At 33.0% G+C, this 70,544-nt stretch overlaps 10 protein-coding genes across 10 annotated transcripts; all 10 read left to right on the forward strand.

Moving 5' to 3' along the window:
• The first annotated feature begins 9,764 nt into the window (after positions 1 to 9,764).
• On the forward strand, positions 9,765 to 11,270 carry LOC123667160 (ubiquitin-like protein FUBI). The gene is made up of 4 exons (XM_045601130.1): positions 9,765 to 9,839; positions 10,260 to 10,425; positions 10,737 to 10,830; positions 11,151 to 11,270. Exons 1-4 carry the CDS (start codon positions 9,765 to 9,767, stop codon positions 11,206 to 11,208), a joined length of 393 nt encoding a protein of 130 aa, XP_045457086.1. The 3' UTR covers positions 11,209 to 11,270.
• Positions 11,271 to 15,077: 3,807 nt separating this feature from the next.
• LOC123666854 (ubiquitin-like protein FUBI) lies at positions 15,078 to 16,649 on the forward strand. Its single transcript, XM_045600878.1, has 4 exons — positions 15,078 to 15,152; positions 15,594 to 15,759; positions 16,106 to 16,199; positions 16,525 to 16,649. The coding sequence occupies exons 1-4, from the start codon at positions 15,078 to 15,080 to the stop codon at positions 16,580 to 16,582; spliced, it is 393 nt and encodes a 130-aa protein (XP_045456834.1). The 3' UTR covers positions 16,583 to 16,649.
• A 2,624-nt stretch (positions 16,650 to 19,273) lies between these two features.
• LOC123667170 (ubiquitin-like protein FUBI) lies at positions 19,274 to 20,804 on the forward strand. The gene is made up of 4 exons (XM_045601139.1): positions 19,274 to 19,348; positions 19,802 to 19,967; positions 20,331 to 20,424; positions 20,747 to 20,804. The coding sequence occupies exons 1-4, from the start codon at positions 19,274 to 19,276 to the stop codon at positions 20,802 to 20,804; spliced, it is 393 nt and encodes a 130-aa protein (XP_045457095.1).
• Positions 20,805 to 24,137: 3,333 nt separating this feature from the next.
• LOC123666946 lies at positions 24,138 to 25,871 on the forward strand. Its single transcript, XM_045600959.1, has one exon. The coding sequence runs from the start codon at positions 24,138 to 24,140 to the stop codon at positions 25,869 to 25,871; it is 1,734 nt and encodes a 577-aa protein (XP_045456915.1).
• Positions 25,872 to 27,975: 2,104 nt separating this feature from the next.
• LOC123667158 (ubiquitin-like protein FUBI) lies at positions 27,976 to 29,478 on the forward strand. The gene is made up of 4 exons (XM_045601128.1): positions 27,976 to 28,050; positions 28,492 to 28,657; positions 29,004 to 29,097; positions 29,421 to 29,478. Exons 1-4 carry the CDS (start codon positions 27,976 to 27,978, stop codon positions 29,476 to 29,478), a joined length of 393 nt encoding a protein of 130 aa, XP_045457084.1.
• A 3,552-nt stretch (positions 29,479 to 33,030) lies between these two features.
• On the forward strand, positions 33,031 to 34,530 carry LOC123667157 (ubiquitin-like protein FUBI). Its single transcript, XM_045601127.1, has 4 exons — positions 33,031 to 33,105; positions 33,510 to 33,675; positions 33,988 to 34,081; positions 34,406 to 34,530. Exons 1-4 carry the CDS (start codon positions 33,031 to 33,033, stop codon positions 34,461 to 34,463), a joined length of 393 nt encoding a protein of 130 aa, XP_045457083.1. The 3' UTR covers positions 34,464 to 34,530.
• Positions 34,531 to 37,311: 2,781 nt separating this feature from the next.
• Positions 37,312 to 38,781, forward strand: LOC123667168 (ubiquitin-like protein FUBI). The gene is made up of 4 exons (XM_045601137.1): positions 37,312 to 37,386; positions 37,824 to 37,989; positions 38,302 to 38,395; positions 38,724 to 38,781. Exons 1-4 carry the CDS (start codon positions 37,312 to 37,314, stop codon positions 38,779 to 38,781), a joined length of 393 nt encoding a protein of 130 aa, XP_045457093.1.
• A 2,709-nt stretch (positions 38,782 to 41,490) lies between these two features.
• On the forward strand, positions 41,491 to 43,021 carry LOC123666868 (ubiquitin-like protein FUBI). Its single transcript, XM_045600891.1, has 4 exons — positions 41,491 to 41,565; positions 42,019 to 42,184; positions 42,548 to 42,641; positions 42,964 to 43,021. The coding sequence occupies exons 1-4, from the start codon at positions 41,491 to 41,493 to the stop codon at positions 43,019 to 43,021; spliced, it is 393 nt and encodes a 130-aa protein (XP_045456847.1).
• Positions 43,022 to 46,063: 3,042 nt separating this feature from the next.
• Positions 46,064 to 47,566, forward strand: LOC123667171 (ubiquitin-like protein FUBI). Its single transcript, XM_045601140.1, has 4 exons — positions 46,064 to 46,138; positions 46,580 to 46,745; positions 47,092 to 47,185; positions 47,509 to 47,566. The coding sequence occupies exons 1-4, from the start codon at positions 46,064 to 46,066 to the stop codon at positions 47,564 to 47,566; spliced, it is 393 nt and encodes a 130-aa protein (XP_045457096.1).
• A 3,269-nt stretch (positions 47,567 to 50,835) lies between these two features.
• LOC123667172 (ubiquitin-like protein FUBI) lies at positions 50,836 to 53,613 on the forward strand. The gene is made up of 4 exons (XM_045601141.1): positions 50,836 to 50,910; positions 52,521 to 52,686; positions 53,044 to 53,137; positions 53,495 to 53,613. Exons 1-4 carry the CDS (start codon positions 50,836 to 50,838, stop codon positions 53,550 to 53,552), a joined length of 393 nt encoding a protein of 130 aa, XP_045457097.1. The 3' UTR covers positions 53,553 to 53,613.
• Positions 53,614 to 70,544: the final 16,931 nt, after the last annotated feature.

Raw genomic sequence — 70,544 nt, forward strand, 5'->3', positions numbered from 1 at the left:
GAACCAAAGAATATAGCCACCCCCTCTCTTTCCGTGGGTGTCGTAAGAGGCGACTAAGGGATAACACAGTTCCACTACCACCTTGGAACTTAAGAAGCCGACCGATGGCGGGATAACCATCTAACCGCTGGCTTTGAAATACACAGGCCGAAGACAGGCAGCAGCGTCTTAGGTGCGACAAAGCCATCCCTGCGGTTACCAATCCGCCTGCCAAGCGTGGTGACTATGGGCAACACACATGAGTTCACGCAATTTTGGCGCGAACTTGTGGAGGCCTACGTCCAGCAGTGGACTGCAATAGGCCAGAATGATATAAGATATATCTATTTGCATATACTTCTTTTAAATTTGCAGTTTGAGGAGCAACAGGTCCTAGTGACCTATTCTACGAGCCCGCTGTCAAAGTCTATTTGCAAAATTCTCCCCATCAAATAGCGTTATCCACAACAGGCCCATGGGCTGATAAGGTTTATATCAGAGATATGTTACTGATACTATTTATTAGCAGACCAACAGATAAAGTCTAGTGTTTGATCATAAGCGTTTATCTGTTGTAAGACAGAGTTATGCATAAGATAGAAGTTTTCATAGTTTGTTTCAATGGGTCGTAGTTTTGTAGCCTGGTTTTGATAAGGCCGATAATCGTCAGAAAATTGATGGCCGTTTCTTTTCAGCATAGAAGAAAAATTGTTGCATGTGTTACATTACTGTGAACACTTCTGACTCTACGGGACATACTGCAATTGTAATTTTGAAACTCTCGTTTTTTACGTGTCGTTGCAGGCGTAAGGGGTCGCCCATTAATCATGTGGTACTTTTAAGAAGATTTTAACATTTACCCCCCCTCCCCGTTGAACCTCTTTAGAGACTAATTTTTAGACAATGTTCAAAGTGATAGCGAAAGTTTAAAAATATAAATTGGTATAAATCTTTATTTTTCAAAATAAGTGCCCGTTAAAATAAATAAAGTGGGTTAGTCTTTAAGACAGTATTAAAATAAACAAACTGGTTTTGTAACGCGGCCTTGCGCGTCGTCTTCTATTACAATGTCGGTGTTCGATGTCTCGACCGCACAATAACGCGGACATACCTACTAACTATATCTATACAAATAAATAAAATTGGGTGTCTGTTTGTAACATTAAAATAACCGCTTTTTACTAAATACATATGGATGTATATATTTTGGTATACATGGTATTTATACCAAAATAACATTTTTTACAATTTTGTCTGTCTGTCTGTTTGTTCTGTCTAATCTCTGAAATGGATGAACCGATTTTGACGGGAATTTCACTGGCAGATAGCTGATGTAACAGGGAGTAACATAGGCTACTTTTATTTTAGAAATTTATATATTTTGTAACTCTACGAACTGAACAATATTTGTATATTCCACGCGGACGAAGTCGCGGGCACAGCTAGTAATATTATATGTACACTAGTTGACCCCGCAAACGTTGTTTTTCCATATATGTTATTATCTCTCTTAATTCCCCCCCCCCCCCCCCCTTATAACTTAGGGGTATAAAAAATAGGTTTTGACAGCTTCTCAGACCCGATATCCACACAAAATTTCATAAAAATCGGTCCAACCGTTTCGGAGGAGTATTGTAACTAACATTGTGACACGACAATTGTATATATAAGATGTACTATGTGTAAGGTTTCATAATATGTTATAACGTGTAGTTTTATAGCCTACAATACTCTACTTTAAACAAATGTAACACTTTAACACGTTATTATTAAACTGTGAAAACAGACGTTTTCGCGATTTTTAATACTGCTAAACCAATATTTTAGTCATAAAACCATGCTGTCACATGAGATCTAAAATAAGTATATAATTATATTGTAGCTACGGCATCAAAGAATATAGCCAAGAGAGGGCTCTTCCCGTGGGTGTCGAAAGAGACGACTAAGAGATAGCATAGTTCCACTACCACCTTGGAACTTATAAAGCCGACCGATGGCGGAATAACCATCTAACTACTGGCTTTGAAATACACAGGCCGAAGATGGGTAGCAGCGTCTTCGGTGCGACAAAGCCAGCCCTGCGGTCACCAACCCGCCTGCCCAGCGTGGTCACTATGGGCAACACACATGAGTTCACGACATATTTGGCGCGAACTTGTGGAGGCCTATGTCCAGCAGTGGACTGCAATAGGCTGAAATGATTACCATACAAACATAAATATCTACACAATACACACACGGTCGTCTTTCCTAAAGTAAGCAAATTAATGCTTGTGTTATAGGTAACAGCCGACTGGTATATAGCTACATTTTTTTTTTCGATAAACATACTTATAAATAATACATATATACATGTAACAAAAATACAAATTACACATTATGTCGTTCAAAAATCATTATTTGCTGACTGAGCTGATAGCTTACTTGAGGGCAATTGATTTGAAAATTATTTAATCAATTATACTAAACTTAAACGGAAATCAGCCGCCATTTTTAAAGTCACCTAAAACTTCAAATTCAAGATTTCCGGGATACAAAGGACTGATGACACTTAAACGTCCTCACTAATGATTTCGAAGTGTTTATCATACAATCTTTGGACGCCACCTATCGGCCATCTCGAGTACCCATAACCACTCAAATCTGAATAGCACTTACGATGTCTTCCAAAGCATAATCCGCTGTATATTTTAAGCATTAAGATGAATAATCCTTTGTATAATTTTATGTTAAGCAGGAAGACACGAGAGCGCTTATAATGTAAAGAATTTATGAATATTTAACGCCATCTAGTGAATGCTGAGGTGGGCTGAATTTTTAGTGGTTGCAAAATTATATTTGGAATAATTTCTAATTTTTTTTTTTGTTTATCACCGATTTTAATAAAAGAGTGATGTTGTATTTCTTATTATATATTGTACTAGCGACCCGCCCCGGCTTCGCACGGGTACAATGCTGATACTATATATACTACAGAATGTCTTTATTTATAGTGTGAAGCTAGCTTATAGCATGGTTATTAACATAATAACAACATTCAAATATGCGTTGTTAGATTACACGTTGTTACAGAATGCGTTGAAGAAATAAAGGTTCACTGCTCGTTCCCCGTAGGTGATAGCGTGATAATATATAGCCTATATGGTGACCCGACTTCTTAATAATATTCGTGCCAAATTTGAAGTAAATCCATGCAGTACTTTTTGAGTTTATCTCGGACATACATACAGACAAACAGACAAAAATTCTAAAAACTATATTTTTGGCTTCGGTATCGATTGTAGATCACACCCCAAGTATTCTTTTAAAAAAATATTCAATGTACAGTTTTGACTTTCCTACCATTTTATTATATGTATAGATTATTTAATTCAAATGTAAATGAATATATTATGAATCGTTCATTTTCATCTTTTAAATATAGTTATTATCAGAATTAAATATGTTTACTTAGTTTTAAGAATTTTAGCCATGCGTTAGTGAATCTTTAAGTAAACCTATACAAATAAATAAAATTGAATGTCTGTTTGTAATATTAAATATAACCGCTTTTAACTAAATTCATATGTATATATTCATATATATATATATATATATATATATATATATATATATATATATATATATATATATATATATATATATATATATATATATATATACAGGATTACAGGAAAAGTCGACCTACATCCGTTAAGGGCGTATAGTACACACCATTTCTGAATGATTTCACTATAGAACCCCCCCATCCTAAACTTAACCGTTTTCGAGATATTCGAGTTTTAATTTTTTTTATGAAAATGCCCAATTTTTCGGCTATTGAACTGAATATTTTGAATTTTTTTGACTCTTATGATTATTTTTTTGGTTTTTTACATGAAGAATGAGATGCTTAATGACCTTAATGACTAAAATTGCACGTAAGTTAACTAAATAGGTCGTTGTAGACGATCGAAACTTAAGAAAATAAGTACAAATTATAAAAAAATATTTTTCTTTTCTGGATATCTCAAAAAATTATTATGGCACTTGCTCTGCAGATGTGCTTAGGAACATCTACATTTTATTAGCTATCCAATGAGGTATAACAACCAAGGGTTGTATTTAAACTCATAGAAAAAAACATAGTTGAAAAGGTTCAGGTAGTAGGTCTAACGGGTCGGCTTTTGTCCTTCAAGTTAATCCGGTGCGTGTGAGCGAGACAACTTAAGATTTATGCAGGTGAGAGTGAGAAAAATAATGTGCAAAAACAAGATCTGAATGGTGATACTTATGAAAATTTCTTAAGAGGTGACTTAGGTGACCTAGATGATCTCCCATTAAAATTACTGCGGGACATGTGGTTTCAACATGATGGCTGCCCTGCTCATTTCAGAAGAAGCGTTAGGGAATGGTTGGACATCTAACTATCCTAACAAATGGATTGGACGAGGTGGGCCTTTACCCTGGCCAGCCAGATGTCCCGACTTGACCCCCATAGATTTTTATGTATGGGGGCACATGAAGAGCCTCGTTTACAGTGAGCCCAACCCCATATCGTCAGTGGAAGTTCTCATAAGACGACATAAGAAGAACATTAACCATTGGTGTAGTGAAAAGTGGACTACGTGAAAAAATAAGAAAATGTGTGCGAAATAAAGGTGGACACGTGGAACATGAACTTCAAAAACATTAGGTGAATAAATGTTATTTTGAACTGATTTATTGTTTCATTTAGCTTACTACAATCACCGACGATCTTGTAATGATGATGATGCTGAACATAAGTCAAATTAATTAAATAAGCGCTATTTATTCTGACTGCCATGTAGCCTTAGAAACTAAGTTTCACCTTTGAGGTTAATAAATACCCTAGAGTGTTATACCTCGTTGGATAGCTGATAAAATTTAGATGTTTTTAAGCACATCTGCAGAGCAAGTGCCATAATAATTTTTTGAGATATCCAGAAAAGAAAAATATTTTTTTATAATTTGTACTTATTTTCTTAAGTTTCGATCGTTTACAACGACCTATTTAGTTAACTTACATGCAATTTTAGCCATTGAGGTCATTAAGCATCTCCTTCTTCATGTAAAAAACCAAAAAAATAATCATAAGAGTCAAAAAAATTCAAAATATTCAGTTCAATAGCCGAAAAATTGGGCATTTTCATAAAAAAAAATTAAAACTCGAATTTCTTGAAAACGGTTAAGTTTAGGAAAATAACATTTTTTATAATTTTTGTCTGTCTGTCTATCTGTCTGTTTGTTCCGGCTTATCTCTGAAACGGCTGGACCGACTTTGACGGGACTTTCACTGGCAGATGAGGTAATAAGGAGTAACTTAGAATACTTTTATTTTAGTTTTTTTTATAACTGCGAACTAAACAATAATTATTTTGTTATATTCCACGCGGACGAAGTCGCGGACGCAGTATGTCAACTAAAAGAGTAAGAAAAGCCTATTCCTATATAAATACTTCTAAATACATAATTAAAAAAAAATAACACGAATGTGCTGAGTGTGGGTCTGAACCCAACGACTGAAGTAAAATTTCTGTATTTCATGCAAGATATTACTAATTTTGCACTAAAACACAATTTATATATTATTTTCAAAAGAGTAACTGCGGAGTTTCTTGCCGATTCTTCTCTGCAGAATGTACATTCTGAATCGGTCGTAGCTTTACTTATACAAAAATAAAAAACAAATTAAACTTTTAATTTGTAAAATTATGATTCGAAAATGCTCAGGGGGCCTTTTTGAATAATTTTTTTTTTTATTTTGATTTTGATTTTAATTTTAGCAATAGGCCTACACAGGCCTGCACTTTGTCGTAAATATAAGAAACGTAGGTATTGTCTGAGAAAAAGAGAGAAAGAAAATGTGTGCTCGCACCTGTCTCTCTCGCTCTGTTCACCTCGCCTCACCTCGGTATTACATTATAATAAAATAATTGTGTTTGCTCGCAAACGAAAAAAAAACGACTTCAATTACATCGACGAGTAATACAACGTAGATCGACGCAAAAATAGTCAAGTAACTACGCGTTATCAAAGATTACTCAAAAAGTAGTTATCATATCTCGATAAAATTTATATGTGACCACATAATAAACACCAGCTTTCGATTAAATTAAAAATTATCAAAATCGGTACACCCAGTAAAAAGTTATTGCGGATTTTCGAGAGTTTCCCTCGATTTCTCTGGGATCCCATCATTAAATCCTGGTTTACTTATCATGGTACCAAAATTAAAAATATCCCCTTTCCAATAAAAAAAGAATTATCAAAATCGGTACATCTAATAGAAAGTTATGCGGTATAATACAACGTAGGTCGACGAAAAAAGCGTCAAGTAATAACGCATTATTAGATATAGCTCGAAAAGTAGTTCTTAGATCTCAAATAAATTTAAATGGGACCAAGTGACACACACCACCTTTCGATTAAAAGAAAATTTGTCGAAATCACTCCAGCCAGTCAAAAGTTCTGAAGTAACATACATAAAAAAAATACAGTCGAATTGAGAACCTCTTCCTTTTTGGAAGTCGGTTAAAAAGAACTCGTGATAAACATTATCATAATCGGTTTTAATTTTTGGAGAGCGCGCTGGCTTATTTTTTTTCGTTCACTTAAGCATTTTTATTCAAGTATATATTTAATAGTTTCTATTTATTCATTTTTTCTTATTATCTCGTACACTCGTGTCGTCTCGTACAATCGAAAGTATCTATTACGACTTTTTATTTCTCTTTGTAAAGGTAGCTATTATTGACTTGATTATTGACTGTTTATATTGTTTTTACTCTTAAATAGGCACCGTTAACGTCTTTTAGTCACTTGTATAGGTTCTGTCAAAAAAACAGCGTTTAAAACAATGCTGAGGCAGGTGCCCTTAGCCTTTTCTGTCTTTATGCAATTTTTTTACTATTACCCGAATTCGTTAACAAACGAGACAAAAGATATGAATTACTTTTTGCACTTGTTTTGAAGAGACAAGAATGTAATAATATACTGTGTGAGGGTCATAAAATAATATACCAGCCTCCAAGTCGCCAACATGTCTCTCGTTTTATTTCTTAAGTTGGATAGTTTAAAAAAAACCCTTTGTCCAAAAGGGAAAGTTTGTTTACCTATCCTTTTGTTTATTGTACTTTTTTATGTTTCTATTATTGTTTCTTCTTCTTCTTAATTTTTATAGATTGTAAAACAAAAAAAAGCGAATATGAAAGATTTCTTTTTTTATTGCCATTGTCGTTGATGGTTTTAGTTTTAAAAGCGATTTTTTTAATTATTCATAAAATAGAACACAAAATATTGTAGGTTGGGGAAAACGATTGTTAACATTGTATATGGAAATTCAAGGTATTTACAAAATTTACTTAGAATAATTTAAATACTTATATACCATTTTGTTCGATAACTTGCCGCTATATCGGTGGTAGTGACAAGATTCCGTTGTTAATTAAGACCTCTCATCAAAAAGCCACGAAAAGTAATTTTGACAGTCATCGTTTGATGTTAACTTTAGACTACTAAGTTAGGTTCTAGGTTCAAGACCGGGGCTATATGGTAGATGAATTAAGATTTCTTAATCAAACGCCAGACCTTTTGGCTTTTCTAATGGGCCAAAACGAGTATTATGGTCAATTCTCAGATATATAGCTATATCGTAATTATTTCAATGTCGATATGTAGCTCTACCTTTTCGAAAATGTCGTCACGTTTATCCGTAACTGGGTGACCAGAGCGAAATGCATCTGACAACAAATTTCCTAACTGAAAACGTTTAAATAAATTTTGTGTTACTCTCGCCACTACTGCATTAGCTCCATAAATATTGAAGTTCGTACCTGATTTTATTTATTTTTATTCGATCGTATAATACTAAAACAATATAATTAAATGCCACGTACTGTTGGCGCTCTTATTAATCCCCATTTCTTAAGAGCCATTTCACAATTTTACGCTCTGCAAGTTTAGGTAAATTTGGTCGCATCGCGCGAGTCGTACGAGCCGCGCGATCTTTGTGCTAGTAAGTATAGTGTGACAACCAAAAGACCATCTTGATCATTTTCTAATGTATAATAAAAATTATAACTATGGTATAAAATGTTTTTTACACAATTAATTTGTTAAAAATTTCAAGTATGTTATATAACAACAGTCAATAAATTTAAAATAAAAATAAAAAATCAATTTTATGAAACAATTTTTTTTAATTGATTTAGTTTTTTCAGTTTACGAATGAATCTAATATTTACGATATGAATAAAATAGCATTTTATGACATCGACACCGACAAACATATTAATTAACAAATAACAAGACAAACAGATTGAAATGCCTATTTGTATTGATAGTGTGAGAAAAGAAAATTAAATTATACATTTGTTTACAGAAATTATCATTATATTATTTTACAGTCATTTTCGTAATATGTTTATTTTATTTATATTTTATTACGAAAGTATCAAATGCGGTTTATCCGCTATAACAACAGGCGCTTGGCACGTGTGAGCGAAAGAGACGGCTGCGCAGAATTTGGCGTGAACCTTACCTCTAAGAGCGCTAGCGCTCGACTCATTTACTGGGCTTGATGCGTAGTGATATATACTATCTTTTTATTATTTAATATAAAATGTATTAAAAATGATTACATCTTTTAATTTTTTTTTGTATTCCTTAATGATGTAAGTTTTCTTTGATGAAGATAGTTCGTTAAAATTTCTTAGTTATCTAAGAAAAATATCGCTTTTAAAATTGTACTTATTTGGAAAATATTCGTAACTTTAATTTTTTTTTATCGTTTAATAGAGATACAAATTGAATAAAAATCTGCGATAGTGCGCAACAAAATTATATTCCACATATTGCGTATTTTTTTAAAATAGTTTCAACGTAGAGGTTATTGAAAAGTAGGACTTCAAAGTATACATTGCGACCGTTTACCCAGGGAGGAGGCTGATGAAAAGGTTAATAATTTTATACACATAATATAAATCAAAATTCTGATCCGACTATGAACTACAACAAAGGTTGCTTTATTATATTTCAAGAATATAAATTACATTATTGCATCCAACACTGAGATTAACGACGTCAAAATATTACAATTTCGCGGATTGTTACCGATTTTTGTGAAATGGCTCTTAAGGTCATCTGGATCGCTTTAGCGATAAGACCGTTTTTTGTACACATTCTTTTTTCTTGCATATTTTATGTTAAGCTCAAGATTAAGCCCGACGCTAATGTGGCGCCACCAAAATTTAAACAAGAAAAACCTTTAATATGCTCCTTACCATAGATTACTATGGTGCTTAAATACTGCCTAAATATTGCCTAATGACCGTGTGTGTATATTTATTTATTATTTATATAAAATTGAAAAACATTTTTTGAAATAAATATAAATAATAGATAAATAATTTAAGTAAAATTTAAAATGATACACCGAGTTATTATTTGTCTGTTGGTATGACTGTATTGACTGTGGTGTGTCCTGTCCCTGTCCGACTATCCGTGTTAAGTTGGTACGACTGTTCTGACTGCGGTGTGTCCTGTCCGTGTCCGACTGTCCGTGTTAACAGTTATTTCATTTCGATCGTCAGACTGAGCTGGTCGGTTGGTACGACACGGGATTTTTTAGCAATTTTTAAAATTTAAAATAAATTGAAATTGTAAGAAAGCTTTTGCGTTTGTTAAAATATATCAAAACATAAATTCTCTCATTTTAAATTGTTTGTAAAACAAACTTGACCAACTGTAGCAAGGTGTTCGTGGAGTTTTTCGAAAATAACAAGATGCAGTTGCACATCCGAGGACAGTCCACGCGCGTTCTTGAGGTCGACGGACAGGAATCCATTGGCCAAATTAAGGTAAAATTTGATTGTCAGTAATTTCAAAAGCTTTGATATACAATTTCCTATTACCTCAGCACTGCGTTCAGGCTGTTGCTATGGCGGTCGCAGCTTCATTCCCCGCTCACCAGAGATATTTATATTGGCTTTATAAATGTTTGTCGTGGTCTGGGTGACGACACAGGAGAAAATCCTACTAGGGGCCGTTGGGTGTGAATTATTTATAACTTAACGAATGAAATTAAAATTATGTATTTTATATGAAAATAAGCTTTTGGAATAAATGTAAGATTACTATTTTATTATAAAGTTCAATTATTAGTCTCGATAACAGTATGTAGAAGATGAAATGTTTCAACGTTCTTATTTGTGTACGATATTAATTACTATCAAAAGGTCTTTAAAGTAATTAGCTAATGGACGTGTAATCGTTTTTAGGAACGCCTTTGTGCCCTTTCTGACATCGGTGACGATGAGTTAACGTTGTCAGTATCCGGAGCGCCTCTTGATGATGACCTGCTGGTGTCTGAGCTAGCGGCATTAGATTTAGACCTCACTGTTCCATTACTCGGTGGTAAAGTGCACGGTTCTCTGGCTCGTGCTGGTGAGTATATATTTTATGACTAGTCATTGTTTGTTTTCCAAATAAATTAAAAATAAATTAAATAATTAAATGATGATTTAATGTGATATTAGTTTAAAAAGTAACATATTAATGTTTATGTATTTAACATAAGTTTTGAAAGGCAATTTGGATTTTCAAACCATTCACGAACGCATTGAAATATACAAAATTATAAAATTTCAACCAGATCGGTCCAACCGTTTTGGAGTTAGGTGACAAACACACATACGCATTAATTATTATATATTTAGATGTATCATAACAAATAAATGTTTTGTTTTGTTCTATAGGTAAGGTCAGGGGACAAACGCCGAAGGTTGAAAAGCAAGAAAAGAAGAAGAAGAAGACTGGCCGCGCCAAGCGTAGGCAACAGTACAACAGAAGGTTTGTTTTTAATTATCTTTTACTACTCGTGTCCCGCAGTTTTACCGAATGACTTATACGATATACTTTCTATAAATCATTTTTAAGGTTTCAGTAATCTATGTTTGGTTTGCCTCCTAGCGATAGGTTTTTGACACAATTCATATGGAGCATATTGATGTCGCAATTCTATCTCTAGCGAGCGAATTCAGAGATAGAGTATTGATGCTGGCCGCTAAAGTTAGAGATAATCTGGAAAATGATACAAAACTAATTAATGTGTAAAATGAAAATTGATTTTTTTTTAATATTTAAAAAATAAAATTTTGTTTTGCTTTCAGAATTCTGAATGTTGTCATGGTCAACGGCCGTCCTCGTGGACCCAACTGTAACTCTTAGAATTTTGTATACTAATTAATATTGATGTAAAATGTAAATATATAAATATAACATGTATTTAACCAAAGCTTGTTTTTTTTTACTGTTACCCGAATTCATTAACTTTCTGACGCAGCATGTCTTTCTCATAAATATACATTCAAGAATAACTTACTGTTCGTTTAGATAATATAATTATATAAGATTTAATACTTTTTAAATATAAATAGTTTTTAAAAAACCCTTCGTTCAAACGCAATGTTTGACTAGATAACAAACAAAAAAAAAATAGCAAAGAGAAAGAAATAAGAAGATTTAGTACTTTTAAAATAGTAATCATCTAAATATAAATTAATTTTATATTTTGTAAGTTTGTGTAAGTAAAAAAGGTTACGAAACCCTGAATAGGCAAATGACTTGTCATTTGGTTTGTTTGCGTCTGGTATCTTCTTTCGTTGAACGCAAAGTAGCTTGATACATTTTCCTTAGTTTACTAATATAGTCAATCCTTTTTCATCACTTCCATTATTTATTATTATTATTCTGCATTTTTAAAATCTTAAATACGCCATTATCCGAATATTTTTCACATATCTTGTCGATTCGGAACCATTATCGAAATACGTTCTATCATTTGAGGGAGAGTTTACCGTATCGACGGGATGATCATTAAATGTTTGACAGCTGACGAAACCCAAGAATATTTTGTAACGAAAATTGTTTTTCTCTTATTTTAATTTTTAGCCAATTTCTCAATGTTTTTTATACTTATATACTATCCCGGACTAGGAGAAATCGTAAGATTTAAATGTCATAAAATTGGTCCAGCCGTTCTGGGGTTATAAATGGTGTAATAACTAACACGAATTTGTTTTATATGTACATAGATTTATTTATTTATTCAGACACGTTGTTTCTTTTCATTTTTTTTTCTTCTTCTTTAAGTATTTTCATTTAAGTATATATTTAATTGTTTCTTTTTACTTATTTTTTCTTCTTATCTCGTACACTCGTGTACACACAAATGTAAGTAGCTGTTACGACTTCTTATTTCTCTTTGTGAAGGTAGCTATTACTGTTTTTTTATTGTTAATAGTGTTAACGTGTTTTAGTTACTGGTGTAAGTTCGGCCAGAAAAACAGCGTTTAAAACAATGCTGAGTCAGAAGCCTTTAGCCTTTTTTTATGCAATTTTTTTTACTGTTACCCAGATTCGTTAACTATATGACATAGCATTGTTTTTAGTGTATTTATTATTTCTTTCTTTTTGCTATTTTTTTTTGTTCGTTACCTAGTTATGCATCCACCCCACACCTCCGTCGTAGATTAATATGTGAATGTTCCGCTGATTTAGCATTGCCACCGCGCAGCTCATAGAATTAACTCCGTGGACAATAACATAGATATTAAGTAATTTTTGGACTTGTTTTGAAGAGACATGAATGTAATAATATACTTTGTGAGAATCAGAAATATAACAGCCTTCAAATCGGCAATATGTTTTTCGTTTTATTTCTTAAGTTTAAATATAAACGGTTAAAAAAAACCCTTTGTCCAAAACGGAAAGTTTGTTTACCTGTCCTTTTGTTTATCGTACTCTTTTATGTTTCTATTATTACTTCTTTCCTTCTTAATTTTTATAGATTGTAAAGCAAAAAAGGCTCATATGAAAGTTTTCTTTCTCTATTTCTATTGTTGTTGATAGTTATAGTTTTAAAAGAGATTTTTTTAAAATTTATTTATAAAACAGAGCACAAAATGTTGTTATTTGTACACAGACCGCTTATTCTCAATTTCTCGAAGTTTCATGAGCTGTTAAGAGTAGAAATTTGAATCGATCGATGCTTTTTCCCGGCGGTAAAACCTCACAAGGAAGAATGATGCCCCCAAACTCAACCCGGGTTGACACGCAATAAGGTGATTATTGCGTGTCAACCCGAGTTTTGCAATAATCGGTACAACTTGAGCGACCTTTGACTATGATCTCTTTCGTACATTGTTATCGTAGGTGATCCATTTTTCGTCATCAATGATCAAACTTTTCATAAATGATTCGATATCTTTAAATCTCAAGGGAAAATCGCATATGAGTCCAGAGTTCATTAGAGTTTACTCAGTGAGTTCATGTAGCAGTGTGGCACACATACTCGTAATTATACAGAGCTCTTTTGCATATCCAGACTTTTTAATGGATCAAAACGTGTATTATGCTCAATTCTCAGATATTTAGCTATATCGTAATTATTCAAATGTCGATAATTATGTAGCTACACTTTTTCGAAAATGTCGTCACGTTGATCTGTGACTGGGCGATCAGAGCGAAATGCATCAGACATCAAAATTTCCTGACTGAAAACGCTTAAATCAATTTCGTGCTACTCTCGCCGCCACTGCAGTAGTCCATAAACAATGAAGTTCGATCTTACTTTATTTTCCATTGAATCGTCTAATGCTAAAACAATAAATAATTTAATGCCACGTACTGTATTGGCGCTCTAATTAATCCCCATTTTTAGGGTCGTCTGGATCGATCTTTAGTGATGAGACCGTCTTTAGTATACATTCTTTTTTCTTGCAAATTTTATGTGACATGTATTGATAATAACAATTTTTATAACTTTTGTCTGTCTGTTTGTTTGTTCCCGCTAATCTTTGAAACGACTGAAGCCATTTTGACGGGACTTTCACTGGCAGATAGCTGATGTAATAAGAAGTAACTTATGCTAATTTTTTAATTTTTTTTTATAACTGCAAACTGAACAATAACTATTATGTTAAATATCACACGGACGAAGTCGCGGGCACAGTAAGTAAGAAATATAACACAAGGGGATCAGTAAAATGCAAAATTATTTGTTTCTAATAAATTGACACAACTTTATAAAAAAACATATGTAAGTAGCTATCTATAACAGTTACTTATTACTTACGGAGTGTAGAAGGAAGGCGAGTATAATGTAAAGAAGAGTTGATATGGCGCCACCTTAATTTAAGTAAGAAAAATCTATATCTATATATATCTATACTATAAGAATAAATAACCGTGTATAAATATTTATTTGTGTATATATTTTACGATAAAGCATAATGTAATGGGTATGTATTTATTTGTGTATTTAATTCTTTATATGTTTATAATATATATATATATATATATATATATATATATATATATATATATATATATATATATATATATATATATATATATATATATATATATATATATATATATATATATATATATTATTGTATTATTAGATTGTAGGATCTACTTTGTTTTTAATTTTCTGTTTTGCCTTTTGATAACCCTACTCTTTTTATTTTAAAATCCCCTCTACCCCAAGGTTGTCTGGAAGAAATCGCTTACCTAGCGATAAGACCGCCTTTGTGCATAATATTGTTTTGCAAATTTTATTTTTAAAGATGTATGTTATGTTAGCTTGTAATATGCACAATAAAGTACATTTCTTCTTCTTCTTCTTTCTTCTTATTTATTGATTAATAATTTAAGTAAAATTTAAAATTATTCTCCGAGTTATTATTTGTATGTTGGTACGCCTGTATTGACTGTGGTGTGTCCTGTCCCTGTCCGACTATCCGTGTTAAGTTGGTACGCCTGTATTGACTGTAGTGTGTCCTGTCCCTGTCTGACTGTCCGTGTTAACAGTTATTTCATTTCGATCGTCAGACTGAGCTAGTCGGTTGGTACGACACGGGGTTTTTAAGCGATTTTAAAATTTAAAATAAATTGAATTTGTAAATTAAAGCATTTGCGTTTGTGAAGATATATAAAAACAAAAAATTCTCTCATTTTACATTGTTTGTTTAACAAACGTGACCACGGTGTAGCAAGGTGTTCGTTGTGTTTTTCGAAAATCAGAAAACAAGATGCAGTTGCACATCCGAGGACAGTCCACGCGCGTTCTTGACGTCGACGGACAGGAATCCATTGGCCAAATTAAGGTAAAATTTGATTATCAATAATTTCAAAAGCTTTGATATTCAATTTCCTATTACCTCAGCACTAGATTCAGTAAACTGGCTGTTGCTGTGGCGGTCGCAGGTTCGATCCCCGCTCACCAGAGACATTTGTATTGGCTTTATAAATTTTTGTCGTGGTCTGGGCGACGACACAGGAGAAAATCCTACTAGGGGCCGTTGAGTATGAAGCCTTTATTTATTTATTTATTTATATATAACTTAACAAATGAAATTAAAATTATGTATTTTATTTAAAAATAAGCTTTTTGAATAAATGTAAGATTGTTGTTTGAAGTTCCACTCTTCGTCTCGATAACAGTATGTAGAAGATGAAATGTTTCAACGTTCTTATTTGTGTACGATATTAATTACTATCAAAAGGTCTTTAAAGTAATTAGCTAATGGACGTGTAATCGTTTTTAGGAACGCCTTTGTGCCCTTTCTGACATCGGTGACGATGAGTTAACGTTGTCAGTATCCGGAGCGCCTCTTGATGATGACCTGCTGGTCTCTGAGCTAGCAGCATTAGATTTAGACCTCACTGTGCCACTACTCGGTGGTAAAGTGCACGGCTCTCTGGCTCGTGCTGGTGAGTATATATTTTATGACTAGATATTGTTTGTTTTCTAAATAAATTAATAATAAATTAATTAATTAAATGATGATTTTATGTGATATTATTTTAAAAATAACAATAATGTTTATGTATTTTATCATAAGTTTTGAAAGATAATTTGGATTTCCTGCAATATTATGAATAACCGGCTCCAATTGTCTTTTCAAACCATCCAAGAAACCATTGAAATATACAAAATTATGATATTTCAACCAGATCGGTCTAACCGTTTTGGAGTTAGGTGACAAACACACATACGCATTAATTATTATATATTTAGATTTATTGTCACAAATAAGTGTTTTGTTTTGTTCTATAGGTAAGGTCAGGGGACAAACGCCGAAGGTTGAAAAGCAGGAAAAGAAGAAGAAGAAGACTGGCCGCGCCAAGCGTAGGCAACAGTACAACAGACGGTTTGTTTTTAATTATCTTTTACTACTTGTGTCCCGCAGTTTTAGCGAATAACTTATACGATATACTTACGATAAATAATTTTTAAGGTTTCAGTAATCTATGTTTGGTTTGCCTCCTAGCGATAGGTTTTTGACACAATTCATATGGACCATATTGATGTCGAAATTCTATCTCTAGCGAGCGAATTCAGAGATAGAGAGAGTATTGATGCTGGTCGCTAAAGTTAGAGATAGTTTGGAAAATAATACAAAACTACTGAATGTGTAAAATGAAAATTGATTCTTTTTTTAATGTTAAAAAAATATAATTTTGTTTTGCTTTCAGAATTCTGAATGTTGTCATGGTCAACGGCCGTCCTCGTGGACCCAACTGTAACTCTTAGAATTTTGTATACTAATTAATATTGATGTAAAATGTAAATATATAAATATAACATGTCTTTAACCAAAGCTTGTTTTATTTTTTTACTGTTACCCGAAATCATTAACTTTCTGACACAGCATGTCTTTGTCATAAATACACATTCAAGAATAACTTACTGTTCGTTTAGATAATATAATTATATAAATTTAATATTTTTTAAACATAAATAGCTTTAAAAAAAACCGTTTTTCAAACGCAAAGTTTGACTAGTAACAAAAAAAAAGGGAAAGAAATAAGAAGCTTTAATACTTTTAAAGTAGTAATCATCAAAATATAAATTTATTTTATATTTTAAATATTTGTGTAAGTAAAAAAGGTTACAAAACCCTGCATAGGCGAATGACTTGACATTTGGTTTGTTTAAGTCTAGTATCTCCTACCGTTGAACACACTATAGCCTGCTACATTTTCCTTAGTTTACTAATATAGTCAATCCTTTTTCATCACTTCCATTATTTATTATTATTATTCTACATTTTTAAAATCTTAAATACGCCATTATCGGAATATTTTTCACATATCTTGTCGATTCGGAACCATTATCGAAATACGTTCTATCATTTGAGGGAGAGTTTACCGTATCGACGGGATGATCATTAAATGTTTGGCAGCTGACGAAACCCAAGAATATTTCGTAACGGAAAATTGTTTTCTCTTATTTTAATTTTTAGCCAATTTCCCAATGTTTTTATTACTTATTATATTATTCAAGACTAGGAGGAAATCATAAGAATTAAATATCATAAAATTTGTCCAGCCATTCTGGGGCTATAAATAGTGTAATAACTAACAAGAATTTGTTTTATATGTACATATATTTATTAATTTATTCAGACACGTTGTTTCTTTTCATTTTTTTTCTTCTTCTTTAAGTATTTTTATTTAAGTATATATTTAATTGTTTCTTTTTACTTATTTTTTCTTCTTATCTCGTACACTCGTGTACACACAAATTTCTTCAACTTCTTATTTCTCTTTGTAAAGGTAGCTATTATTGTCTGTTTATATTGTTATTACTCTTAAATAAAGTTAACGTGTTTTAGTTACTGGTGTAAGTTCTGCCAGAAAAACAGCGTTTAAAACAATGCTGAGTCAGGAGACATTAGCCTTTTTTTTATGCATTTTTTTTTTACTGTTACCCAGATTCGTTAACAATATGACATAGCATTGTTTTTAGTCTATTTATTATTCCTTTCTTTTTGTTATATTTTTTTGTTTGTTACCTAGTTATGCATCCACCCCACACCTCCGTCGTAGATTAATATGTGAATGTTCCGCTGATTTAGCATTGCCATCGGCAGCTCATGGAATTGACTCCGTGAGACAAAAACATGTATATTAAGCAATTTTTGGACTTGTTTTGAAGAGACATGAATGTAATAATATACTGTGTGAGAGTCAGAAATATAATAGTCTACAAATCAGCAACATGTTATTCGTTTTATTTCTTAAGTTTAAATATAAGCAGTTAAAAAAAAGCCCTTTGTCCAAAAGGGAAAGTTTGTTTACCTATCCTTTTGTTTATCGTACTCTTTTATGTTTCTATTATTACTTTTTTCCTTCTTAATTTTTATAGATTGTAAACCAAGAAAAAAGTGAATATGAAAGTTTTTGTTCTTTATTGCCATTGTTGTTGATAGTTATAGTTTTAAGAGAGTTTTTTTTTCATTTATTTGTAAAACAGAGCACAAAATATTGTTATTTGTACACAGGCCGCTTATTCTCAATTTCTCGAAGTTTCTCTTCGTCTTCTGCTTCTTTAGGAATGATTTTCTGAATGATTAATAATCGCCATCTTTAAATCTTAAAGGTGAATCGCAAATGAGTACACGGTCCATTAGTTTTATTTCACTGAGTTCATGTGGCAGTGTGGCACACATAATTATATAGAGATTTCTCGCATAGCCAGACTTTTTGGATCTTTCTAATGGGTCAAAACGTGTATTGTGGTCAATTCTCAGATATTCAGCTATATCGTAATTATTTAAATGTCGATATGGAACTCCACTTTTTCGAAAATGTTGTTACGTTTATCCGTAACTGGGTGACCAGAGGGAAATGCATCAGACATCAAAATTTCCTGACTGAAAACGTTCAAATCAATTTTGTGCCACTCTCACCGCCACTGCATTAGGTCTATAACATTGAAGTTCGTACCTAATTTTATTTATTTTCATTCGATCGTATAATGCTAAAATAATATAATTTAATGCCACGTACTGTTGGCGCTCTTATTAATCCTCATTTCTTAAGGTCATCTGGATCGCTCGCTCGTCTTTTAGACACATTCTTTTTCTTGCATGTTTTATGTTAAGTTTAAGATTTACCCTGACGCTAATGTGGCGCCACCCAAATTTAAACGGTAAGTTACGGTTAAGTTGGTACGACTGTACTGACTGTGGTGTATCCTGTCCCTGTCCGACTGTCCGTGTTAACAGTTATTTCATTTCGATCGTCAGACTGAGCTGGTCGGTTGGTACGACACGGGGTTTTTAAGCAATTTTAAAATTTAAAATAAATTGAAATTGTAAGAAAGGTTTTGCGTTTGTTAAAATATATCAAAACATAAATTCTCTCATTTTAAATTGTTTGTAAAACAAACTTGACCAACTGTAGCAAGGTGTTCGTGGAGTTTTTCGAAAATAACAAGATGCAGTTGCACATCCGAGGACAGTCCACGCGCGTTCTTGACGTCGACGGACAGGAATCCATTGGCCAAATTAAGGTAAAATTTGATTATCAATAATTTCAAAAGCTTTATATTCAATTTCCTATTACCTCAGCACTAGATTCAGTAAACTGGCCGTTGCTGTGGCGGTCGCAGATTCGATCCCCGCTCACCAGAGACATTTGTATTGGCTTTATAAATATTTGTCGTGGTCTGGGCGACGACACAGGAGAAAATCCTACTAGGGGCTGTTGAGTGTGAAGCGTTTATTTATTTATTTATTTATTTATATACAACTTAATGAATGAAAATTGAAATTATGTATTTTATATAAAAATAAGCTTTGTGAATAAATCTAAGATTAAGTAGTTTTATTATAAAGTTCAATTATTAGTCTCGATAACAGTATGTAGAAGAAGAAATGTTTCATCGTTCTTTTTTGTGTACGATATTAATTATTATCAAAAGGTCTTTGAAGTAATTAGCTAATGGACGTGTAATCGTTTTTAGGAACGCCTCTGTGCCCTTTCCGACATCGGTGACGATGAGTTAACATTGTCAGTATCCGGAGCACCGCTTGAAGATGACCTGCTGGTCTCTGAGCTAGCGGCATTAGATTTAGACCTCACTGTGCCATTACTCGGTGGTAAAGTGCATGGCTCTCTGGCTCGTGCTGGTGAGTATATATTTTATGACTAGTCATTGTTTGTTTTCCAAATAAATTAAAAATAAATTAATTAATTAAATGGTGATTTAATGATATGTGATATTAGTTTAAAGAATAACAATAATTTTTATGTATTTTAGCATAAGTTTTGAAAGGTAATTTTTATTTTCTGCATCGTTATGAATAACTATACCGGCTCCAATCGTCTTTTCAAACCATCCACGAACTCATTAAAATATACATACGAGTAATTATGATATTTCAACCAGATCGGTCCAACCGTTTTGGAGTTAGGTGACAAACACAAATACGCATTAATTATTATATATTTAGATGTATCATCACAAATAAATGTTTTGATTTGTTCTATAGGGAAGGTCAGGGGACAAACACCGAAGGTTGAAAAGCAAGAAAAGAAGAAGAAGAAGACTGGCCGCGCCAAGCGTAGGCAACAGTACAACAGAAGGTCTGTTTTTAATTATCTTTTACTACTCGTGTCCCGTAGTTTTACCAACTAACTTATACGATATACTTTCTATAATTCATTTCTAAGGTTTTAAGTAATCTATCTTTGGTTTGCCTTCTAACGATAGGTTTTTGACACAATTCATATGGAGCATATTGATGTCGCAATTCTATCTCTAGCGAGCGAATTCAGAGATAGAGTATTGATGCTGGCCGCTAAAGTTAGAGATAATTTGGAAAATCATACAAAACTACTGAATGTGTAAAATGAAAATTGATTCTTTTTCTAAAATTTAAAAAATATAATTTTGTTTTGCTTTCAGAATTCTGAATGTTGTCATGGTCAACGGCCGCCCTCGTGGACCCAACTGTAACTCTTAGAATTTTGTATACTAATTAATGTTGATGTAAAATGTAAATATATAAATAAATATAACATGTATTTAACCAAAGCTTGTTTTTTTTACTGTTACCCGAATTCATTAACTTTATGACACAGCATGTCTTTCTCATTGATATACATACAAGAATAACTAACTGTTCGCTTAGATAATATAATTATATAAGATTTAATACTTTTTAATTATAAATAGTTTTTAAAAAACCCTTTGTCCAAACGTAAAGTTTGACTGTTAGTTGTATCTGTTACGACTTCTTATTTCTCTTTGTAAAGGTAGCTTTTAATGTTTTTTGTTTAATATTGTTATTACTCTTAAATAGTGTTAACGTGTTTTAGTTACTGGTGTTGGTTCTGCCAGAAAAACAGCGTTTAAAACAATGCTGAGTCAGGAGACATTAGCCTTTTTTTATGCATTTTTTTACTGTTACCCAGATTTTATTAAGTTAAGTTTATGACATAGCACTGTTTTTAGTCTATTTATTATTTCTTTCTTTTTGGTATTTTTTTTTGTTTGTTACCTAGTTATGCACCCACCCCACATCTCCGTCGTAGATTAATATGTGAATCTTCCGCTGATTTAGCATTGCCACCGGACAGCTCATAGAATTAACTCCGTGAGACAAAAACACAGATGTTAAGTAATTTTTGGATTTGTTTCGAAGAGACATGAATGTAATAATATACTTTGTGAGAGTCAGAAATATAACAACCTTAAAATCGGCAATATGTTTTTTGTTTTATTTCTTAAGTTTAAATATAAACGGTTAAAAAAACCCTTTGTTCAAAAGGGAAAGTTTGTTTACCTATCCTTTTGTTTATCGTACTCTTTTATGTTTCTATTATCACTTTTTTCCTTCTAAATTTTTATAGATTGTAAAGCAAAAAAGGCTCATATGAAAGTTTTCTTTCTCTATTTCTATTGTTGTTGATAGTTATAGTTTTAAAAGAGATTTTTTTTAAATTTATTTATAAAACAGAGCACAAAATATTGTTATTTGTACACAGACCGCTTATTCTCAATTTCTCGAAGTTTCATGAGCTGTTAAGAGTAGAAATTTGAATCGATCGATGCTTTTTCCCGGCGGTAAAACCTCACAAGGAAGAATGATGCCCCCAAACTCAACCCGGGTTGACACGCGATAAGGTGATTATTGCGTGTCAACCCGAGTTTTGCAATAATCGGTACAACTTGAGCGACCTTTGACTATGATCTCTTTCGTACATTGTTATCGTAGGTGATCCATTTTTCGTCATCAATGATCAAACTTTTCATAAATGATTCGATATCTTTAAATCTCAAGGAAAAATCGCATATGAGTCCAGGGTTCATTAGAGTTTACTCAGTGAGTTCATGTAGCAGTGTGGCACACATACTCGTAACAAAACGTGTCTTATGCTCAATTCTCAGATATTCAGCTATATCGTAATTATTCAAATGTCGATAATTATGTAGCTAAACTTTTTCGAAAATGTCGTCACGTTGATCTGTGACTGGGCGATCAGAGCGAAATGCATCAGACGTCAAAATTTCCTGACTGAAAACGCTTAAATCAATTTCGTGCTACTCTCGCCGCCACTGCAGTAGTCCATAAACAATGAAGTTCGATCTTACTTTATTTTCCATTGAATCGTCTAATGCTAAAACAATAAATAATTTAATGCCACGTACTGTATTGGCGCTCTAATTAATCCCCATTTTTAGGGTCGTCTGGATCGATCTTTAGTGATGAGACCGTCTTTAGTATACATTCTTTTTTCTTGCAAATTTTATGTGACATGTATTGATAATAACAATTTTTATAACTTTTGTCTGTCTGTTTGTTTGTTCCCGCTAATCTTTGAAACGACTGAAGCCATTTTGACGGGACTTTCACTGGCAGATAGCTGATGTAATAAGAAGTAACTTATGCTAATTTTTTAATTTTTTTTTATAACTGCAAACTGAACAATAACTATTATGTTAAATATCACACGGACGAAGTCGCGGGCACAGTAAGTAAGAAATATAACACAAGGGGATCAGTAAAATGCAAAATTATTTGTTTCTAATAAATTGACACAACTTTATAAAAAAACATATGTAAGTAGCTATCTATAAGTTACTTATTACTTACGGAGTGTAGAAGGAAGGCGAGTATAATGTAAAAAAGAGTTGATATGGCGCCACCTTAATTTAAGTAAGAAAAATCTATATCTATATATATCTATACTATAAGAATAAATAACCGTGTATAAATATTTATTTGTGTATATATTTTACGATAAAGCATAATGTAATGGGTATGTATTTATTTGTGTATTTAATTCTTTATATGTTTATAATATATATATATATATATATATATATATATATATATATATATATATATATATATATATATATTGTACGGGTCAACGCACATTGAGCAATATGATTGTTTTGCTAATTAGTAACCTCTTTAATTTAGCTGATTTATTACGAAATTGTTATTTTTCTTATGCTGATTTCTAATGAAATTGATATTTGTTTGCTACGAATGACGTCAAATGACGTCTGTACTTCTGCCTATATATACTCAAAATAATCTTAATAAATTTAGTGTTAGATCGACTTTCATTGGGTTTGGTTTCCCTCGTAACCCTCCCTCACATGTCGTCTCTCACTCAACCATAGACTGTACCATACAGTTTTTTTGGTCCTTCGAGAATACAGCCTTGCTGTTGACAAGCTGTGGATTTCCATCGACGTTTGGAAAATAATACAGCAACTTCAAGCAAAATACAAGCTTTCTACAGGACAACAGTCTTTCTTCGAGGACCATACAGTTTTTTGGTCCTTCGAGAAGACAGCCTTGCTGCTGACAAGCTGCGCAGTCATTCTGAACCTGCAAGCTACAAGACAACAGTCTTACTTCGAGGATACATACAGTTTTTTGGTCCTTCGAGAATACAGCCTTGCTGCTGACAAGCTGCGCAGTCATTCTGAACCTGCAAGCTACAAGACAACAGTCTTACCTCGAGGATACATACAGTCGTTTTGATCCTTCGAGAAAAAACAAATATTTCTTCGAGAAATCACTCAAGAAAACAGTCAATCAAGACTATAAACTCTGCGGATTTCCATCGACATTTGGAAAATCCACATACAGTGGCCACAACGCTCACGTGGAATTTGTGTGACTGCGAATCGGTTGACTGGCTTCCCAGAAGCGGGTTCCACCAGTTAAATTGAGAAGGCGCAATCAAGGTCGCATTATCCACTGAGAGACTGGCCTGGACCCCTGAAGACGGTCCTATCAGTTTTACATAAACGTCAGCATTAAAAAATGATGAAAATGGAGGGATCACTTCAAATTTCAAACGCCACTAAGACCTCACCAACGGATCGAGGTCAGGCAACAGAATTGATGTCACTCCAAAGAACAAACTTCCGAGCTTTTCATCGACAAATAAATCGCTTGAAAGTAGATGAAATCCAAGACAAATGGGAGCTGGAAGACGAGTTACGCAACATACAAACGCGCTGGAACGCAATAGACGCTTTGCACTTGCAAATAGATAATATCCTACAAGGATCGGATACCCAGTACGATAGTGAGTTTTACGCCTACGAAGATTCGTACAAGTCAATCAAAAAGGCGTTGAATCTTAAACTCACATCGACCATTCATCACGAAAAATCGACACCACAGATCGACTTGCCTACGTTTACAGGCAAATATACGCAATGGCCTACGTTTTATGACTTATACGTAGAAAGCATTCACAATAACAATTTGATTACAAAAAATCAGAAGATGCAACACCTAAAGAGCAAATTACGAGGAGATGCTGAACGAATCATCCAACATCTAACTATCTCAGCGGACAACTACGACACAGCGTGGGAATTGTTGACACACAGATATAACAATCCACAATTGTTATTTACTAAACAAATCGAAATCTTTATCAATCTGCCAGCCGCTCAAAAACAATCAGCCTACGAGATTAGACGTATTTACGACACGTCAATGGAATGTATCTACGCTATTAAAAACTTGGGTATCGATACAAGTACCTGGGACCTATTATTAGTTCATATTATTACAAAAAAGCTGGATACAGTCACCTATAACGACTACAAGGAAGCCCGGAAAATGCCACGAGAATTACCTTCACTCTCGGAGCTAATGGACTTCTTAGAGAGCAAATTCATCGCTTTAGAACCAAGCGGCATAAGAGATAGAGAAATGTCGTCATCATTCATAAAATATAATCAACAAAAATCAGTTAAAAACAAGACTTACAAGCCTCAATTCCAAAAAGAACATCGGTATGGAAAATTAATAAATAAAGAATATCAAAGCGTTGCGACATACATGTCAAATTGCCCGATTTGTGACAAGAAACATCCCTTATACAAATGCGAGAAATTTATCAAATTAACACCGGGCGAACGTTATCAAATTATCAAAGATTTTAACTTTTGTCATAATTGTTTGTACGCACATAACAAGAATTTATGTACGTCGATGAAAAAATGCAAACTATGTAAAAAGAGTCATAACACAATGTTACATGACGCCTATACTATAAACATTAATAAGCAGTCTACAAACTCGCTGACTGACATGTCTAGTGGGTCATCAACCCAACTGAATACTCAAACTCCGCAAAAATATCAAATGTCCTCCTGTGTCCTGAATAGACAGGATAGTACTAAGACTACTAAGAAATATGTGAAAAGTAATAAGAAATATGAAAAGAACAAAACCAAATTTTCTGTAAACGAGGCCCTTCTACGAGCCTTATTAAAAAATCAAACAAGTGTCATAGAAGCGCAATATAACATTCTTCAGAGGAATGAAGAAATATTAAACAAGCAATTTGGAATACTACTGAAATTTCTAACGAATCTTTCTTTTGCTAGTAATCGAACTGAGAAGATAGCTAACAATGAATTACACATTTTGTCATCCTCAGTCTCAGCTATGATTATATCAAACCTACGACACTTGCAAGAAAGCGTTATAAACACTTTAACAAGCCTCGCAAACTGTCATTTAGACGATCATTTTTCTGCCTGAACAATTGGAAGAACAATTAAATATCATATACCGACATATACCGAATGACCTGACTTTGCCTGCCGATAAAAACGATTTTAAAGAACTTTATAAGCTAATGAAGGTTAACGGCGACATTGGTTCTTCTTATTTGATAATCGAAATCAAGATCCCTTTGGTAATTAAGGAAAATTTTGAACTGGATAGAGTAATAACCCTTCCTCAGCAGCATTATAACGTAGAATTTATCGCACCATACATTGCATTCAATCTACAAAAGGACTTACTACTCATCTTGACAGAATCAGATGTAGAAAATTGTGTCCACATACAGACAAACAAATTATTATGCGCTCTCGATAAGCCGATATACGAATTACAAATAACCAGCGGAATGTGTAACTTGAGTATACACAATACAACAATATGTAAAACAAAGGAGGCACCATGTCGCGTGCGCTGGGTCAAGTTACATAACAATAACATGTGGCTTTATTCCTGCTGTGGGAAATGCACAGTGCGCATATTTTGCATTGACACTGGAGTTGTATTGACAACACTGACCGGGAATGGCCTTTTACAAATCGGTCAAGGTTGTACAATAAAAGGTGACACCTTCTCTATATTCACTCAAAATAGTTACATGAGCCAAGTTAAGGTCCAAGAAAACATATCGATCCCAGCCGATTATTCAATATTAAACTCCATAATAAATACTTCGGATTTCCAACTGTTTACACCCGAGGATCATGAAGACTTGTGGCGCGGGATGAAGTCTCAGATCATTAACCTCAAGGAGCAGGAAAACGCATCACTCAGTATACACGATATACATCAGTACTCTGTCTTGTATATAATCTTAGGGTCTATCATTGTTGCGGGATGTCTCTACGGTACCATGCGATATCGCAGAAACAAAATTATACAGAGCAGTGCTGTGACAGACGTCTCCACGACCGCAGTTCCAGTTGCAGCAGATACGAACGAAGACCAGGAGGCCCCCGCTCCCCCGAGCGCGCGACCGCGATTCGTTCGACTGGACATACCAATTAAAGTGTAGTGCAGTGATGATTATTATATAAGTTATTTAAATCTATGTACTTAAATTTTAATTGTATTGTTATTGTAGATTTTAATATCAAAATTATCTTTCTTCTTTGAGTCGGCAGGATGTACGGGTCAACGCACATTGAGCAATATGATTGTTTTGCTAATTAGTAACCTCTTTAATTTAGCTGATTTATTACGAAATTGTTATTTTTCTTATGCTGATTTCTAATGAAATTGATATTTGTTTGCTACGAATGACGTCAAATGACGTCTGTACTTCTGCCTATATATACTCAAAATAATCTTAATAAATTTAGTGTTAGATCGACTTTCATTGGGTTTGGTTTCCCTCGTAACCTTCCCTCACATGTCGTCTCTCACTCAACCATAGACTGTACCATACATATATATATATATATATATATATATATTATTGTATTATTAGATTGTAGGATCTACTTTGTTTTTAATTTTCTGTTTTGCCTTTTGATAACCCTACTCTTTTTATTTTAAAATCCCCTCTACCCCAAGGTTGTCTGGAAGAAATCGCTTACCTAGCGATAAGACCGCCTTTGTGCATCATATCGTTTTGCAAATTTTATTTTTAAAGATGTATGTTATGTTAGCTTGTAATATGCACAATAAAGTACATTTCTTCTTCTTCTTCTTTCCTCTTATTTATTGATTAATAATTTAAGTAAAATTTAAAATTATTCTCCGAGTTATTATTTGTATGTTGGTACGCCTGTATTGACTGTGGTGTGTCCTGTCCCTGTCCGACTATCCGTGTTAAGTTGGTACGCCTGTATTGACTGTAGTGTGTCCTGTCCCTGTCTGACTGTCCGTGTTAACAGTTATTTCATTTCGATCGTCAGACTGAGCTAGTCGGTTGGTACGACACGGGGTTTTTAAGCGATTTTAAAATTTAAAATAAATTGAATTTGTAAATTAAAGCATTTGCGTTTGTGAAGATATATAAAAACAAAAAATTCTCTCATTTTACATTGTTTGTTTAACAAACGTGACCACGGTGTAGCAAGGTGTTCGTTGTGTTTTTCGAAAATCAGAAAACAAGATGCAGTTGCACATCCGAGGACAGTCCACGCGCGTTCTTGACGTCGACGGACAGGAATCCATTGGCCAAATTAAGGTAAAATTTGATTATCAATAATTTCAAAAGCTTTGATATTCAATTTCCTATTACCTCAGCACTAGATTCAGTAAACTGGCTGTTGCTGTGGCGGTCGCAGGTTCGATCCCCGCTCACCAGAGACATTTGTATTGGCTTTATAAATTTTTGTCGTGGTCTGGGCGACGACACAGGAGAAAATCCTACTAGGGGCCGTTGAGTATGAAGCCTTTATTTATTTATTTATTTATATATAACTTAACAAATGAAATTAAAATTATGTATTTTATTTAAAAATAAGCTTTTTGAATAAATGTAAGATTGTTGTTTGAAGTTCCACTCTTCGTCTCGATAACAGTATGTAGAAGATGAAATGTTTCAACGTTCTTATTTGTGTACGATATTAATTACTATCAAAAGGTCTTTAAAGTAATTAGCTAATGGACGTGTAATCGTTTTTAGGAACGCCTTTGTGCCCTTTCTGACATCGGTGACGATGAGTTAACGTTGTCAGTATCCGGAGCGCCTCTTGATGATGACCTGCTGGTCTCTGAGCTAGCAGCATTAGATTTAGACCTCACTGTGCCACTACTCGGTGGTAAAGTGCACGGCTCTCTGGCTCGTGCTGGTGAGTATATATTTTATGACTAGATATTGTTTGTTTTCTAAATAAATTAATAATAAATTAATTAATTAAATGATGATTTTATGTGATATTATTTTAAAAATAACAATAATGTTTATGTATTTTATCATAAGTTTTGAAAGATAATTTGGATTTCCTGCAATATTATGAATAACCGGCTCCAATTGTCTTTTCAAACCATCCAAGAAACCATTGAAATATACAAAATTATGATATTTCAACCAGATCTGTCCAACCGTTTTGGAGTTAAGTGACAAACACAAATACGCATTAATTATTATATATTTAGATGTATCATCACAAATAAATGTTTTGATTTGTTCTATAGGGAAGGTTAGGGGACAAACGCCGAAGGTTGAAAAGCAAGAAAAGAAGAAGAAGAAGACTGGCCGCGCTAAGCGTAGGCAACAGTACAACAGACGGTTTGTTTTTAATGATCTTTTACTACTCGTGTCCCGCAGTTTTACCAAATAACTTATGCGATATACTTATGATAAATCATTTTTAAGGTTTCAGTATTCTATCTTTGGTTTGCCTCCTAGCGATAGGTTTTTGACACAATTCATATGGAGCATATTGATGTCGGAATTCTATCTCTATTGAGCGAATTCAGAGATAGAGTATTGATGCTGGCCGCTAAAGTTAGAGATAATCTGGAAAATGATACAAAACTACTGAATGTGTAAAATGAAAATTGATTCTTTTTTTTTAATAATTAAAAAATATAATTGTGTTTTGCTTTCAGAATTCTGAATGTTGTCATGGTCAACGGCCGTCCTCGTGGACCCAACTGTAACTCTTAGAATTTTGTATACTGATTAATACTGATGTAAAATGTAAATATATAAATATAACATGTCTTTAACCAAAGCTTGTTTTTTTACTCTTACCCGAATTCATTAACTTTCTGACACAGCATGTCTTTCTCATAAATATACATTCAAGAATAACTAACTGTTCGCTTAGATAATATAATTATATAAGATATTATTATTACAGCCTATACAGTCCACTGCTGGACATAGGCCTCCACAAGTTTACGCCAAAAATAACGTGAACTCATGTGTTTTGCCCATAGTCACCACGCTGGGCAGGCGGGTTGGTGACCGCAGTACTGGCTTTGTCGCACCGAAGACGCTGCTGCCCGTCTTCGGCCTGTGTATTTCAAAGCCAGCAGTTGGATGGTTATCCCGCCATCGGTCGGCTTCTTAAGTTCCAAGATGGTTGTGGAACCTTGTTATCCCTTAGTCGCCTCTTACGACACCCACGGGAAGAGAGGGGGTGGCTAAATTCTTTAGTGCCGTAGCCACACAGCACATATAAGATATAATACTTTTTAAATATAAATAGTTTTTAAAAAACCTTTTTTCCAAACGCAATTTGACTAGGTACAAACAAAAAAAAAATAGCAAAGAGCAAAAATAAGAAGATTTAATACTTTTTAAATATTAATCATCAAAACATAAATTTATTTTATATTTTGTAAGTTTGTGTAGGTTACGAAACCCTGCATAGGCGAATGACTTGACATTTGGTTTGTTTAAGTCTAGTATCTCCTACCGTTGAACACACTATAGCCTGCTACATTTTCCTTATTTTACTAATATAGTCAATCCTTTTTCATCACTTCCATTATTTATTATTATTATTCTACATTTTTAAAATCTTAAATACGCCATTATCCGAATATTTTTCACATATCTTGTCGATTCGGAACCATTATCGAAATACGTTCTATCATATGAGGGAGAGTTTACCGTATCGACGGGATGATCATTAAATGTTTGGCAGCTGACGAAACCCAAGAATTTTTCGTAACGGAAAATTGTTTTCTCTTATTTTAATTTTTAGCCAATTTCCCAATGTTTTTATTACTTATTATATTATTCAAGACTAGGAGGAAATCATAAGAATTAAATATCATAAAATTTGTCCAGCCATTCTGGGGCTATAAATAGTGTAATAACTAACAAGAATTTGTTTTATATGTACATATATTTATTAATTTATTCAGACACGTTGTTTCTTTTCATTTTTTTTCTTCTTCTTTAAGTATTTTTATTTAAGTATATATTTAATTGTTTCTTTTTACTTATTTTTTCTTCTTATCTCGTACACTCGTGTACACACAAATTTCTTCAACTTCTTATTTCTCTTTGTAAAGGTAGCTATTATTGTCTGTTTATATTGTTATTACTCTTAAATAAAGTTAACGTGTTTTAGTTACTGGTGTAAGTTCTGCCAGAAAAACAGCGTTTAAAACAATGCTGAGTCAGGAGACATTAGCCTTTTTTTTATGCATTTTTTTTTTACTGTTACCCAGATTCGTTAACAATATGACATAGCATTGTTTTTAGTCTATTTATTATTCCTTTCTTTTTGTTATATTTTTTTGTTTGTTACCTAGTTATGCATCCACCCCACACCTCCGTCGTAGATTAATATGTGAATGTTCCGCTGATTTAGCATTGCCATCGGCAGCTCATGGAATTGACTCCGTGAGACAAAAACATTAAGCAATTTTTGGACTTGTTTTGAAGAGACATGAATGTAATAATATACTGTGTGAGAGTCAGAAATATAATAGTCTACAAATCAGCAACATGTTATTCGTTTTATTTCTTAAGTTTAAATATAAGCAGTTAAAAAAAAGCCCTTTGTCCAAAAGGGAAAGTTTGTTTACCTATCCTTTTGTTTATCGTACTCTTTTATGTTTCTATTATTACTTTTTTCCTTCTTAATTTTTATAGATTGTAAACCAAGAAAAAAGTGAATATGAAAGTTTTTTTCTTTTTTTCCGTTGTTGTTGATAGTTATAGTTTTAAGAGAGTTTTTTTTTCATTTATTTATAAAAAAAAGCAAAAAATATTGTTATTTGTACAAAGGCCGCTTATTCTTAATTTCTCGAAGTTTCTTTTCTTCTTCTGCTTCTTTAGGAATGATTTTCTGAATGATTAATAATCGTCATCTTTAAATCTTAAGGAAGAATCGCAAATGAGTACACGCTCCATTAGTTTTATTTCACCGAGTTCATGTGGCAGTGTGGGACACATAATTATATAGAGCTTTCTCGCATAGCCAGACTTTTTGGATCTTTCTAATGGGTCAAAACGTGTATTATGGTTAATTCTCAGATATTCAGCTATATCGTAATTATTCAAATGTCGATATATGTAGCTCCACTTTTTCGAAAATGTTGAAACGTTTATCTGTAGCTGGGCGACCAGAGGGAAATGCATCAGACATCAAAATTTTCTGACTGAAAACGCTTAAATCAGTTTTGTGCCACTCTCACCGCCACTGCATTAGGTCTATAACATTGAAGTTCGTACCTAATTTTATTTATTTTCATTCGATCGTATAATGCTAAAATAATATAATTTAATGCCACGTACTGTTGGCGTGCTGTGTGGCTACGGCACTAAAGAATTTAGCCACCCCCTCTCTTCCCGTGGGTGTCGTAAGAGGCGACTAAGGGATAACAAGGTTCCACAACCACCTCGGAACCTAAGCAGACGACTGATGGCGGGATAACCATCAAACTGCTGGCTTTGAAATACACAGGCCGAAGACGGGCAGCAGCGTCTTCGGTGCGACAAAGCCAGTACTGCGGTCACCAACCCGCCTGCCCAGCGTGGTGACTATGGGCAAAACACATGACTTCACGTTATTTTTGGCGTAAACTTGTGGAGGCCTATGTCCAGCAGTGGACTGTATAGGTTGTAATGATACTGTTGGCGCTCTTATTAATCCTCATTTCTTAAGGTCATCTGGATCGCTCGCTCGTCTTTTATACACATTCTTTTTTCTTGCATGTTTTATGTTAAGTTTAAGATTTACCCCGACGCTAATGTGGCGCCACCCAAATTTAAACAAGAAAAACCTATATTATGCTACTTACCATAGAAATAAATGACCGAATTTATATAAAATTGAAAAACATTTTTTGAAATAAATGTAAATAATAGATAAATAATTTAAAAATGTAAAATTTTAAATGATTCACCGAGTTATTATTTGTCTGTTGGTACGCCTGTATTGACTGTGGTGTGTCCTGTCCCTGTCCGACTATCCGTGTTAAGTTGGTACGACTGTTCTGACTGCGGTGTGTTCTGTCCGTGTCCGACTGTCCGTGTTAACAGTTATTTCATTTCGATCGTCAGACTGAGCTGGTCGGTTGGTACGACACGGAATTTTTAAGCGATTTTAAAATTTAAACTAAAATTAAGTTGTTTAATAAAAGCATTTGCCTTTATGAAAATATATTAAAAAAAATCTCTTATTATACATTGTTTGTAAAACAAACGTGACCACACTGTAGCAAGGTGTTCGTGGTATTTTTCGAAAATCACAAGATGCAGTTGCACATTCGAGGACAGTCCACGCGCGTTCTTGACGTCGACGGACAGGAATCCATTGGCCAAATCAAGGTAAAATTTGATTATCATTAATTTCAAAAGCTTTGATATACAATTTCCTATAACCTCAGCACTAGATTAGGTAAACTAGCTGTGGCTGTGGCGGTCGCAGGTTCGATCCCCGCTCACGAGAGACATTTGTATTGGCTTTATAAATGTTTGTCGTGGTCTAGTGTGAAGCGTTTATTTATTTATTTATATACAACTTAACGAATGAAATTGAAATTATGTATTTTATATAAAAATGAGCTATTGTAATATATGTAAGATTACTGTTTTATTATAAAGTTTAATTAATAGTCTCAATAACAGTATGTAGAAGATGAAATGTTTCATCGTTCTTATTTGTGTACGATAGTAATTACTATCAAAAGGTCTTTAAAGTAATTAGCTAATGGACGTGTAATCGTTTTTAGGAACGCCTTTGTGCCCTTTCTGACATCGGTGACGATGAGTTAACGTTGTCAGTATCCGGAGCGCCTCTTGATGATGACCTGCTGGTCTCTGAGCTAGCGGCATTAGATTTAGACCTCACTGTGCCACTACTCGGTGGTAAAGTGCACGGCTCTCTGGCTCGTGCTGGTGAGTATATATTTTATGACTAGTCATTGCTTGTTTTCCAAATAAATTAAAAATAAATTAAATAATTAAATGATGATTTAATGTGATATAAGTTTAAAAAGTAACATAATAATGTTTATGTATTGAACATAAGTTTTGAAAGGCAATTTGGATTTTCAAACCATTCACGAACGCATTGAAATATACAAAATTATAAAATTTCAACCAGATCGGTCTAACCGTTTTGGAGTTAGGTGACAAACACACATACGCATTAATTAATTATATATTTAGATGTATCATCACAAATAAGTGTTTTGTTTTGTTCTATAGGTAAGGTCAGGGGACAAACGCCGAAGGTTGAAAAGCAAGAAAAGAAGAAGAAGAAGACTGGCCGCGCCAAGCGTAGGCAACAGTACAACAGACGGTTTGTTTTTAATTATCTTTTCCTACTCGTGTCCCACAATTTTACTGAATGACTTATACGATATACTTTCTATAAATCATTTTTAAGGTTTCAGTAATCTATCTTTGGTTTGCCTCCTAGCGATAGGTTTTTGACACAATTCATATGGAGCATATTGATGTCGCAATTCTTTCTCTAGCGAGCGAATTCAGAGTTAGAGAGAGTATTGATGCTGGCCGCTAAAGTTAGAGATAATCTGGAAAATGATACATAACTAATTAATGTGTAAAATGAAAATTGATTTTTTTTTAATATTTAAAAAATAAAATTTTGTTTCGCTTTCAGAATTCTGAATGTTGTCATGGTCAACGGCCGCCCTCGTGGACCCAACTGTAACTCTTAGAATTTTGTATACTAATTAATATTGATGTAAAATGTAAATATATAAATATAACATGTCTTTAACCAAAGCTTGTTTTTTTTACTGTTACCCGAATTCATTTACTTTCTGACACAGCATGTCTTTCTCATAAATATACATTCAAGAATAACTAACTGGTCGTTTAGATAATATAATTATATAAGATTTAATATTTTTTAAATATAAATAGTTTTTAAAAAACTCATTTTCCAAACGGAAAGTTTGACTAGGTAACGAACAAAAAAATAGCAAAGAGAAAGAAATAAGATTTAATACTTTTAAAATATTAATCATCAAAATATAAATTAATTTTATATTTTGTAAGTTTGTGTAAGTAAAAAAGGTTACAAAACCCTGCATAGGCGAATGACTTGGCATTTGGTTTGTTTACGTCTGGTATCTCCTTTCGTTGAACGCATAGTAGCTTGATACATTTTCCTTATTTTACTAATATAGTCAATCCTTTTTCATCACTTCCATTATTTATTATTATTATTCTACATTTTTAAAATCTTAAATACGCCATTATCTGAATATTTTTCACATATCTTGTCGATTCGGAACCATTATCGAAATACGTTCTATCATTTGAGGGAGAGTTTACCGTATCGACGGGATGATCATTAAATGTTTGACAGCTGACGAAACCCAAGAATATTTTGTAACGAAAATTGTTTTTCTCTTATTTTAATTTTTAGCCAATTTCCCAATGTTTTTTATACTTATATACTATCCCGGACTAGGAGAAATCATAAGAATTAAATGTCATAAAATTGGTCCAGCCGTTCAGGGGTTATAAATGGTGTAATAACTAACACGAATTTGTTGTATATGTACATAGATTTATTTATTTATTCAGACACGTTGTTTCTTTTCATTTTTTTTCTTCTTCTTTAAGTATTTTTATTTAAGTAAATATTTAATTGTTTCTTTTTACTTATTTTTTCTTCTTATCTCGTACACTCGTGTACACACAAATGTAAGTAGCTGTTACGACTTCTTATTTCTCTTTGTAAAGGTGGTTATTACTGTTTTTTTTTTTAAATATTGTTATTACTTTTAAATAGTGTTAACGTGTTTTAGTTACTGGTGTTGGTTCTGCCAGAAAAACAGCGTTTAAAACAATGCTGAGTCAGAAGCCTTTAGCCTTTTTTATGCAATTTTTTTTACTGTTACACTGTTGAATATGGATTCGTTAACTATATGACATAGCATTGTTTTTAGTCTATTTATTATTCCATTCTTTTTGTTATTTTTTTTTGTTTGTTACCTAGTTATGCATCCACCCCACACCTCCGTCGTAGATTAATATGTGAATGTTCCGCTGATTTAGCATTGCCACCGCGCAGCTCATAGAATTAACTCCGTGAGACAATAACATAGATATTAAGTAAATTCTGGACTTGTTTTGAAGATACATGAATGTAATAATATACTGTGTGAGAGTCAGAAATATAATAGTCTACAAATCAGCAACATGTTATTCGTTTTATTTCTTAAGTTTAAATATAAGCAGTTAAAAAAAGCCCTTTGTCCAAAAGGGAAAGTTTGTTTACCTATCCTTTTGTTTATCGTACTCTTTTATGTTTCTATTATTACTTTTTTCCTTCTTAATTTTTATAGATTGTAAACCAAAAAAAGTGAATATGAAAGTTTTTTTCTTTTTTTCCGTTGTTGTTGATAGTTATAGTTTTAAAAGAGTTTTTTTTTCATTTATTTATAAAGAAGAGCAAAAAATATTGTTATTTTTACACAGGCCGCTTATTCTTAATTTCTCGAAGTTTCTTTTCTTCTTCTGCTTCTTTAGGAATGATTTTCTGAATGATTAATAATCGTTATCTTTAAATCTTAAGGAAGAATCGCAAATGAGTACACGGTCCATTAGTTTTATTTCACCGAGTTCATGTGGCAGTGTGGCACACATAATTATATAGAGCTTTCTCGCATAGCCAGACTTTTTGGATCTTTCTAATGGGTCAAAACGTGTATTATGGTCAATTCTCAGATATTCAGCTATATCGTAATTATTCAAATGTCGATATGTAACTTCACTTTTTCAAAAATGTTGTTACGTTTATCCGTAGCTGGGCGACCAGATGGAAATGCATCAGACATCAAAATTTCCTGACTGAAAACGTTCAAATCAATTTTGTGCCACTCTCACCGCCACTGCATTAGGTCTATAACATTGAAGTTCGTACCTAATTTTATTTATTTTCATTCGATCGTATAATGCTAAAATAATATAATTTAATGCCACGTACTGTTGGTGCTCTTATTAATCCCCATTTCTTAAGGTCATCTGGATCGCTCGCTCGTCTTTTATACACATTATTTTTTCTTGCATGTTTTATGCTAAGTTTAAGATTTAACCTGACGCTAATCTGCCGCCACCCAAATTTAAACAAGAAAAACCTATATTGTTCTACTTACCATAGCAATAAATGACCGAATTTATATTAAATTGAAAAACATTTTTTGAAATAAATATAAATAATAGATAAATAATTTAAGTAAAATTTTAAATGATTCACCGAGTTATTATTTGTCTGTTGCTACGCCTGTATTGACTGTGGTGTGTCCTATCCCTGTCCGACTATCCGTGTTAAGTTGGTATGACTGCTCTGACTGCGGTGTGTCCTGTCCGTGTCCGACTGTCCGTGCTAACAGTTATTTCATTTCGATCGTCAGACTGAGCTGGTCGGTTGGTACGACACGGGATTTTTAAGCAATTTTGAAAATTTAAAATAAATTGAAATTGTAAGAAAGCTTTTACGATTTTTAGAATATATCAAAACATAAATTCGTGGAGTTTTTCGAAAATAACAAGATGCAGTTGCACATCCGAGGACAGTCCACGCGCGTTCTTGACGTCGACGGACAGGAATCCATTGGCCAAATTAAGGTAAAATTTGATTATCAATAATTTCAAAAGCTTTGATATTCAATTTCTTATTACCTCAGCACTAGATTCAGTAAACTGGCTGTTGCTGTGGCGGTCGCAGGTTCGATCCCCGCTCACCAGAGACATTTATATTGGCTTTATAAATGTTTGTCGTGGTCTGGGCGACGACACAGGAGAAAATCCTACTAGGAGCCGTTGAGTATGAAGAATTTATTTTTTTATTTATATATAACTAAACGAATGAAATTAAAATTATGTATTTTATATAAAAATAAGCTTTTTGAATAAATGTAAGATTGTTGTTTAAAGTTCCACTCTTGGTCTCGATAACAGTATGTAGAAGATGAAATGTTTCAACGTTCTTATTTGTGTACGATATTAATTACTATCAAAACGTCTTTAAAGTAATTAGCTAATGGACGTGTAATCGTTTGTAGGAACGCCTCTGTGCCCTTTCCGACATCGGTGACGATGAGTTAACGTTGTCAGTATCCGGAGCGCCTCTTGATGATGACCTGCTGGTGTCTGAGCTAGCGGCATTAGATTTAGACCTCACTGTGCCACTACTCGGTGGTAAAGTGCACGGCTCTCTGGCTCGTGCTGGTGAGTATATATTTTATGACTAGATATTGTTTGTTTCCTAAATAAATTAATAATAAATTAATTAATTAAATGATGATTTTATGTGATATTAGTTTAAAAAATAACAATAATGTTTATGTATTTTATCATAAGTTTTGAAAGGTAATGTGTATTTTCAAACCATCCACGAACCCATTAAAATATACAAAATTATGAAATTTCAACCAGATCGGTCCAACCGTTTCGGAGTTAGGTGACAAACACACCTACGCACTAAGTATTATATATTTAGATGTATCATAACAAATAAATGTTTTTTTTTTTGTTCTATAGGGAAGGTCAGGGGACAAACGCCGAAGGTTGAAAAGCAAGAAAAGAAGAAGAAGAAGACTGGCCGCGCTAAGCGTAGGCAACAGTACAACAGACGGTTTGTTTTTAATGATCTTTTACTACTCGTGTCCCGCAGTTTTACCAAATAACTTATGCGATATACTTATGATAAATCATTTTTAAGGTTTCAGTATTCTATCTTTGGTTTGCCTCCTAGCGATAGGTTTTTGACACAATTCATATGGAGCATATTGATGTCGCAATTCTTTCTCTAGCGAGCGAATTCAGAGTTAGAGAGAGTATTGATGCTGGCCGCTAAAGTTAGAGATAATCTGGAAAATGATACAAACTACTGAATGTGTAACATGGAAATTGATTCTTTTTTTAATATTTAAAAAATATAGTTAATTTTGTTTTGCTTTCAGAATTCTGAATGTTGTCATGGTCAACGGCCGTCCTCGTGGACCCAACTGTAACTCGTAGAATTTTGTATACTAATTAATATTGCTGTAAAATGTAAATATATAAATATAACATGTATTTAACCAAAGCTTGTTTTTTTTTACTGTTACCCGAATTCATTAACTTTCTGACACAGTATGTCTTTCTCATAAATATACATTCAAGAATAACTAACTGTTCGTTTAGATAATATAATTATATGAGATTTAATACTTTTTAAATATAAATACTTTTTAAAAACCCCTTTGTCCTAACGCAAAGGTAGACTAGGTAACAACAACAAAAAAAAAAAATTGCAAAGAGAAAGAAATAAGAAGATTTAATAATTTTAAATTAATAATCATCATAATATAAGTTTATTTTATATTTCATAAGTTTGTTTGTGTAAGTGAAAAAAAAACAAAACCCTGCATAGGCGAATGACTTGGCATTTGGTTTGTTTACGTCTGGTATCTCCTTTCTATGATCGCACTGTAGCTTGATACATTTTCCTTAGTTTACTAATATATATATATATATATATATATACATGTCAATCCTTTTTCATCACTTTTATTATTCTGCATTTTAAAATTCTTAAATACGCCATTATCCGAATATTTTTCACATATCTTGTCGATTCGGAACCTTTATCTTAATATGTTCTTTCATTTGAGGGATAGTTTAACGTATCGACGGGATGAACATTAAACGTTTGACTGTTGGACAAAACCAAGAACATTTTGTTGGAAAATTGTTTTCCCTTATTTTATTTTTAGCCAATCGCTCGATGCTTTTAATACTTATGATACTGTTCCGGACTAAGAGAAATCCAAAAAATTAAATATCATTAAATTGGTCCGGCCGTTCTGGAGTTTTTAATGGTGAAATAACTAAAACGAATTTGTTTTTTAAGTACATAGATTCTTCTGATTCTGATCTTTCTCCTACATGGAGAAAGAGGCCTATGCCCAGTAGTGGGATATTACAGGCTGAAGCGTACATAGATTTATTTATTTATTCACTCGTGTACACACAAATGTAAGTATCTGTTACGACTTCTTATTTCTCTTTGTAAAGGTGGCTATTACTGTTTTTTTTTTTTAATATTGTTATTACTCTTAAATAGTGTTAACGTGTTTTAGTTACTGGTGTTGGTTCTGCCAGAAAAACAGCGTTTAAAACAATGCTGAGTCAGGAGCCATTAGCCTTTTCTTTCTTTATGCATTTTTTTTACTGTTACCCAGATTCGTTAACTATATGACATAGCACTGTTTTTAGTCTATTTATTACTTCTTTCTTTTTGCTATTTTTTTGTTTGTTACCTAGTTATGCATCCACCCCACACCTCCGTCGTAGATTAATATGTGAATGTTCCGCTGATTTAGCATTGCCATCGGCAGCTCATGGAATTGACTCCGTGAGACAAAAACATGGATATTAAGCAATTTTTGGACTTGTTTTGAAGAGACATGAATGTAATAATATACTTTGTGAGAGTCAGAAATATAAAAACCTTCAAATCGGCAATATGTTTTTTGTTTTATTTCTTAAGTTTAAATATAAACAGTTAAAAAAAACCCTTTGTCCAAAAGGGAAAGTTAGTTTACCTATCCTTTTGTTTATTGGACTCTTTTGTTTCTATTATTACTTTTTTTCCTTCTTAATTTTTATAGATTGTAAATCAAAAAAAAAAGCGAATATGAAAGTTTTCTTTCTTTATTTCCATTGTTGTTGATAGTTATAGTTTTAAAAGAGTTTTTTTTTCATTTATTTGTAAAACAGAGCACAAAAGATTGTTATTTGTACACAGGCCGCTTATTCTCAATTTCTCGAAGTTTCTCTTCGTCTTCTGCTTCTTTAGGAATGATTTTCTGAATGATTAATAATCGCCATCTTTAAATCTTAAAGGTGAATCGCAAATGAGTACACGGTCCATTAGTTTTATTTCACTGAGTTCATGTGGCAGTGTGGCACACATAATTATATAGAGATTTCTCGCATAGCCAGACTTTTTGGATCTTTCTAATGGGTCAAAACGTGTATTGTGGTCAATTCTCAGATATTCAGCTATATCGTAATTATTTAAATGTCGATATGGAACTCCACTTTTTCGAAAATGTTGTTACGTTTATCCGTAACTGGGTGACCAGAGGGAAATGCATCAGACATCAAAATTTCCTGACTGAAAACGTTCAAATCAATTTTGTGCCACTCTCACCGCCACTGCATTAGGTCTATAACATTGAAGTTCGTACCTAATTTTATTTATTTTCATTCGATCGTATAATGCTAAAATAATATAATTTAATGCCACGTACTGTTGGCGCTCTTATTAATCCTCATTTCTTAAGGTCATCTGGATCGCTCGCTCGTCTTTTAGACACATTCTTTTTCTTGCATGTTTTATGTTAAGTTTAAGATTTACCCTGACGCTAATGTGGCGCCACCCAAATTTAAACGGTAAGTTACGGTTAAGTTGGTACGACTGTACTGACTGTGGTGTATCCTGTCCCTGTCCGACTGTCCGTGTTAACAGTTATTTCATTTCGATCGTCAGACTGAGCTGGTCGGTTGGTACGACACGGGGTTTTTAAGCAATTTTAAAATTTAAAATAAATTGAAATTGTAAGAAAGGTTTTGCGTTTGTTAAAATATATCAAAACATAAATTCTCTCATTTTAAATTGTTTGTAAAACAAACTTGACCAACTGTAGCAAGGTGTTCGTGGAGTTTTTCGAAAATAACAAGATGCAGTTGCACATCCGAGGACAGTCCACGCGCGTTCTTGACGTCGACGGACAGGAATCCATTGGCCAAATTAAGGTAAAATTTGATTATCAATAATTTCAAAAGCTTTATATTCAATTTCCTATTACCTCAGCACTAGATTCAGTAAACTGGCCGTTGCTGTGGCGGTCGCAGATTCGATCCCCGCTCACCAGAGACATTTGTATTGGCTTTATAAATATTTGTCGTGGTCTGGGCGACGACACAGGAGAAAATCCTACTAGGGGCTGTTGAGTGTGAAGCGTTTATTTATTTATTTATTTATTTATATACAACTTAATGAATGAAAATTGAAATTATGTATTTTATATAAAAATAAGCTTTGTGAATAAATCTAAGATTAAGTAGTTTTATTATAAAGTTCAATTATTAGTCTCGATAACAGTATGTAGAAGAAGAAATGTTTCATCGTTCTTTTTTGTGTACGATATTAATTATTATCAAAAGGTCTTTGAAGTAATTAGCTAATGGACGTGTAATCGTTTTTAGGAACGCCTCTGTGCCCTTTCCGACATCGGTGACGATGAGTTAACATTGTCAGTATCCGGAGCACCGCTTGAAGATGACCTGCTGGTCTCTGAGCTAGCGGCATTAGATTTAGACCTCACTGTGCCATTACTCGGTGGTAAAGTGCATGGCTCTCTGGCTCGTGCTGGTGAGTATATATTTTATGACTAGTCATTGTTTGTTTTCCAAATAAATTAAAAATAAATTAATTAATTAAATGGTGATTTAATGATATGTGATATTAGTTTAAAGAATAACAATAATTTTTATGTATTTTAGCATAAGTTTTGAAAGGTAATTTTTATTTTCTGCATCGTTATGAATAACTATACCGGCTCCAATCGTCTTTTCAAACCATCCACGAACTCATTAAAATATACATACGAGTAATTATGATATTTCAACCAGATCGGTCCAACCGTTTTGGAGTTAGGTGACAAACACAAATACGCATTAATTATTATATATTTAGATGTATCATCACAAATAAATGTTTTGATTTGTTCTATAGGGAAGGTCAGGGGACAAACACCGAAGGTTGAAAAGCAAGAAAAGAAGAAGAAGAAGACTGGCCGCGCCAAGCGTAGGCAACAGTACAACAGAAGGTCTGTTTTTAATTATCTTTTACTACTCGTGTCCCGTAGTTTTACCAACTAACTTATACGATATACTTTCTATAATTCATTTCTAAGGTTTTAAGTAATCTATCTTTGGTTTGCCTTCTAACGATAGGTTTTTGACACAATTCATATGGAGCATATTGATGTCGCAATTCTATCTCTAGCGAGCGAATTCAGAGATAGAGTATTGATGCTGGCCGCTAAAGTTAGAGATAATTTGGAAAATCATACAAAACTACTGAATGTGTAAAATGAAAATTGATTCTTTTTCTAAAATTTAAAAAATATAATTTTGTTTTGCTTTCAGAATTCTGAATGTTGTCATGGTCAACGGCCGCCCTCGTGGACCCAACTGTAACTCTTAGAATTTTGTATACTAATTAATGTTGATGTAAAATGTAAATATATAAATAAATATAACATGTATTTAACCAAAGCTTGTTTTTTTTACTGTTACCCGAATTCATTAACTTTATGACACAGCATGTCTTTCTCATTGATATACATTCAAGAATAACTAACTGTTCGCTTAGATAATATAATTATATAAGATTTAATACTTTTTAATTATAAATAGTTTTTAAAAAACCCTTTGTCCAAACGTAAAGTTTGACTGTTAGTTGTATCTGTTACGACTTCTTATTTCTCTTTGTAAAGGTAGCTTTTAATGTTTTTTGTTTAATATTGTTATTACTCTTAAATAGTGTTAACGTGTTTTAGTTACTGGTGTTGGTTCTGCCAGAAAAACAGCGTTTAAAACAATGCTGAGTCAGGAGACATTAGCCTTTTTTTATGCATTTTTTTACTGTTACCCAGATTTTATTAAGTTAAGTTTATGACATAGCACTGTTTTTAGTCTATTTATTATTTCTTTCTTTTTGGTATTTTTTTTTGTTTGTTACCTAGTTATGCACCCACCCCACATCTCCGTCGTAGATTAATATGTGAATCTTCCGCTGATTTAGCATTGCCACCGGACAGCTCATAGAATTAACTCCGTGAGACAAAAACACAGATGTTAAGTAATTTTTGGATTTGTTTCGAAGAGACATGAATGTAATAATATACTTTGTGAGAGTCAGAAATATAACAACCTTAAAATCGGCAATATGTTTTTTGTTTTATTTCTTAAGTTTAAATATAAACGGTTAAAAAAACCCTTTGTTCAAAAGGGAAAGTTTGTTTACCTATCCTTTTGTTTATCGTACTCTTTTATGTTTCTATTATCACTTTTTTCCTTCTAAATTTTTATAGATTGTAAAGCAAAAAAGGCTCATATGAAAGTTTTCTTTCTCTATTTCTATTGTTGTTGATAGTTATAGTTTTAAAAGAGATTTTTTTTAAATTTATTTATAAAACAGAGCACAAAATATTGTTATTTGTACACAGACCGCTTATTCTCAATTTCTCGAAGTTTCATGAGCTGTTAAGAGTAGAAATTTGAATCGATCGATGCTTTTTCCCGGCGGTAAAACCTCACAAGGAAGAATGATGCCCCCAAACTCAACCCGGGTTGACACGCGATAAGGTGATTATTGCGTGTCAACCCGAGTTTTGCAATAATCGGTACAACTTGAGCGACCTTTGACTATGATCTCTTTCGTACATTGTTATCGTAGGTGATCCATTTTTCGTCATCAATGATCAAACTTTTCATAAATGATTCGATATCTTTAAATCTCAAGGAAAAATCGCATATGAGTCCAGGGTTCATTAGAGTTTACTCAGTGAGTTCATGTAGCAGTGTGGCACACATACTCGTAACAAAACGTGTCTTATGCTCAATTCTCAGATATTCAGCTATATCGTAATTATTCAAATGTCGATAATTATGTAGCTAAACTTTTTCGAAAATGTCGTCACGTTGATCTGTGACTGGGCGATCAGAGCGAAATGCATCAGACGTCAAAATTTCCTGACTGAAAACGCTTAAATCAATTTCGTGCTACTCTCGCCGCCACTGCAGTAGTCCATAAACAATGAAGTTCGATCTTACTTTATTTTCCATTGAATCGTCTAATGCTAAAACAATAAATAATTTAATGCCACGTACTGTATTGGCGCTCTAATTAATCCCCATTTTTAGGGTCGTCTGGATCGATCTTTAGTGATGAGACCGTCTTTAGTATACATTCTTTTTTCTTGCAAATTTTATGTGACATGTATTGATAATAACAATTTTTATAACTTTTGTCTGTCTGTTTGTTTGTTCCCGCTAATTTTTGAAACGACTGAAGCCATTTTGACGGGACTTTCACTGGCAGATAGCTGATGTAATAAGAAGTAACTTATGCTAATTTTTTAATTTTTTTTTATAACTGCAAACTGAACAATAACTATTATGTTAAATATCACACGGACGAAGTCGCGGGCACAGTAAGTAAGAAATATAACACAAGGGGATCAGTAAAATGCAAAATTATTTGTTTCTAATAAATTGACACAACTTTATAAAAAAACATATGTAAGTAGCTATCTATAAGTTACTTATTACTTACGGAGTGTAGAAGGAAGGCGAGTATAATGTAAAAAAGAGTTGATATGGCGCCACCTTAATTTAAGTAAGAAAAATCTATATCTATATATATCTATACTATAAGAATAAATAACCGTGTATAAATATTTATTTGTGTATATATTTTACGATAAAGCATAATGTAATGGGTATGTATTTATTTGTGTATTTAATTCTTTATATGTTTATAATATATATATATATATATATATATATATATATATATATATATATATATATATATATATTATTGTATTATTAGATTGTAGGATCTACTTTGTTTTTAATTTTCTGTTTTGCCTTTTGATAACCCTACTCTTTTTATTTTAAAATCCCCTCTACCCCAAGGTTGTCTGGAAGAAATCGCTTACCTAGCGATAAGACCGCCTTTGTGCATCATATCGTTTTGCAAATTTTATTTTTAAAGATGTATGTTATGTTAGCTTGTAATATGCACAATAAAGTACATTTCTTCTTCTTCTTCTTTCTTCTTATTTATTGATTAATAATTTAAGTAAAATTTAAAATTATTCTCCGAGTTATTATTTGTATGTTGGTACGCCTGTATTGACTGTGGTGTGTCCTGTCCCTGTCCGACTATCCGTGTTAAGTTGGTACGCCTGTATTGACTGTAGTGTGTCCTGTCCCTGTCTGACTGTCCGTGTTAACAGTTATTTCATTTCGATCGTCAGACTGAGCTAGTCGGTTGGTACGACACGGGGTTTTTAAGCGATTTTAAAATTTAAAATAAATTGAATTTGTAAATTAAAGCATTTGCGTTTGTGAAGATATATAAAAACAAAAAATTCTCTCATTTTACATTGTTTGTTTAACAAACGTGACCACGGTGTAGCAAGGTGTTCGTTGTGTTTTTCGAAAATCAGAAAACAAGATGCAGTTGCACATCCGAGGACAGTCCACGCGCGTTCTTGACGTCGACGGACAGGAATCCATTGGCCAAATTAAGGTAAAATTTGATTATCAATAATTTCAAAAGCTTTGATATTCAATTTCCTATTACCTCAGCACTAGATTCAGTAAACTGGCTGTTGCTGTGGCGGTCGCAGGTTCGATCCCCGCTCACCAGAGACATTTGTATTGGCTTTATAAATTTTTGTCGTGGTCTGGGCGACGACACAGGAGAAAATCCTACTAGGGGCCGTTGAGTATGAAGCCTTTATTTATTTATTTATTTATATATAACTTAACAAATGAAATTAAAATTATGTATTTTATTTAAAAATAAGCTTTTTGAATAAATGTAAGATTGTTGTTTGAAGTTCCACTCTTCGTCTCGATAACAGTATGTAGAAGATGAAATGTTTCAACGTTCTTATTTGTGTACGATATTAATTACTATCAAAAGGTCTTTAAAGTAATTAGCTAATGGACGTGTAATCGTTTTTAGGAACGCCTTTGTGCCCTTTCTGACATCGGTGACGATGAGTTAACGTTGTCAGTATCCGGAGCGCCTCTTGATGATGACCTGCTGGTCTCTGAGCTAGCAGCATTAGATTTAGACCTCACTGTGCCACTACTCGGTGGTAAAGTGCACGGCTCTCTGGCTCGTGCTGGTGAGTATATATTTTATGACTAGATATTGTTTGTTTTCTAAATAAATTAATAATAAATTAATTAATTAAATGATGATTTTATGTGATATTATTTTAAAAATAACAATAATGTTTATGTATTTTATCATAAGTTTTGAAAGATAATTTGGATTTCCTGCAATATTATGAATAACCGGCTCCAATTGTCTTTTCAAACCATCCAAGAAACCATTGAAATATACAAAATTATGATATTTCAACCAGATCTGTCCAACCGTTTTGGAGTTAAGTGACAAACACAAATACGCATTAATTATTATATATTTAGATGTATCATCACAAATAAATGTTTTGATTTGTTCTATAGGGAAGGTTAGGGGACAAACGCCGAAGGTTGAAAAGCAAGAAAAGAAGAAGAAGAAGACTGGCCGCGCTAAGCGTAGGCAACAGTACAACAGACGGTTTGTTTTTAATGATCTTTTACTACTCGTGTCCCGCAGTTTTACCAAATAACTTATGCGATATACTTATGATAAATCATTTTTAAGGTTTCAGTATTCTATCTTTGGTTTGCCTCCTAGCGATAGGTTTTTGACACAATTCATATGGAGCATATTGATGTCGGAATTCTATCTCTATTGAGCGAATTCAGAGATAGAGTATTGATGCTGGCCGCTAAAGTTAGAGATAATCTGGAAAATGATACAAAACTACTGAATGTGTAAAATGAAAATTGATTCTTTTTTTTTAATAATTAAAAAATATAATTGTGTTTTGCTTTCAGAATTCTGAATGTTGTCATGGTCAACGGCCGTCCTCGTGGACCCAACTGTAACTCTTAGAATTTTGTATACTGATTAATACTGATGTAAAATGTAAATATATAAATATAACATGTCTTTAACCAAAGCTTGTTTTTTTACTCTTACCCGAATTCATTAACTTTCTGACACAGCATGTCTTTCTCATAAATATACATTCAAGAATAACTAACTGTTCGCTTAGATAATATAATTATATAAGATATTATTATTACAGCCTATACAGTCCACTGCTGGACATAGGCCTCCACAAGTTTACGCCAAAAATAACGTGAACTCATGTGTTTTGCCCATAGTCACCACGCTGGGCAGGCGGGTTGGTGACCGCAGTACTGGCTTTGTCGCACCGAAGACGCTGCTGCCCGTCTTCGGCCTGTGTATTTCAAAGCCAGCAGTTGGATGGTTATCCCGCCATCGGTCGGCTTCTTAAGTTCCAAGATGGTTGTGGAACCTTGTTATCCCTTAGTCGCCTCTTACGACACCCACGGGAAGAGAGGGGGTGGCTAAATTCTTTAGTGCCGTAGCCACACAGCACATATAAGATATAATACTTTTTAAATATAAATAGTTTTTAAAAAACCTTTTTTCCAAACGCAATTTGACTAGGTACAAACAAAAAAAAAATAGCAAAGAGCAAAAATAAGAAGATTTAATACTTTTTAAATATTAATCATCAAAACATAAATTTATTTTATATTTTGTAAGTTTGTGTAAGTAAAAAAGGTTACGAAACCCTGAATAGGCAAATGACTTGTCATTTGGTTTGTTTGCGTCTGGTATCTTCTTTCGTTGAACGCAAAGTAGCTTGATACATTTTCCTTAGTTTACTAATATAGTCAATACTTTTTCATCACTTCCATTATTTATTATTATTATTCTACATTTTTAAAATCTTAAATACGCCATTATCTGAATATTTTTCACATATCTTGTCGTTTCGGAACCATTATCGAAATACGTTCTATCATTTGAGGGAGAGTTTACCGTATCGACGGGATGATCATTAAATGTTTGATAGCTGACGAAACCCAAGAATATTTTGTAACGGAAAATCGTTTTTCTCTTATTTTAATTTTTAGCCAATTTCCCAATGTTTTTAATACTTATTATATTATTCCGGCCTAGGAGAAACCATAAGAATTAAATATCATAAAATTGGTCCAGCCGTTCTGGGGTTATAAATGTTGTAATAACTAACACGCATTTGTTGTATATGTACATAGATTTATTTATTTATTCAGTCACGTTGTTTCTTTTCATTTTTTTCTTCTTTTTTAAGCATTTTTATTAAAGTATATATTTAATTGTTTCTTTTTACTTATTTTTTCTTCGTATCTCGTACACTCGTGTATACATAAATGTAAGCATCTGTTACGACTTCTTATTTCTCTTTGTAAAGGTAGCTATTATTGTCTGTTTATATTGTTATTACTCTTAAATAGTGTTAACGTGTTTTAGTTACTGGTGTTGGTTCTGCCAGAAAAACAGCGTTTAAAACAATGCTGAGTCAGGAGCCATTAGCCTTTTCTTTCTTTATGCATTTTTTTTACTGTTACCCAGATTCGTTAACTATATGACATAGCATTGTTTTTAGTCTATTTATTATTCCTTTCTTTTTGCTATTTTTTTTGTTTGTTACCTAGTTATGCATCCACCCCACACCTCCGTCGTAGATTAATATGTTAATGTTTCGCTGATTTAGTATTGCCACCGGGCAGCTCATAGAATTAACCGTGAGACAAAAACATGGATATTAAGCAATTTTTGGACTTGTTTTGAAGAGACATGAATGTAATAATATACTTTGTGAGAGTCAGAAATATAACAACCTTCAAATCGGCAATATGTTTTTTGTTTTATTTCTTAAGTTTAAATATAAACAGTTAAAAAAAAACCCTTTGTCCAAAAGGGAAAGTTAGTTTACCTATCCTTTTGTTTATTGGACTCTTTTGTTTCTATTATTACTTTTTTTCCTTCTTAATTTTTATAGATTGTAAATCAAAAAAAAAAAGCGAATATGAAAGTTTTCTTTCTTTATTTCCATTGTTGTTGATAGTTATAGTTTTAAAAGAGTTTTTTTTTCATTTATTTGTAAAACAGAGCACAAAAGATTGTTATTTGTACACAGGCCGCTTATTCTCAATTTCTCGAAGTTTCTCTTCTTCTTCTGCTTCTTTAGGAATGATTTTCGGAATGATTAATAATCGCCATATTTAAATCTTAAAGGAGAATCGCAAATGAGTACCCGGTCCATTAGTTTTATTTCACCGAGTTCATGTGGCAGTGTGGCACACATAATTAATTATATAGAGCTTTCTCGCATAGCCCGACTTTTGGATCTTTCTAATGGGTCAAAACGTGTATTATGGTCAATTCTCAGATATTCAGCTATATCGTAATTATTCAAATTTCGATATGTAACTCCACTTTTTCGAAAATGTTGAAACGTTTATCTGTAGCTGGGCGACCAGAGGGAAATGCATCAGACATCAAAATTTTCTGACTGAAAACGCTTAAATCAGTTTTGTGCCACTCTCACCGCCACTGCATTAGGTCTATAACATTGAAGTTCGTACCTAATTTTATTTATTTTCATTCGATCGTATTATGCTAAAATAATATAATTTAATGCCACGTACTGTTGGCGCTCTTATTAATCCTCATTTCTTAAGGTCATCTGGATCGCTCGCTCGTCTTTTATACAAATTCTTTTTTCTTGCATATTTTATGTTAAGCTTAAGATTTATCCCAACGCTAATGTGGCACCACCCAAATTTAAACAAGAAAAATCTATATTATGCTACTTACCATAGCAATAAATGACCGTGTGTGTATATATGTTTATTATTTATATAAAATTGAAAAACATTTTTTGAAATAAATATAAATAATAGATAAATAATTAAAAAAAAGTAAAATTTTAAATGATTCACCGAGTTATTATTTGTCTGTTGGTACGACTGTATTGACTGTGGTGGGTCCTGTCCCTGTCTGACTAACTGTGTTAAGTTGGTACGACTGTTCTGACTGCGGTGTGTCCTGTCCGTGTCCGACTGTCCGTGTTAAGACTTATTTCATTTCGATCGTCAGACTGAGCTGGTCGGTTGGTACGACGCGGGATTTTTAAGCGATTTTAAAATTTAAACTAAATTGAATTTGTAAGTTAAAGCATTTGCGTTTGGTTGCGTTACATATATAAAACCAAAAATTTCTCTCATTTTAAATTGTTTGTAAAACAAACGTAACCACGCTGTAGCAAGGTGTTCGTGGTGTTTTTCGAAAACCACAAGATGCAGTTGCACATCCGAGGACAGTCCACGCGCGTTCTTGACGTCGACGGACAGGAATCCATTGGCCAAATTAAGGTAAAATTTGATTATCAATAATTTCAAAAGCTTTGATATTCAATTTCCTATTACCTCAGCACTAGATTCAGTAAACTAGTTGTTGCTGTGGTGGTCGCAGGTTCGATCCCTGCTCACCAGAGACATTTGTATTGACTTTATAAATGTTTGTCGTGGTCTAGTGTGAAGCGTTTGTTTATTTATTTATATACAACTTAACGAATGAAATTAAAATTATGTATTTTATATGAAAATAAGCTTTTGGAATAAATGTAAGATTTTTGTTTAAGAGCCATTTCACAAAAATCGGTAACAATCCGCGAAATTGTAATATTTTGACGTCGTTAATCTCAGTGTTGGATGCAATAATGTAATTTATATTCTTGAAATATAATAGAGCAACCTTTGTTGTAGTCCATAGTCAGATCAGAATTTTGATTTATATTATGTGTATAAAATTATTAACCTTTTCATCAGCCTCCTCCCTGGGTAAACGGTCGCAATGTATACTTTGAAGTCCTACTTTTCAATAACCTCTACGTTGAAACCATTTCAAAAAATATCATAATATGTGGAATATAATTTTGTTGTCCACTATCATAGATTTTTATTCCATTTGTATCTCTATTAAACGATAAAAAAAATTTAAAGTTACGAATATTTTCCAAATAAGTACAATTTTAAAAGCGATATTTCTCTTAGAAAACTAAGAAATTTTAACGAACTATCTTCATCAAAGTAAACTTACATCATTAAGGAATACAAAAAAAAATAATTAAAAGATGTAATTATTTTTAATACATTTTATATTAAATAATAAAAAGATAGTATATATTGCCACGCATCAAGCCCGGTAAATCAGTCGAGCGCTAGCGCTCTTAGAGGTAAGGTCCACGCCAAATTCTGCGCAGCCGTCTCTTTCGCTCACACGCGCCAAGCGCCTGTTGTTATAGCGGATAAAACGCATTTGATACTTTCATAATAAAATATAAATAAAATAAACATATTACGAAAATGACTGTAAAATAATATAATGATAATTTCTGTAAACAAATGGATAATTTAATTTTCTTTTCTCACACTATCAATACAAATAGGCATTTCAATCTGTTTGTCTTGTTATTTGTTAATTAATATGTTTGTCGGTGTCGATGTCATTAAATGCTTTTTTATTCATATCGTAAATATTAGATTCATTCGTAAACTGAAAAAACTAAATCAATTTAAAAAAATTGTTTCATAAAATTGATTTTTTTAATTTTATTTTAAATTTATTGACTGTTGTTATATAACATACTTGAAATTTTTAACAAATTAATTATGTAAAAAACATTTTATACCATAGTTATAATTTTTATTATACATCAGAAAATGATCACGATGGTCTTTTGGTTGTCACACTATACGTACTAGCACAAAGATCGCGCGGCTCGTACGACTCGCGCGATGCGACCAAATTTACCTAAACTTGCAGAGCGTAAAATTGTGAAATGGCTCTTAAAGTTCAATTATTGGTCTCGATAACAGTATGTAGAAGATGAAATGTTTCATCGTTCTTATTTGTGTACGACATTAATTACTATTAAAAGGTCGTTAAAGTAATTAGCTAATGGACGTCTAATCGTTTTTAGGAACGCCTTTGTGCCCTTTCTGACATCGGTGACGATGAGTTAACGTTGTCAGTATCCGGAGCGCCTCTTGAAGATGACCTGCTGGTGTCTGAGCTAGCGGCATTAGATTTAGACCTCACTGTGCCATTACTCGGTGGTAAAGTGCATGGCTCTCTGGCTCGTGCTGGTGAGTATATATTTTATGACTAGTCATTGTTTGTTTTCCAAATAAATTAAAAATAAATAAATTAATTAAATGATGATTTAATGATATGTGATATTAGTTTAAAGAATAACAATAATTTTTATGTATTTTAGCATAAGTTTTGAAAGGTAATTTTTATTTTCTGCATCGTTATGAATAACTATACCGGCTCCAATCGTCTTTTCAAACCATCCACAAACTCATTAAAATATACATAATTATGATATTTCAACCAGATCGGTCCAACCGTTTTGGAGTTAGGTGACAAACACACATACGCATGAATTATTAAATATTTAAATTTGTCATCACAAATAAATGTTTTGATTTGTTCTATAGGTAAGGTCAGGGGACAAACGCCGAAGGTTGAAAAGCAAGAAAAGAAGAAGAAGAAGACTGGCCGCGCCAAGCGTAGGCAACAGTACAACAGACGGTTTGTTTTTAATGATCTTTTCCTACTCGTGTCCCGCAGTTTTACCAAATGACTTAATGAGTTATTCTATGACTTCATCGAGAGAATCCTGTAAGAGATTTTTATAGTTTTTATTGATCATTTTTAACAAGGTTTCACTAGTTTGCCTCCTAGCGATAGGTTTTTGACAAAATTCATATGGAGCATATTGATGTCGCAATTCTATCTCTAGTGAGCGAATTCAGAGTTAGAGAGAGTATTGATACTGGCTGCTAAAGTTAGAGATAATTTGGAAAAAGATACAAATCTACTGAATGTGTAAAATGAAAATTGATTCTTTTTTTAAATTTAAAAAATATAATTTTGTTTTGCTTTCAGAATTCTGAATGTTGTCATGGTCAACGGCCGTCCTCGTGGACCCAACTGTAACTCTTAGAATTTTTTATACTAATTAATATTGATGTAAAATGTAAATATATAAATATAACATGTATTCAACCAAAGCTTGTTTTTTTTTACTGCTACCCGAATTCATTAACTTTCTGACGCAGCATGTCTTTCTCTTAAATATAGATTCAAGAATAACTAGCTGTTCGTTTAGATAATATAATCATATAAGATTTAATATTTTTTAAATATAAATAGTTTAAAAAAAACCCCTTTGTCCAAACGCAAAGTTTGACTAGGTAACGAACAAAAAAAAAACTAGCAAAAAGAAAGAAATAAGAAGATTTAATATTTTTTAAATAGTAATTATCAAAATATAAATTTATTTTATATTTTAAATATTTGTGTAAGTAAAAAAGATTACAAAACCCTGCATAGGCGAATGACTTGGCATTTGGTTTGTTTACGTCTGGTATCTCCTTACGTTGAACGCACTATAGCTTGCTACATTTTCCTTAGTTTACACTTAATTAATTTTTGAATGTACGCATAAATATTTCATAACCACTATATATGTCAAGCTTTTTTCGTCACTTACATAATTCTACATTTTTAAAATCTAAAATACGCAATTATCCGAATATATTTTGAGCTTTTTTGCATAGCCAGCCTTTTTCAAATGGATCCAAACATTTTCGACCACCGGAATTTAAAATAAATACGCATATAGGCACGTACATACATATAGAAAAATCTATAATGCATCGTCGATTACATTCTTTTCCTACTAAATAAAATATGCCATGCCCAGCGTATCAGTAAGTTAAATGTATAGGTATTACAATTTATTGACCTTGTTATACCTAAGTCGTAGACCGATAACTTGTAGCAGATGCGTAGACACGCTACGATGCTACAGCGTAGCGTGCCAACGGAGCACAAGTTACGTTAATGGCTTTACTGGTTTTAGGCGCATATTATATACATACCTACATTTTTGTATGATGAAATCTTAATCTACATAAATAAAAATAAAGCGCAGAAATTTACGCGTATAACTGCACCGAGTTGGCTTATTTCTTTTATTTATTAAGCGGCCACAAAAGGAGGTTCTCAATACGATTGTATTTTTTATGTTTCGCCTCATAACTTTTTACTGGGTGTACTGATTTTGATGAATCTTTTTGTATTCGCAGGCTGGTGGTTGTCGTGTGGTCCCATTTAAATTTGATTGTGATCAGATAAGCAGTTATTAAGCTATATCTAATTACTACATAGTATAAAACAAAGTCGCTTCCCGCTGTCTGTATGCTTAGATCTTTAAACTACGCAACGGATTTTGATGCGGTTTTCTTTAGCACATAGAGCAATTCTAGATGAGAGTTTATATGTATATTACATGCATAATATAGTAGAGAAACACTGATAGTTTTAGAGGTTTCTAATGTGATGATGTAATTAAACAATTATTTTTGCGCATATATTACATATCATATTTATTTTATATTTTATGCTGAAATTATAGACCCGGTGTCTGAGCCAAACATCATTGGAGTTACCAAATCCTATCGTTTGCGATTGTTCGAACATGTCGAATGCATGGGGAGGGTCGTGCCGTTTAGAGATGTCGCTGGCGGGATGTGGTTGAAGCAGACTTGCGTGAGATCCAAGCCAATAATTGGCGGGAGATCGCGCAAGAACATGCGAAGTGGAGAAATCTTGTTTCGGATGCCAAGACTAACTTCAGGTCGCTGAGCCAGATGAGTTAGTTAGTTTTATATTTTATGTTTAGTGTCAGATTTGCATCAGTGCGAAGTCGGGGCGAGTCTTTAGTATAGATATAAATTGAAGACGGTTATTTTTATTTTGAGGTTTCGGGTTGCAGGTTCGATTCCCGTCTAAATCTGGGTGTAATATTTGTATTTATATATTTATAAATGTATTATTTGTATGCATATCAAAAAAATAGTTCTAACAGTCGGATGTTATTTGTAACACAAGTGTAGGCAGACAAACTGACTGAATAAATAAACATACAACATACACCTTTAGCGGATTATACGTGAAAGTCAGTGTTGCCAACACGAATTTGAACCTGTTATATCTGTCCTCATTCTTTATCCTCTGAACCATCACTATACAATTATATTAAAATAAAACAAACACATTAACCTCTTTTAATACGCACAATTAACCTCTTTTATTACACAGTCGGGTAAAAAATATAATAATTTTCGTCCGTCCGTATTATTTAGGGCGCAAAGTGAATCCGCGTACGAATTTACGGTACCAGGGCTACATAAAAAGCGAAGATGTGAGCGGCAAGCTCTATCGGATTTTTAAGGCTAACGAAATTCATGTAATATAAAATATATCAAACGGAAATGTGCGAGGGTAAATTTGTATTGATTTTTAAATGAATTCTATTTCTGGTAAAAATGGCGCTAGGCATCCTTTGCAGTTTCGTTTACCTATTTCGTCAAATTAAAAAAAAAACTATCTTTACACAAATAGGCTTCAAAAGTACATTTGAACGTCCATTTTATGGAGTAATCATTTATTATACAATTAATTATAGTAAGCGTGGAGCGTCAAGAGATTTAGATGTTGCTCTCGAAATTCGTCAATCATTATTATCAGCCTGTAATATAACCTGCTGGACATAGGCGTCTTTCCTCATGTAGGGGAAGGATCAGAGCTTAATCCACCACGCAGTTCCAATGCGGAGTTGGTGGATATATTCCCTACTATAAGCAACGAAGACGCCTATGAAAACGCTTTAGCGCAACGGTCACAGCAGTGGTTTTTGTGGCTGTTTGCTGTGGTTCGTGTGTTTGTGCAGTCTTCAGTAATTGTAGGTCTTTCCCGGTCATTATCCCGGTTATTCTCATGTACACCTGAATAAATCATTCATTACAGCCTATACAGTCCACTGCTGGACATAGGCCTCCACAAGTTTACGCCAAAAATAACGTGAACTCATGTGTTTTGCCCATAGTCACCACGCTGGGCAGGCGGTTGCGGGAATTAATCATTATCAATCAGTAATTTATACTGTTTGAAGCCAGCATTACGAAAATGGTATTGATATACCCGACATAAGTAAGAACCTATATTAGATTTGTTCGTGGAAATATCAAAATTATTTTTCCCGCAATAGACCTTTTTAATATAAAAATGATTCGAATATCTCAAAGATGTCTGTGTAAGGTACAAATAATTCGACCCACATACAAATGTAAGGCGGGGTCGATACCGCATTAGAAGACTTACAAATCCGAAGCCGTACCTACTCCTTCCTTTTTATGTGTTTCTAGTACCTTGGAGCACAAATTAGTTGGAGGCGAATTCCTTTTTTAAGGTCGAAAATTTGTGTATACTTTTTGATGTTATCCTTTTAGTAAAAAAAAAAAAATTAAAATATTTTATTAATATTTTTCTTTCTTTGCTGTGTATATTTCTGTTTTTGGTGTGCAATAAAGTGTATTGTTGTTGTTGTTGTAAATTTCTTTATGTATAGTAAAAATATAAAACATATATATTCATACGCTATGGTTAAAATGTTTGCCTGCCTTTTTAGAAAAAAACTCACAATTACTCCACATAAATTATACATCATTTTATAGATAATTGCTTGTTCTACCGACATCAACAACTAAAAAATGTAATAGCTTTTGTTTTTGTAAATTAATTAATTATTATGCTGCCATCTGACGGTATTAATTTTGAAACAACGTCACCGTCACCCATTAATACTTTTTTTTAACTTATCATTCTTTTTTTGTATAAAAAAAACAACTCAACTCTAAATCAAAACAAATTAAAAATATTAGAAATTTGGTCTATACGTCTTTCTGTTAACTTCAGAATCATGCAAAAATAACTGTTTGTTCTTATGTAGTGAAATCTCTTTAACTTTAGCCTAAAATATATTATTTAACAATACAAACCCAGACACGATTATCTGCCAGTACAACAAATAATAACAAATGATTAACAGTTCATTTAATCTCGCGAACAAACTGACACAAAGATCATTTAATATCGTCTGCGCTGCCAAAATGTCGCTCGGAAATCAAATCCGTAAACTAAAGTTATTAAAACCAAGGTTATCTTTTGTCGTATATCATTAATTTAGATGAAAATATTTCTTGTCCTAGATAATATATTTTTTTATTAATCTTTTATACTTACATCAAAATGTTATGCTAAAAAAGTTTGTAGGCTTACTTTCTTTGAGATCTCGCTCAAAGTCTGGAGCAGCCCAAATAATATGTATAATCACGTCCATAATGTGTATCCATAGTTATTTACCGTCAGTTTAACGTGTTCTCTGAGGAACGGTGGGGAGACCCACAAGGACAAGAATGAAATATTTTTACAAATATGTACAAACATCCATCCCGAGCGGAATCAATGCTATTGCCAGTGTGTGAGCGCCCACACAGTGCCCTCACTACTACACCAGAGCTATGTTAAAAACTACTCGTTAATTCTCAATTTGAATGTAACCACATTAAAAGTGCCAAGTTTTGATTAAAAACAGAATAATCAAAATCAATAAAACCAATAAAAAAGAGGCAAAATAGAAAAAAGACTGAGATGATGAGATTTTTTTTTACAAATAGGTCGGCGAACACGTCTACGGCCCACCCGATGGTAAGCAATTAGGGTAACCTATAAACGCCTACAACCCGGTGTACAAGCATCGCAAGTGCGTTGCCGACCCTACCCCAATCCCTACAGGAGCTCTGGTCAGTATTATTTAGCTGTGGTCTTCTGTAAGGTCGAGGTACTTCCCTAGTTGGGCTGCTCCAGATTTCGAGCAAGATATATCCTACTGTACCTTACCTCAATCAATCATAAAATAACGCCTTACTCTTGGCTATAATGTAAAAAAATTACGGCACTCATAATAGCCCATTTAATTTAATTCACTAAATAATTGGCCACATCTCCGTTATGTCTTAATTATCGAGATAATTAAAGTTATTTGTAATATGCACTACGTGCCAGATGGAGCAAGGGCATTAGGAAACAGTAACTCTTTTTTTTGGAAAAGGAAATGGACAGATATTTTTCTTGGTCCAAAAATGGATCAAGATGGAACTTTTTTTATCAATGCTTAACACAATTTTGTGTATCTTTTGGATTTATAGTGTATCAGTTCAGGCTAATTTTCCGAGAGTATCTTCTCTTTGACGAGACGCTGAACTTTTTCTCTGATAACGGTTATCGATTGTATTTGCTAAAAGGGGTAGGATGCCTTGGGGCAGGAATGAAATATGTTAAGTTGACAATTTTAAGATATTTATTTAAACCTTTTGAAAAAATTATGCTACAGAGTGTAAGGTTTTATCAAACAATCCCCTCATTTCGACATGTATCGATAACGAGGTCATGGAAAATGATTACCTACAGCTAATTTTTTTCTCTGTTGCTTACATAATATTTATACTGTTTAACAACCACATTATCCTACAAGTTACGTGGTACGATGTCTCGTTCCTACGATCAAGAAATAGACTTCATAACAGTGATATTAACGTTTCGATATTTATTCGATATTCGATAAAAATTTTGGAATTAATGTCAATCCCTCTAAATGTCAGGCTATGATTGTTGGGAGTTCTCGTCAACTATCAAAAATTCAACAACCTACATCACCTCTCTTTTTCAATAACGTGGTTATCCCGTTTTCCTCTAAGGTTAAGGATTTGGGTGTGACTTTGGATTGCTCTCTCAGTTGGGCAGATCAGGTTCATGAGATATCTCGCAGGTTTTATGCATTCTTTCATTCTATCTTGCGCTTTAAAAATTTTCTTCCCGCGAAGGCCAAGATTGATTTAGTAAATTGTTTTCTTTTACCTATTATTGATTACGGCGATGCTTGCTACCCTGACTTAAGCGAGGAGCTCCTGATCAAGCTGCAAAGACTGCAAAATACTTGCATTCGCTTCATTTATGGACTGCGCAAATACGACCATATTTCGTCCTACCGGTCTCAACTGTAATGGCTGCCGATTAAAGAGAGGCGAAAATTGAGAATTCTCTGTACCCTCTATTCTGTAATTTCCAACCCTTTTGCTCCTTCTTATTTAAAATCTAAATTTAATTTTACACTTATTCTAGGGATCTTCGTTCTTCTCTTAACCTTACTCTATGCATACCTTCTCATAAATCTGGTTTTGTGTCTAATTCTTTTACAGTTAATGCCATCAGACTGTGGAATGAGTTACCGGTCAACATCAGGAACTCTCCCTCTCAACTTTCTTTTAAAACCCAGGTTAAAAAGTGGTACCTAAAAAAACTCTGTCAATAGCCCCTCCTTATTTATCTTTTTACTCTCCTCATCTTAGGCTTACACTAAATATAACTTCATGTCATGACATTTCTTCGTGTGTTTACTTTTGTTTGAACGTATTTTTTTTTTCTTTTTCTCTTTTTTTATATATTTTGTTTGTAGTATGTATATATGTATATATATAAGTATATTTATGTATTTATATGCGTATGTTTATTTTGCTTGTATTGTTTTATAGTCCTACCTCAACACTTACTTTTACTATTTTTTACGCCTTAAGGTTGACTGGTAGATAAGGCTGTGCGGCCTTAAGTCCGCCTTTTGCGCAACGTGTTATCTTGATGTGTTGTTATGTTGTTTTTTTTTTTGGAGTTGTGTAATAAAGTTTAAATAAATAAATAAATAAATAAATATTTTACTAATTTATTCGCCTATCAGCTAGTCAGATTTTATCAGATTAAGCTAATCATAAGCGACCATACACGCCATGATAAATACATGCAGCACTTACGTATCCAAAATAATTCGCTGGTCAAATATATAGAGTGTCCAACTCTAATAGGACAATATCATACAACGGATAGAGTTGGAAAACAGGGTAGTTGACTACAAAAGCTACTTGGTATCTATTTTATTTTGTACTCTCACGATTGAGTCAGCTATCAAAAAGCTGGACTACCTACAGTTTCTACCTCTAGAAGTTTTCCGCTGTAGGCATCAGCTCTTAAAGATATTTTCAATGCAGAATTTAAAATACCTGAAACAAAATAAAATAAATCATTAGTATAAAATTACAAATTGTTTCTAAAGGGTAATAAAAAAATTATTATAATTATTACTCTGAATGACTCATGACGATATATTTTATAGCCTACAATTTATTCGTCAATTACTTAGTGATATTTTTAATAATTAACCTGCAGTTCTTCTAATTAGAGGTAAAAAATACGAATAAGATTGTTACTTAAGTTTCACGTCCGGATAGGTATATAGATATATTTAAAACACAGTTTATATATATACATATATATATAAATCAACTGTGGAATTTTGCCTATTCTTCTCAGCAGAATCTTCATTCTGAATCGGTGGTAGCTCCACTTTTAAAAATAATAATTACTTTAAAATTTCAATTTGTAAAATGACGATTCGAAAGTGCTATTGAGGTCCTTTGGAATAAACTTATTTTTGATTTTTTTTGACATCTTACACAAATAAATAAAAAAAGTGTATGTGTGCAATTCACACACTACAGAAACGTAACTTCTGAAAAAACCGACTTCGATTACATCGACAAGTAATACAACGTAATAGACAAAAAAAAAAAAAAGTCAAATACGCGCTATCAAAGATTACTCAAAAAGTAGTCATCAGAGTGCCTAGTGCGAGTTTTGTATAATCCGTCTCGTAATAACGGGCGTAAATTTTAACTTCATTTTGTATGGGAAATTCGGGATTTCAACCTAGTTCTCGCGTTTGCCGCGAGATGACTCTGTATCGATTATATCGTATTCTATTCTATATCGTCTAGGCTGTACTGTTTAAATTCCCATGCAAAAGAATCTTCACGTATAAACGCGTTTCTCTCATGTTTCTGCGAATAAAACTCGCACTAGGCACTCTGATCTCGATCAAATTTAAACGTGAAAATAATTTATAAAGAATAAATCGCTTCACTAGTGGATAATACAGCTCGCTACATTATAGTAGACGCTTCTTTGGATCGATTCTTTACTGAAGTAGTTTTAATGAAGTCAGATAGATGGCGTGGGTATGGCGTGGCGTTGCACCGTCTCATAAATACGCGTCATCAAAGATTACTCAAAAAGTGATCATTATATATCGATAATATTTAAATGGAACCACATGACAAATATTTAGCTTTTGATTTATAAAAGAAACATTAAAATCGGTGCACCCAGTAAAAAGTTATGAGGTATAATACAAAAACAGCCAAGTAAATACACGTTATCAAAGATTACTCAAAAAGTAGTACTCAGATCTCGATCACATTGAAATAAAACTACATGACAAGCATTAGCTTTCGATTAAAGTAAGAATCATCAGAATCGATAAACCCAGTGAAAAGTTATGCGGCTTAATACAGCGTAGGTCGACGAAAAAATAGTCAAGTAAATATGAATTATTAGATATCTCTAATGTATTTGTCAGATCTCAACAAAAAGCCCGCCGACTTTTTCAAAAAAGCTGATATTTTGACGTGAGAATTTTCGGTTTAAAATAAGGATGTTTTTTCGATATTGAAGTCAAAATAAGGTGAAAAAATAAATATTTTAAATAAAAAAAAAAATACAGTGTGTTTGGGACACAAAAAGGTAAGTTTTCACCAAATTTCGTAAAAATAACTTTTCTTGTAAAAGATAAAAAAAAAAAACAAAAACTTGTTTTTTTTTTTAATTTTTCCCATCAATTTTGAAGTTATGCGAAAAAAGTGTTAATTCAAAAGTTGTAGATCTTTTTAGTATCTACAACTTAGTAATTGAATTTTGTTTTCCATAGGACATGTAGTTTAGCCGGAAATCGAGATAAACCGTTTTTTACCCTTAAATCCCTCCCTACCACTTCTCGACCTTAGATCGCCCCTAATTTATTTTTCCTTTCATTTTCGTTGTATTCTCTTACTAATACAGTGGATTTCGTCCTACTATAATTATTTTCACTTTTTATCATTTTTAAAGGCTAAAAGCACTGGTCTATTCTGGATATTGTCGAACACACAAATAAGAATTACAACATTAGACACAGCGTTTCGGAAGTTATATACATATTATATATTTATTATATTTATTTTATACTAGCTGACCCGGCGAACTTCGTATCGCCTAACAGTCGATTCTTTAATTTTATTAATTTTTTTTTTTTTAGAATTTTTCTCTCCGTAAGAACCATCCTCGTACTTCAAGGAATATTTAAAAAAAAGAATTAGCGAAATCGGTCCAACCGTTCTCGAGTTTTGCGCTTAGCAACACATTCAGCGACTCATTTTTATATTATAGATATACATTACGGTGGTTCGCATTTATTTTTACAAATAGATATTTGATTTTAATTGCCACGTTTCTTCATCATAATATTACCACAGATAACATATTATCTAGAAATGGATGAATGAACGAATGAACGTAACTATACCATGAGCCGTCCATTCAGTCACGAGGTTGAGCAGGCAGTCGAACGGAATAGATAGATCAATGTTCACTCATTCATTGATTTTGGGGTTTTCCTGCTCTTTAGGGTAAATATTAAATAATTGTGTTTGCTAGCAAACGAAAAAAAAGCCGGCTTCAATTACATCGACAAGTAATACGACGTAAGTAGACGAAAAAAGTTAACAAACGCACTAGTCGTCACTACGATTTTCGAAGGTTCCCATCTATTTCTTTGGGATGCCATCATCAGATTTTAGTTTCCTTATCATATCATATTTCAAAAAAAAAACCGGCAAAATCGGTTCATAAGCGACGAAGTTATCCCCGAACACACATAAATATATATAAAATATACGGTCGAATTGATTAACCTCCTCCTTTTTTGAAGTCGGTTAAAAACTATCACTAACGAACAAAAAAAATCCTCTTTAGTGCAGTCATACGGAAGATAATACGCGTACATACATTTCGGCGATATTAATTAGTTGTAGACACAACAAGACTATTCCGTCTTTATTTCTGGTTTCGTGTATGTCATACGTAATAATAATTTCAGTTCATGACTGTGTGTGCCAACTGGTGCGATAATTTTAACAGAACGTAACGCTTAACCGACGTTTAAAGAAAGTACAAAATTGGTTCTCGTCTAGTCGCAAATTTATAAGAATTAGGAATTAATAAACGCTTCACACTCAAAGGGTCCTTTTCTCCTGTTTTGGGGGTCCGGAAATACACACAATACACAAACATAACGCCCAGACCACGACTAACATCTATATAGTCGATATAAATTTCTGTCGTGAGCGGGTATCGAACCTGCGACCGCCAGCGCAACAGTCAGTGCTACTACCGCTGCGCTAACGCGATACGATACGATTTATGTATAATTACAAAAATAGATTTAAGACATATTTTTGACTTTCTGATCCGAGGGTTATGTTTTTATGTAAAATATATGTATATATAGAATAAAGAGTCAACATAGCTTTTTTTTCGGAGTCATCAAGTCATCATCTTCCTGCCCTTATCCCACTTATGTAGGTAGGGTCGGCACAACATGTTTTCCTCTTCCATTCCTCTCTATTATTCGTCACTTCAGTGCTTACTCCTTTCTTTCTCATATCCTCACTCACACAATCCATCCATCGCTTTTTCGGTCTGCCGATCGCTCTTCGTCCTTCGACTTTTCGGAGTCATCAAGTATTATTAATAAATTTTACAATTAATTCGACCGTTCACGTTGGCGCACTATAACTTTCGTCTTGCAAATTATTCTTATTATATCATTCGATGGTCAGTCCAGATGACGTCAGGTCCATTGCACCCGTTGTTCCAAATATTGACGACGCCGTCATATATTTGTGAATACTAGAGGTCGCCGAGTGGCCGAAATTCGACCATAATTAATTTAAATTACAAGTTTGAACATTATTAAGGTTCTGTTGACAAAGACTACACTTCTATAATAATAAACAAAAGAGTATATATGCGTGTGTCAATTAATGGTAGTGTGTGTAATGTTTTTTATTGTTTTAATGTATTTTTATGCATAAATTAAAAAATATATAGGCATTCTGCACTCCTCTATATAAACTATAAGTGTGCGAAATTTCATACTCCTCCGTCCGCGCAATTTGCGTAAAAATGAATACAAAGTTTTTGCTCCACGTATTTAATATATTAACATATATAGAAAAAGAAGAAGTATGTAGCTATATCAGTTGGCTGTAACCTATAATAATAATTTTTATTTCAGACAAAGTCCATACAATTAAACAGCAGTATACAAACATAATTAATAAAGAAACAGAGAAAAAAACAAAATAAAACACAGGATAATTATATCAAAATACACACACAACAAACCGATTAAATAAAATTCATGTCAATAATTTATTAATGCCAATAATAAGCAAAGTCAACCTATTAAATTAAATAATTAATTAACAAACAAAAAAAAACCTATAACTCAAGAATTAAGTTACCCACCACAGGAACAGACGACCGAGTGTGTGTTAAAGATATTTATTAAAATTTTAAAAGAGTGACTGATTAGTTTCCTGACATTTCTTCTCAGTTGAGTCCAAAGATATATTTCTCACCTCAATGAGAGTAGAATAGAGTTTCCAGCTGTATGTATTTGAAGTAAAATTTCTTTACCCACGCTTCACTTGGTGAGTAAAGCTGATGAATGCGTGACGAGAGCGTTACGTAAACTGTGATCGGGCGCGACGAACGGAGTAAGAGAGAGAGGTGCGAGCACACATTTTCTTTCTCTCTTTATCTCATTGTCAGTTACGTTTCGTATATCTAAGACACAGTGCATGTCTATTGTGCAGAAGTTTTACTTCAGTCGTGTGGTCTAAGCAAGCTCGTTTTTTTTATGTGTCATCATCATCATCATCATTCCAGCCTATTACAGTCCACTGCTGGACATAGGCCATAAGTTCGCGCCAAAAATGCGTGAACTCATGTGTGTTGCCCATAGTCACCACGCTGGGCAGGCGGGTTGGTGACCGTTTTTTATGTGTGTTATATCAAAATTTTCAATGGTTGTACCGATTTTAATGATTCTTTTTTATTTGAAAGCCGGTACTTGTCATGTGATCTAATTTAAATATTAATGGAGATTTAACATTCATTTTATTATTTTTCAACGTAAATTTTGAAAAGGTTTTTTTTTGAGAATAAAAACAGCTGTAAAAATATTTTTATGATTATCTCCGTTCTTGAGAATATTTTATTTTAAAACACGACATTTCAATACAAGCAAAAATCCGAGCAACATCTACGCTTCAGCCCATAATATCCCACTACTGGGCATAGATTTCATTCCTCATGTAGGACAAGGATTAGAGCTTAATCCACCACGCTGCTCCACTGCGGGTTGGCGGATATATTCCCTACTATGAGTAACGATCACTATCAGGTGTATCACATCTCTCTCCGAGGCATGATGGGGAGACCCACAAGCACTAACAACTTGACCGGAAATAAACATTTGTGCAAACACAAATATCCACTCCGAGCGGGAATCGAGCCCGCGACCGTCGGTACTTAGACGCCGCCGACACGACCCACGCACCATTACACCAGAGGGGTCGTCGAGCAACATCATGTTCATATTTCATACGATTTTAAACATTATCAAAATCCAAATCAGCGAACAGACATACAGTACGAAAATAACCACAAAATAAATCATAGGCCATCTGATAAACAGTTCCCGAGATCGAGGATGTTGACAAATGGATAGACAAAAATAGCGCGCATGTACACGCCCGACTTAAATCGTAAAAATACTTACATACTAAAAAATTGCTTGTAATTTTTTTTCGATTAAAAGATCATTGGCTGGCTTTGGTTAAGTATTGAAGTTATTTTAGTTAAAATTTTAAAGCTGAAGAGTTTGTTTGTTTGAACGCGCTAATCTCAGGATCGCGCTTCTCCTATATGGGTAAAGAGGCCTATGCCCAGCAGTAGGATATTACAGGTTGAAGCGTAAGCGTATATAACAAAAATTATAACTATAAGTATTAACGTGTAAGTATTAACAAGCAGGATTACATAGTTGATAAGGATGTGTGGACTCAGTGGCGCTGTATTTCATACAAGATATTACTAATTTTTTACTAAAACACAGTTTATATATTACTTTCAAAAGAGTAACTGCGGAGTTTCTTGCTGATTCTTCTCTGCAGAATCTACATTCCGAATTGGTGGTAGCTTTACTTAAATAAAAATAATAAACACTTTAAAATTTTAATTTGTAAAATGACGATTCGAAAGTGCTCTTGGGGCCTACTTGATTTTTTTTTATGTCACTAGGTCGGCAAACAAGCCTACGGCTCACCTGATGGTAAGCGATTACCGTAGCTTATAGACACCTGCAACACCAGAAGCATCGCAAGCGCGTTGCCGACCCAATCCCCAATCCCCCCAAGAGCTCTGGTCACCTTACTCACCAACAGGAACACAATACTGCTTGAAAACAGTATTATTTAGCTGTGATCTCCTGTAAGGTCGAGGTACTACCCCAGTCGGGCTGCTCCATATTTTGAGCAGGGAATTCCTGCTGTACCCTACCTCAGTTAAATAAAGTTGTTTTTGATTTTAATTTTGATTTTGATCGGCCCCGCAGTAGAGTAGCATGGTGGATTAAGTTCCGACCCTTCACCTACATAAAGAAACGGGCCTCAGCTCAGCAGTGAGATGTTACAGCCTGAATTGTGATCTTAATATAACAGACATACCATTTATATAATTGCAAAAGTAATGTCTAATAATAATAATGCTTTAATAATAATAATAATCTAATAATAGTAAATAATAAAGCGAGTCGACAAATCGCGCTAGAGATCGTAACAGGTGTATCTTTAATGATTTAAATGATAATATCTTATTATATTTATATAATAAATCGTCCGCCGACTAATGACCTAGCATATAACATTTGTGGTATATATAATGCAGATCTTTTTATATTGGACGTTATTTGAAATTATATAAACAACAAGTAATCTTGTAGTGTATGTTTTTTTGTGTTAGACGCGGTTAGGCTGTTTAACGTCATGTTGGTTAGGCTTTAAAACATCTTGATATAAGTCAATATATGTGATAAAAATGTAGCAATTAAAGTGATACTTGAGATAATTATGTTTGCAAAAATATATGTATCTCCTTCCAACATTAGAAGAGCGAATAATAGTGAGGGTAGATGGATATTTGCTACTCACGCAATAATTATTGGATTGCCATGGAGACGGAAATCACACGGATGAAACGGACTGGCAAAGCAAATTTTTTATACGACATAATATAGTACATGAAAAATATTAAAAATTTAAACGAATATTATTATTGTATGATAGATGGCGTTGTTTTACGAGCACTCAGCGATGTGCAATCTATTTACTATAATCTAGGCAATTATTAAGTGACAAAACTATTTACGTACGTTCGGCTTATGTGCTAACGATCACTTGGTTGTGACAAATATATGTAATATATAAAACATATGTTTTGGTATAAGCGTTTGTATTTGTATATTTTAAATATATATAAATACGCGTCACGTTGTTTGTCTGCGAAAGATTCGCGAAATTTGCGCACCGTGTGCAGTTTGATCCAACTTGGAAGATAGGCTATATTTTATTTTGATATATGTAATTATTATATTTAAGAAAGAAAAAAAAAAAATAAGGCGGTACGAAATTCGCCAGGTAGTTATGTGTTTTTCTGAATCCTTCCTAATAGAGGCTTTAAGTGTGAGCAGTTTTTAAACATATTACGTTAAGGTTACGATGTTTGTCTCCCTTTTTAGAAAAAACCTCACAATTACTCCTTATTAATTATATATCGTTTTATAGATAGATAATTGCTTGCTCTACCGGCATCCACAACTAAATAAATATTATTTCTTTTGATTTTGTGAATTAATTAATTATTAAAATTATATACATTGAGACACAATACATCAATGCTGCCATCTGACGGCTTTAATTTTGAAACAACGTCAACATGATTGACGGTCGGTAAAGTTTTCATTCAATTTCAAATCAACTCACGTATAAATATTTTTTTTTGTAATTTTGGAATAAGATAATTATTACATATTTAGTGCGAATTATTCGCACGGGTATAGCTAGTCAAAATTATTTCTTCTTCTTCTTCTTCAGGGTTAATGACTTTCAATAGTGCCAAACGAGCACAGATGATTTCGCCAGTGTCACGTAGAAGACAAAATTATTTATGAACTAGCTGAAGTCTTTGGGACGTTATCTTGTCTTGCGAAATGTCAACGCGTGAACTTTAAATTAACGCGATTCCCTTTAATTTTTCATTCTATGAAAATCTATTATAAGGCTTTCGATAACTTTAAAAAAATTGTAGATTAACCATCAAATTTTTAATTAGCAACACAATTTAGGAATCGAAAAATCAGAAACACTAAATAATAATCATCATGTTTCAAAAATTTCTCATAAAGTTGTCATGTTAGTCAGTTGTCAAATCCTTGATAATGTGTAGTGAAGACTCTCGGGTTCGTAGATCGAGTGAATCGATTCGGCTTACCGTATGTTGAAATATACATATATATATAACAAAATATACATTTATATTACAAACTAGCTGACCCCACAAACGTTGTTTTGCCATATATGTTATTAGACCTCTTGACCCCCTCTCTCCCCCTATAAATAAGGGCTATTAAAAATAGATGTTACCGATTCTCAGAACTATCCGATATGCACACAAAACTTCATAAAAATCGGTCCAATCGTTTCGGAGGAGTATTGTAACTAGCATTGCGACACGAGAATTTTATATATAATATAGGTGGTATATAAGATAAAAAATCTTAATTCGACTGTATTATAATGAAATGAATTTTTCGGATTTTACCGCGGCTTATTAGGAAGAAGAAAAAAAAAAAGAATTAACTAATATTACAGGCTGTAGCGAACAATTGTGAAAGAAGTTTAATAGAAGAATCCTGAATAGATCCTGCGTCTTTCTGTATGAACATACGTCGCGTATTACGCTCGTACTAATTAAAAAATATATCGAATGAGCTCCACATGCACTTGATTCATTTGCAACGGGCGTGTAATTAAAATAATAATTATTATTTTCATTCGATAAAAACATTAAACAATTACATATATAATTTTATTTTTTTATTTATATGTATAAGACCATGGGTTATTTTCTTGTTAAAGCATAACACAATTTTGATTCATCTAAAACAAGGATTTATTAGATTAAATACAGATAAGTTTTACATAACAAATATCACTATGAAATAATTAGGTAGGTACTAACCTAAAACAAAGAATCGACAATTAAATGTTCATGCTTTACTATTTATTATAAAAATTTAAATCGTTCTTTGCACTTTTGAATCGAAGCAAATTCACAAACACAACTGAGTTTAAAAGAAGTTATAAAGAAAACATTTGTAATCTAATAAATTGTAACTATTCAATTTAGACAAAAGAAAAGAATACGTTTTTAAATTCTCCCCACTGGTGGCTCCCTCTCGTGGCATAACTGATAGGTGCATACTCAAATGTCAATGTCTGTGTCAACGTCAACACAAAGCTAACATATGTATTTGTAATCTGTGGAGTAAAAAAATGAAAATAGTTCAAGTAATGTTTTCATTATGACAAAATCGAAATAATTCCAATAAAAAAATTACTGGTTAGCAGAAGAGAGGTAGATAGAGTTCAGCAGGCCTAGCATGCGCGCCACGACAAATTTTTGTCTACCCCTTTTCTCGTATTATCTCTCTATGTCTACAGTAGCTAACATGCGTGCACGCGATACTCTTCTCGTTACGTCAATAGAAGAGATAATCATTAAATTTTAGTGATCTGTGATATTTATCTCTACTCTCGCTAACATGACATCGTAATTTGGTCGAATTTTGTCGTTTTAGGAAGAGAAACTTCTCGTTTTCAATATCATCGACGAGAAAGACGATAAATAAAAAATAAATAAAACCGGGTGCCTATTTTTTGTATACCATGGCGTTTCCCTATTATAATTATATAATTTCGGT

The sequence above is a fragment of the Melitaea cinxia genome, chromosome 27 (genome assembly GCF_905220565.1).
Source record: "Melitaea cinxia chromosome 27, ilMelCinx1.1, whole genome shotgun sequence".
Classification (NCBI taxonomy): Eukaryota; Metazoa; Arthropoda; class Insecta; order Lepidoptera; family Nymphalidae; genus Melitaea; species Melitaea cinxia.

Excerpts from the sequence above, each read along its gene's own strand:
- LOC123667160 (XM_045601130.1), top strand. The coding sequence starts at position 9,765 with ATGCAGTTGCACATCCGAGGACAGTCCACGCGCGTTCTTGAGGTCGAC. Across the intron at positions 10,426-10,736 it reads CGGTTCTCTGGCTCGTGCTG|GTAAGGTCAGGGGACAAACG; the intron begins GTGAGTATATAT and ends TTTGTTCTATAG. Across the intron at positions 10,831-11,150 it reads AGGCAACAGTACAACAGAAG|AATTCTGAATGTTGTCATGG; the intron begins GTTTGTTTTTAA and ends TTTTGCTTTCAG.
- LOC123666854 (XM_045600878.1), top strand. The coding sequence starts at position 15,078 with ATGCAGTTGCACATCCGAGGACAGTCCACGCGCGTTCTTGACGTCGAC. Across the intron at positions 15,153-15,593 it reads AATCCATTGGCCAAATTAAG|GAACGCCTTTGTGCCCTTTC; the intron begins GTAAAATTTGAT and ends AATCGTTTTTAG. Across the intron at positions 16,200-16,524 it reads AGGCAACAGTACAACAGACG|AATTCTGAATGTTGTCATGG; the intron begins GTTTGTTTTTAA and ends TTTTGCTTTCAG.
- LOC123667170 (XM_045601139.1), top strand. The coding sequence starts at position 19,274 with ATGCAGTTGCACATCCGAGGACAGTCCACGCGCGTTCTTGACGTCGAC. Across the intron at positions 19,349-19,801 it reads AATCCATTGGCCAAATTAAG|GAACGCCTCTGTGCCCTTTC; the intron begins GTAAAATTTGAT and ends AATCGTTTTTAG. Across the intron at positions 20,425-20,746 it reads AGGCAACAGTACAACAGAAG|AATTCTGAATGTTGTCATGG; the intron begins GTCTGTTTTTAA and ends TTTTGCTTTCAG.
- LOC123666946 (XM_045600959.1), top strand. The coding sequence starts at position 24,138 with ATGGAGGGATCACTTCAAATTTCAAACGCCACTAAGACCTCACCAACG.
- LOC123667158 (XM_045601128.1), top strand. The coding sequence starts at position 27,976 with ATGCAGTTGCACATCCGAGGACAGTCCACGCGCGTTCTTGACGTCGAC. Across the intron at positions 28,658-29,003 it reads CGGCTCTCTGGCTCGTGCTG|GGAAGGTTAGGGGACAAACG; the intron begins GTGAGTATATAT and ends TTTGTTCTATAG. Across the intron at positions 29,098-29,420 it reads AGGCAACAGTACAACAGACG|AATTCTGAATGTTGTCATGG; the intron begins GTTTGTTTTTAA and ends TTTTGCTTTCAG.
- LOC123667157 (XM_045601127.1), top strand. The coding sequence starts at position 33,031 with ATGCAGTTGCACATTCGAGGACAGTCCACGCGCGTTCTTGACGTCGAC. Across the intron at positions 33,106-33,509 it reads AATCCATTGGCCAAATCAAG|GAACGCCTTTGTGCCCTTTC; the intron begins GTAAAATTTGAT and ends AATCGTTTTTAG. Across the intron at positions 34,082-34,405 it reads AGGCAACAGTACAACAGACG|AATTCTGAATGTTGTCATGG; the intron begins GTTTGTTTTTAA and ends TTTCGCTTTCAG.
- LOC123667168 (XM_045601137.1), top strand. The coding sequence starts at position 37,312 with ATGCAGTTGCACATCCGAGGACAGTCCACGCGCGTTCTTGACGTCGAC. Across the intron at positions 37,990-38,301 it reads CGGCTCTCTGGCTCGTGCTG|GGAAGGTCAGGGGACAAACG; the intron begins GTGAGTATATAT and ends TTTGTTCTATAG. Across the intron at positions 38,396-38,723 it reads AGGCAACAGTACAACAGACG|AATTCTGAATGTTGTCATGG; the intron begins GTTTGTTTTTAA and ends TTTTGCTTTCAG.
- LOC123666868 (XM_045600891.1), top strand. The coding sequence starts at position 41,491 with ATGCAGTTGCACATCCGAGGACAGTCCACGCGCGTTCTTGACGTCGAC. Across the intron at positions 41,566-42,018 it reads AATCCATTGGCCAAATTAAG|GAACGCCTCTGTGCCCTTTC; the intron begins GTAAAATTTGAT and ends AATCGTTTTTAG. Across the intron at positions 42,185-42,547 it reads TGGCTCTCTGGCTCGTGCTG|GGAAGGTCAGGGGACAAACA; the intron begins GTGAGTATATAT and ends TTTGTTCTATAG.
- LOC123667171 (XM_045601140.1), top strand. The coding sequence starts at position 46,064 with ATGCAGTTGCACATCCGAGGACAGTCCACGCGCGTTCTTGACGTCGAC. Across the intron at positions 46,139-46,579 it reads AATCCATTGGCCAAATTAAG|GAACGCCTTTGTGCCCTTTC; the intron begins GTAAAATTTGAT and ends AATCGTTTTTAG. Across the intron at positions 46,746-47,091 it reads CGGCTCTCTGGCTCGTGCTG|GGAAGGTTAGGGGACAAACG; the intron begins GTGAGTATATAT and ends TTTGTTCTATAG.
- LOC123667172 (XM_045601141.1), top strand. The coding sequence starts at position 50,836 with ATGCAGTTGCACATCCGAGGACAGTCCACGCGCGTTCTTGACGTCGAC. Across the intron at positions 50,911-52,520 it reads AATCCATTGGCCAAATTAAG|GAACGCCTTTGTGCCCTTTC; the intron begins GTAAAATTTGAT and ends AATCGTTTTTAG. Across the intron at positions 52,687-53,043 it reads TGGCTCTCTGGCTCGTGCTG|GTAAGGTCAGGGGACAAACG; the intron begins GTGAGTATATAT and ends TTTGTTCTATAG.